Source organism: Triticum dicoccoides, chromosome 1B (assembly GCF_002162155.2).
Source record: "Triticum dicoccoides isolate Atlit2015 ecotype Zavitan chromosome 1B, WEW_v2.0, whole genome shotgun sequence".
NCBI lineage: Eukaryota > Viridiplantae > Streptophyta > Magnoliopsida > Poales > Poaceae > Triticum > Triticum dicoccoides.
Window position 1 is genome coordinate 648,130,888 of NC_041381.1, and position 59,857 is coordinate 648,190,744.

General features: G+C 44.4%; 5 protein-coding genes and 1 long non-coding RNA gene across 17 annotated transcripts; 3 read left to right on the forward strand and 3 right to left on the reverse strand.

Moving 5' to 3' along the window:
- Positions 1 to 1,073: 1,073 nt before the first annotated feature.
- Positions 1,074 to 4,058, reverse strand: LOC119349355 (pentatricopeptide repeat-containing protein At2g17210-like). 2 transcript variants are annotated; one of them, XM_037617366.1, is made up of 2 exons: positions 2,169 to 4,058; positions 1,074 to 1,751 (listed from the first exon to the last, which is right to left on the reverse strand). In XM_037617366.1, exons 1-2 carry the CDS (start codon positions 4,035 to 4,037, stop codon positions 1,689 to 1,691), a joined length of 1,932 nt encoding a protein of 643 aa, XP_037473263.1. In that variant the 5' UTR covers positions 4,038 to 4,058; the 3' UTR covers positions 1,074 to 1,688. The 2 variants fall into 2 exon arrangements, with proteins under 2 accessions (XP_037473263.1, XP_037473262.1); XM_037617365.1 differs by having other exon boundaries at positions 2,059 to 4,058.
- Positions 4,059 to 5,108: 1,050 nt separating this feature from the next.
- On the reverse strand, positions 5,109 to 10,657 carry LOC119349356. 2 transcript variants are annotated; one of them, XR_005169386.1, is made up of 7 exons: positions 10,331 to 10,657; positions 9,982 to 10,179; positions 9,019 to 9,149; positions 8,168 to 8,237; positions 7,100 to 7,214; positions 6,018 to 6,073; positions 5,109 to 5,617 (listed from the first exon to the last, which is right to left on the reverse strand). It is a non-coding gene; the product is annotated as an uncharacterized LOC119349356 (long non-coding RNA). The 2 variants fall into 2 exon arrangements; XR_005169385.1 differs by having other exon boundaries at positions 5,109 to 6,073.
- Positions 10,658 to 17,245: 6,588 nt separating this feature from the next.
- On the forward strand, positions 17,246 to 25,799 carry LOC119349357 (ankyrin repeat-containing protein NPR4-like). 8 transcript variants are annotated; one of them, XM_037617370.1, is made up of 6 exons: positions 17,246 to 17,411; positions 18,243 to 18,466; positions 18,635 to 18,661; positions 23,544 to 24,152; positions 24,370 to 24,908; positions 25,024 to 25,799. In XM_037617370.1, the coding sequence occupies exons 4-6, from the start codon at positions 23,591 to 23,593 to the stop codon at positions 25,621 to 25,623; spliced, it is 1,701 nt and encodes a 566-aa protein (XP_037473267.1). In that variant the 5' UTR covers positions 17,246 to 17,411; positions 18,243 to 18,466; positions 18,635 to 18,661; positions 23,544 to 23,590; the 3' UTR covers positions 25,624 to 25,799. The 8 variants fall into 8 exon arrangements, with proteins under 8 accessions (XP_037473267.1, XP_037473269.1, XP_037473265.1 ...); XM_037617372.1 differs by having other exon boundaries at positions 18,270 to 18,466; positions 18,632 to 18,661; XM_037617368.1 differs by having other exon boundaries at positions 18,270 to 18,466.
- Positions 25,800 to 27,980: 2,181 nt separating this feature from the next.
- LOC119349358 (putative disease resistance RPP13-like protein 1) lies at positions 27,981 to 33,584 on the forward strand. Its single transcript, XM_037617376.1, has 3 exons — positions 27,981 to 28,196; positions 30,494 to 33,122; positions 33,225 to 33,584. The coding sequence occupies exon 2, from the start codon at positions 30,505 to 30,507 to the stop codon at positions 33,097 to 33,099; it is 2,595 nt and encodes an 864-aa protein (XP_037473273.1). The 5' UTR covers positions 27,981 to 28,196; positions 30,494 to 30,504; the 3' UTR covers positions 33,100 to 33,122; positions 33,225 to 33,584.
- Positions 33,585 to 37,826: 4,242 nt separating this feature from the next.
- On the forward strand, positions 37,827 to 39,390 carry LOC119310935 (homeobox-leucine zipper protein HOX7-like). The gene is made up of 4 exons (XM_037586559.1): positions 37,827 to 38,100; positions 38,231 to 38,475; positions 38,557 to 38,636; positions 38,745 to 39,390. Exons 1-4 carry the CDS (start codon positions 37,848 to 37,850, stop codon positions 39,067 to 39,069), a joined length of 903 nt encoding a protein of 300 aa, XP_037442456.1. The 5' UTR covers positions 37,827 to 37,847; the 3' UTR covers positions 39,070 to 39,390.
- An 8,510-nt stretch (positions 39,391 to 47,900) lies between these two features.
- On the reverse strand, positions 47,901 to 50,654 carry LOC119349360 (lipid phosphate phosphatase 2-like). Of its 3 annotated transcripts, none has more exons than XM_037617379.1 (8): positions 50,086 to 50,654; positions 49,660 to 49,964; positions 49,464 to 49,551; positions 49,230 to 49,339; positions 49,055 to 49,148; positions 48,711 to 48,899; positions 48,557 to 48,616; positions 47,901 to 48,332 (listed from the first exon to the last, which is right to left on the reverse strand). In XM_037617379.1, the coding sequence occupies exons 2-8, from the start codon at positions 49,897 to 49,899 to the stop codon at positions 48,154 to 48,156; spliced, it is 960 nt and encodes a 319-aa protein (XP_037473276.1). In that variant the 5' UTR covers positions 49,900 to 49,964; positions 50,086 to 50,654; the 3' UTR covers positions 47,901 to 48,153. The 3 variants fall into 3 exon arrangements, with proteins under 3 accessions (XP_037473276.1, XP_037473275.1, XP_037473274.1); XM_037617378.1 differs by having other exon boundaries at positions 50,049 to 50,653; XM_037617377.1 differs by lacking the exon at positions 50,086 to 50,654 and having other exon boundaries at positions 49,660 to 50,025.
- Positions 50,655 to 59,857: the final 9,203 nt, after the last annotated feature.

A 59,857-nucleotide genomic window follows, 5' to 3' on the forward strand; every position in this document is an offset into this window, starting at 1 on the left:
CTTGTGGGGCTTAGCCCGGGGGGGGGGGGTAGGCCCGGGGGCAGGGGCCTTTTCTATTTGTTGTTTTTACTTTTGTTTTTCTTTTAAAAGCTTTCTTGTTTTCCTAAACCTTTTAAAACAGAACTAGTTATATTAAATAGAAGACTTGCACCTAAAATAATATTATAAAATAGGCTACTGCCACATATAATTTGGCACATTCAGAAAAAGTAGTTTGCATTTGTTTAATAAATAAAAGCATTTAATAATAGTTTTAGCCCCTGTTTTATTTATTTTAGGGCATTAAAAACACATTTTAAAATATAGGTTTCAACATGACAAATAACCAGAGATTATTTGTCACACTTTGAACATTTTAGTTTTTATGTTTGAAAACTTTTGCTGTTTGACTTAATTCTAAATTTTGAATTCGAACGTGATTGGATCATCGCGAGGTTACCAACATTAATCGCGGTGACGTGGCATCATTCGTAGAGGGTTACTGTAGCTTAAGTATCCGGGCGTCACAACCACCCCCTATGTAACAAAATCAAACAAACAGCAATTCATCGATTGCACAACTATCACGTAAGCTGAAAAGTTTTAAACACAAAACCTAGACGACACCAAAAATAAAAGAATGTCCACTGGTCAGCTATACAGATACAAACCAGTACAATACTAAAAGAATGTTTACAGGCCCAGCCAGGAAAAGGAAACATATTAGGAAATGAACCAGCAGGCAAAGATTATACAAGACAAATCAAATTGCTGATAAAAACCAATCAAATGGATTATGGATACCACAGACGCCATGAAACGGGAGTGCTAATATAACATTGCTCTTATTCATAAAATTAGATCAGGGCACAAAAAGAAACAAGTTGCGTAACAAGTGGACAAGCATTAAAGAGGACTCATCCAGCTGGCAGCACAAACAACTTGATAACATACCAGCCTCCAGAAAAAAAAATACCAAAAAAATCTACAGTTCACAGTGTGCAACATGAAGACGAATAATAATGAATCAAACCAAAGAGCAATTCATCCATTGCACTTTGAACAGAAAATCTCCATCAGAGCAAAATTCATACTGATGTTTAAAGTCTAATCATAATCTAATATCATGCAATAGGTAGCATAAAGTAAACCAGAAGATGACAGGAACAACACTGCTATTCTCTTGCCAAAAACGCAGACCAACCGGTTGCCACCGGTAATGACACTCACGATATTTCTATTACTCATCCATCCTTTCGGAGGAAGAACAAGTTAGGCTATTCAAAAATGACAAATCCATTCAAGTTAGCAACAGCAAGATACCTCCTCGACGGCACCCTCAGGCCGAAGGTGGCCAACTTTGGCCTCGCAAGCCTTGTCAATCGTGCCAAGACGCATCTCTGTCCCACGGACGCGGCACTTTCGGGTACGCCACGCCGGAGGTTTGGATGGAGCTACACATCACCGGGAAGTGTGATGTCCACAGCTTCGGCATGCTCCTCCTGAAGATCGTCGAGCATGGTAGTAACCAAGACGCCGATGCCATGCCGAAGAGCAGCCAGCAATGGTTCCCCATTGTCGTGTGGGCCAGGTATGAAGCCGGCAAGCTGATGGAGCTCATGATGGCAACGGTCCGCCATGACTCACGTTGCAAAGGGCTGGTGGAGAGGATGTGCAAGGTGGTATTCCGGTGCGTGCAGCAGAGGCCGTCAATGAGCGCGGTGATAAAGTTTGAACCCATTCCACAGTATCTCATGGAGCCGGTGGCGAACCTGCGGATGGCAATGGCGAACAATGTAAACACAGCATCATCGGTTTCAAAAAATGTCATCTTGTTTTGACCGTTGGCGTCTCCAGTATTACCACGGAAGAAATGAAATGCAATCCTGCATTTCCTTCCATACGCGTACCCACCATCCATAGGTGATGAAAGAACCATACTGAGAATTGCACTCAAACAAATCCAAAGCAGGTATTCAAAATGCACTACAAAATTCGGCCTAATTACTAGCATATATATATTATTATAGATATCCGAGTTGATAAATATAGATGATGGTGAGGACTTCGTATATGTACCTTAATCATGACACTGGTGTACATGATAATAAGGTAAGATGATGGTGATTTGGATGTGGAGGAGTAGGCGGCAGCATCTGTTGATGCAGGAGATGTAGCATGGAGTAAACCTGCGCTCTGTCAGGGTGGCATCCGTCCCACGACATGAAGCTGTGAGCATCGCGCCCCACCTGCACCATGCTGTGTCCGCCAGTCACCCCTACTCCCCTCTCCCTCATCAGCTGCCGCAACCGGGCTGCCGTCTCGCCAGCGCTGGGCACGCCCATCGACATCAGGTACCCCGCCGCATTGCCCGGCTCCAACTCCAGGACACGGCAGGCAGCATTACGGACGACCTTCGAGTCGCTGCTGTGGCCTCTGCAGGCGCTTAGCAGCGCGCTCCAGGCTGCTGGACTGCTGGTGGTGGATATCCTCTCCTCAATGACCCTAGCGGCCCCCTCAAGGTCCCCTGCACGTGCGAGCATGTCGACGATGCACGATAGGTGCTCCACCTGTGGCTCAACCGAGTGTGTCGCCGTCATCCTCTCGAAGCAGGCCACACCCTCCTCCACCAGACCTCCGTGCGCGCATGCCGACAGCACGGCCAGCATCGTGACACCATTCGGCGTGATGTCCCCTTCCTGCTCCATCCTGTCGACGAGGGCGAGGGCATCACGTGTGCGGCCATTCATCCCCAGCGCGCTGATCATGGAGTTCCAGGTGAGCACGTCCCTTCGAGGCATCGCATTGAACACCCTCATCGCCGCAGCCAGGTTGCCGCATTTTCCATACATGTCCACCAGAGCGTTGCTGACGTCCCGCTCCAAGGCTAGCCCACTCCTGAGCGCCATGCCGTGGGCGCATCTCGACGCTGCCATCTCCGCACAGTCTGCGCATGCCTCGAGGACGCTCAGTATGGTGACCGAGTTGGGAATTTCCCCAGCCTCCCTCATTGCGACGGCGCACGCGATCGCATCGCCCGGTCGGCCGTTGTAGGTGCATCCAGCAATGACGGTGCTCCACGTGACAATGTTCCTCTCGGGCATGCCACGGAACAGCCTGAGCGTGTGCTCGAGCAGGCCGCACTTGGCGTAGGCATCCAGCAGGGCGTTCAACAGAGGCAAGCCTGTCGAGGACAATAGGAGCCCCCTCCTGATGGCCACGGCATGGACAGACCGGCACCACATGGCCTGGCCGCCCTCAAGCCTCTTGCACAGCTGAAGCAGCACCACCAGCGTCGTCTCGTCGAAGCCGATGTCACCCTCTTTCAGCAATGACAAGGAGGCGAGAAGGTCCAGCGCGTCGGCCGCGCGGCCGGCGCGCGCGAGTCCAGAGAGCATGGTGTTCCAGGACACCACGTTCCTGCACGGGATCGTGTCAAACACCTTCCTGGCGGACCATAGGTCGAGGCACCTTGCGTACATGTCGACGAGCGAGTTGTCGATGAAGACATCGGCGCCCCGCAGCCCACGGCGCTCCGTGACAGCGTGCAGGGAGGCTCCAAGTGCCAGGTCCTCGAGCTCGGCGCACGCACGGAGGGCGACGACAAGGACGACCCCGTCCGGCTCAGGCACGCTGCCACCGGCAGTTAACATGTCCCTGAACATGCACAGGGCCTGGGAAGCCGAGCCCCCCGCGAGGTGCGCCCGCATCATGGAGGTCCAGGACGCGACGTCCCGGAGGGGCATTTCGTCGAACAGCTTCGCCGCGGCAAGGGAGTCGCCGGACGTTGCGTAGGAGGCGAGCAGCGAGTTGGGGACGGTGCAGCCCCCCGGGCGGAAGTAGGCCGTCTTGAGGAGGCAGGCGTGCACGTGCGCGGCGGCGTGGGGATGCGAGGCTGGCGCGCGGCGGAGGAGCGCGAGGAGGGTGGCAGGCGTGGGTGGGAGGTGGGCTGCGTTGTAGGTGGTGGGGGTCGAGGGGCAGCAGAGGTGGGCGACGGAGAGGTCCGGGCCTGCGGCGCCGAGGCTGCGCCGCACCGCCGCCGCTGCCGCCGTTGCCATTCCGGCGGACAGAGAGAGAGAGAGAGAAGTGTAATGGTATAGCAGAGACGGACGCAGCAGCACAGCACAGAGCGTTTGCTGTGCACCGTCGGATCTCAATCCCATGGCTCACAATTTTCTCCAACATCCAGCCACCTGCCGGCGCAGTCGCAGGTGAGGAATCTGTCCATGCTTGAATTGGACCAAGAATTACTGGCATTGTGATTTCGGTATGCAAACAAAATTCATTTCCGTGATCGGATGTTGCTGACAAATATCATGTTATATAGCATAAGTTCCAACCTTGCTCAACTGCAGAAACGATATGTATGTTCCTTGGCAGATGCAAATCTGTCCATGCTTGAACCGGACCAATAATATGCTGGCATTGCCCATTTGGTATGTAAACGGAAATTATTTTGGATGCTCTAGAAAAATGTAATGCTATCGCATAAGTTGTCAGGAGGCAGTTTGTCCCTTGTATATATGTACCTTCGGTTTCGCCTTCGGTCATGCCAAACAATCTTCCCTTTACTTTATATGCACCCAAATATATTGTCAGCCAATATTTTACGCATGTTACTGGTCGAGTTGTCAAAGTAGGCTATTGCCTTATTCTTTTGGACTTTTATAACTACCTAACTTTCGGATTTTAGCAATAGGCAAGAACGATTCTTATTCCACTTTAATTATATCCATGCATGCATTATAATGACTAATTTTTCTTTCACGTGTACTCCTCCCTCTAATAACATGCATACTAGATCTGAAGCGCGCGTTGCCTGGCTCATCACGGTGACCTAGCGTCTAAAAATTCATTATAACAAAGCATTTAGTACATTCAAAGATAATTAGAATAACCACTTAGAATAAATGGGTTCAGTATATATCACAAACACTACAAAGATATATCAAGAGCAAGGCATAGTTGCTGCCAGGATAACTGAGTTCAGTATAGGGGCTCACATACAAATTAAATATATACAAAAAACAATGCATAGTTGTTGCCCAGGATAACCGAAATTTCACTATAGATCATAAAGGCACAATTTGTACCAAAAGCAAGGCACAATGTTCGCCGAGGACAACTGATTTGCATCAAATAGTACAAACATAAAGTCATAAATTCTATAAATAGCCAAGTAGTTCATATCAGCAACTGTAAGAATAAAGGTTACAGGAGATGTATCCGCTCATAAACACAATGAGATAACAGACAATTGGAAACAATGCTCTGCAAACGTCGATATCTATGGTACCTCATAGTTGATCATTATTGATAACTCTACTTCCTCCTTCCAAGTTCTGAGGCGAAGCTAATGCAATTAGTAGTGACAATACTTGACATGCTTCATCATCCTAATGATTATATGGAAGCTCTATAAATAATATTATAATTAGCTCATGAACTTATTAGGCACTATGCAAGCTATCCAAAATTCAGATAGATGGCATACTGCGACTGAAAACAAATCGGTAACATTGTGCGTGCAGAGTATAAATACTCCCTCTGTCCTATAATATAAGGGCGTTTTTGACACATGATGGCACTTCACAACTGAGAGATCCAAATAAATATTGCAGCTGAAAGAATAAGGTGCCTGCAAGAAAAAGATGATATAGGTGAGAGCAACATATCAGCCACTTGATACTTGAGGGAAATGATGGATACCTATGTACAACTGGAGTAACTTGTCTCACATGATGCAACGACAGTATTAAGAGAGAACTGTGTAATTTGTCTTCAGATTAACAACGTACGTGGGTTATTTGGCTGAGCAATTACAACTGAATGTCATTGAAATTACACTTTCTAAATCACAACAAAGTATAAAAATCCACACCCACATGGATAAATATGCAATTTTGCATTCCCATGATTTAGCTACCTTTGGATTCAACAATGCAGTTCCTTTGTGCAAAGGAATAAACAACATGAGAAAATAAATATTCCCAATAGGGAGCAATAAGTCAAATTTGCTGGAAGTGGATCATGGTCACCTGGCTCATATTTTTGTGAGTTTATTTTCCCTCTGACTGCAAGATCATTAGAACCTCTTCCATCAGTGGAGAACAACAAAAAAGGAAATAACTTAGTAATTATCTGAAAGCTAAACTGCACAAGATGAGCATATATTCGCAACATCAAATTAAAAAATGGAACTGATTATGAATTACTATAATGAGGTACGATTTCAGTCCACACACATACACAAGGCATTTATTCCCTGAGTAGGGAATGCATACGAATGGGACGTACTTAAGGCCAGTTATTTTGGGCTTAGGCTTATGCAGAAACACAGACTAAAATCTTTTGATCTATACATGGGCAATAGCTTATTTTCTTTACTGTTACTCCCTCTGTTCCTAAATATAAGTCTTTGTAGAGATTTCACTATGAACCACATACGGATGTATATAGATGCATTTTAGAAGTAGATTCACTCATTTTGCTCCATATGTAGTCCATACTGAAACCTCTACAAAGACTTATATTTAGGAACGGAGGGAGTACAATACATGCTTCTTTTTATTAACCCAGTCATGTAAGCAAACTGAGAAAGGATTATGTATGAATATCCTCAAAGCATTCTGCATAAGCAGGTTCATCTGATAACATGTTTTTTTTATTTTGTCTTGCAAGCGATTATCAAAAAAGTTCATCATCCTTGGTTCAAAAGAAATAAAATTTATTTGCATTCTTAAGCACATTTTTGTCTCTGGTTGGCTTATTTCTCATATGCAGGGCCATCCTCTCAAGTATGAGAACTTTTAGGAATTTGCTTGTCAATGAAAGCATAGGGGTGGAATGGCTCTGTTAAGTGCTGATCATCAAAGCTATTATGAAAATATATGTTTTATGTGAGCCTTTTTTTATCTCATTCTTTCTTTTGGCCATGACAAAAAAAATCAAGTGTATGTGGTGGCATGCAATCTTTTTTAACTTTAAAAAGTTTTCTTCGGAATATTTGTTCTTCCTATTCTCAAGTACATGTAAGGTGGTAGGTCTGTTCAGAAGGGGTTCCTACAAACTTTGAAAATCCCAAGCCTTTTACAAAGCAAGTTGTTAACTTCCAGCTAACCTTGATAGGTGGGCACATCTTCTTGTTATTGGAGGATGCAGGCCCGGGCAAACCTTGGTCGAGAATCTAATCGGTATCCATTGCAGCCACGACTTTTGCTTGTCCGGAGAAGGGGCTGCACGGAAACTGAGGGATCAAACTTGATGGCGAGAGAAAAGAAAGAATCACGAGCGATAAGTGTGGCTTGAGGTGCCAACTTTTGGATATCTTAAACAGAGAACAGTCTCGCGCAGCGGTGTCTCCTCAAAAAATTAAATAAATGTATCTACCATTTGCCATTATTTACGCATATTCAGGCATCCTCTTTCAGCGCCATCAAACACAACCAGCACAAGGGTCATTTAACAAAAAAGGCTCTTTCTGTAACCATGAAAACAAAGCGCATCATCTTAAAACCCAAAAATGTCAAATCAAATGTTCTTTTCTAAACTGACAATCAACATGATTGTGTCCCTATATCTGGGGCTTCTACCATAGCTACGAATCATAAAAAGCAAATAGAAAATACAGTGGAAGGGATTGACCATCATATAGGGCACTTAGTAAGTGGAGAATCATAATATATAGATGTATATGAATACATGAAAAGTACAGATGGTGCAGCTTTACATCACTGATTCAACAGTTCACACATTAAATTAAAACACATGAAACACGATTCAAGGAAGCATATTTGTTATATAAATGTACACACATTTTATCAATAGTTTCTTCCATACTTGGAATTCTATAAGTAAACATTGTATGTGTGGTCGATATAAAACTGTAGAGCATTTGCAACCAAGAAAATTATGTAAACATGATCCAGACAATATAGAAGTAAATGCTCCCTCGACGATTGCCATCTCTTAACAGTTCTTACTGCTTCATTTAAATATTATATGCACATATATCATAATATAAACAGAGAGTTTTCTTGACTACAAAAGCAAGCAGAGTACTTTTTCATTTGACAAATATAAAAACATCAAATCATACAGAACAAAAACCAACTGAGTCTCTTTGTAGCTCTTATGATTACAGGAAAGGCCACAAGGGGAGACCCAAAAGTTAGCATTGATTTTGTACCTGCATGTAATTGCAGCAATAGAGTGCTCTGCTATTGGTGGTGTCTTTTTTAAACATCATCAACGGTTACCTGAATAAGAAAAGGAGAACCGTAAAGAAAGGATACAGTTGAGGAAGGACAAAAAAGAATAATAGCAGGCCCGAAAATGAGCTTAGGATGGAAAACATATGATGGCATGTCATGCTTTCTCAGCTATTTTTGGGTCATAAAAAGGAAGATGCAATGTATAATAAGACTGGGAGATACAAAAGGACAACAAATTTAAACAATTCAACACAAATTCAACTAAGGTCATTCGTAGATAAAAACATTGGTCATGCAAGACAGATTCAATTTCTTCTGTACTTGGAATAAAACAACTCCATACTCATAATGTATAATACCATCAAAGAAAAAAATATTACACCTACCATAAAAATAATATTAGGTAGTTTTAGCCTGACCATGAATGACACCTCCATTATAGTTTTGTATATTGCCATCCTATGGAAAATTAAATCGAGCGCAGAATCAAAGTAGAACTAATAGCCTAAACAGACATCTTCACCTTGACAAATCGTAAGCATGAATTTTCAGATTGCGAGCAAATCATTCAAAGAAAAATGGCACAAGACCAAAGTCACACTAACTAATTCAGGCTAACCATAATACTTCGCAGAAAAGCAAATAGATGGGGAAATTCAAGACTGGAATTAATCAAAAGCAGCATTTACTAAATTTAAAGAATATATAACCGAAGCTAGATTATGAGAGCTAGACAGTTGAAAAATATATATCTTTTGTGTGTGTGTGTGTGTGTGTGTGTGTGAGAGAGAGAGAGAGAGAGAGAGAGAGAGAGAGAGCATCCAACCCGGTGTCAGTGCTCCCTTCCGTTTGGTTAGCACCATGGAGGAGAAGAGGCCATCAGGGAGAAAGAGGAGACCAAGGCGAGCGCGTGCTGGTTGGCGGCTGGATTTGGCTGGGAGGCAGCCGTGAAGGAATCTGGTAGAATAAAGGAAAAACTGATTGATATTAGCTCACATATATGTATAGTGGCAGATCCAACTTCCAAAGCTCAATGAATTGATACAATATCAATTGATGTTGCGGTCAAAGGTTATTAAGTTTTTATTTCCACAATCACAAGGTACATATACATTAAATATTGTAAAACGCTAAAGCTTCTAGTTACTCACTCCGTTGCAAAACTAGAAATAATCAATACTGGTTCATGTAAGAACCACATCAGCTATAATATCATGCTGCCAATAAATCCTGGTTCGCCTTGCTCTTCTCTTTGTTAAATCCATTTAGACAAAAGACTGATGGTGGTTCCAATTTTCTCAGGACCAAAACATCATCCTCTTCTTTACCAGAATATAAAGTAGCAACCCTATCTATAAAATCAAATTAAGTATCCTTAAGTGCAGAGTATCACATTGTGTCAAGGAACTGCAGAAATGAGGCTCCAACGCTATACAAATGTGTCAAAATGAAGTAGTCACATGCATGAGAAGTAACATATATGTATTCTGCACATGCAGTATTCTTCTTATAAATAGGTATAATATATTCGTGAGATTTATGTATTCTGTGATGGCCAGGTTATCAATGTAGATGCTATACAAATGTGTCAAAAGGGTTCTGTCTCAACGTAGATGCAGTAACATATATGTATTCTGCACATGCAGTATTCTTAATAGATTATGCACATACATCAACCCTATTCTTATTATAAAGATGGCCAGGTTATCAGTATTCTTGTTTTAACACAAGTTCAGTCTAATGAGTACAGATAGATGTGAGCTACTAAAACATGGTGGTGGCATCTCACCTTTAGAACAACACAGAGCATGTTGGAGTTGGAATGCCACCCCCGCTGGGATCTGGGCGACCACCATGAGTGCCGCGAGGATCTCCTTTTCCTCCTTCCTCACCCTCTCTTCTTACCACCCCATCTCCCTCTCTGCCTCCTACTCTTTCTCCCAGATCTTGGTGGTGGTGGCAGGAGGCACACACGGTCGACAGGCGGCTGCAAAGAGAGGCGTACCACAACGACGACGCGAGCTCAGCGAGGGAAAAAGGAATACAGGATGGTTGGGCATGGGAGCATGGACGGGCAGTCCACACGGCGGCGAGAGCGAACAACCAAAGGAAAAGGGGAAAGTGGAGAGGGCGCTCACCGCTGCCTTGTCGGCGTCCTCGTCGATGTCTTCCGCTACGGGGATTTGGCGGCGTCAAGGGGTGGAGCACTGGCCGCCCCCATCCGGTGGTGTCAGGCGCTAGTGGTTAGAAATCCTAGACGCTCGCGCCAAGCACGATGCAGACGGGGCTCAGTGAAGAAGAAGCGGCTGCCTACCTAGAGAACGACGGAGGCGGCGACCGGCTGGGCTAAGGAGATGGCGAAGGGGCTTGGCCGCCGGCGGCAAGAGAGCTCGGCGGATAGTGGCGGCTAGGGTTTTCATGGGAGGGAGGCGGGGAAGAGAGGAGAGTGGGCGGGAGGGGGAGGGGAACGGGCGGATCCTGCCCTCTCGCCCCTGTCGCTATTGGGCATTTTTTCAGCCATGTGAAATTTCCAAAATGCCCTCGGCGGGGCACTGGAATCACACGCGGTGGCACGGGATTTTGACACTGTTTCGATCTATAGTCCCTTGTTCTGATCCGACATCCCAGATCCCTCCATCTCGTGATCGAACGGCCAGAAACACATCAAGAAACGAATCCGACGGCCAAGAAGCGCTAATCTATGAGGGCGCTGGGTTCCTCCCACTATGTATCTTACGCGATATGCACTAAAGGACGAAAAGTTGATGTCATCCTAAATTTCTTTTTTTTCAAATTTTAAGATGTTTTATAGCTCAAATAGTGGCCCCGATTGAAAAACCGTCTTCACAAAAATAATCGTTTCGATGAGATCTTCAAAACTAGATCTCATGTCGATATGTTCTAGTGGCTTTTTTTTAGACCAAAAGTTATCACATCTAGGATATGTAAGTTATCATGTCTGTCATACATAACTTATCGTGTCATTTACACAAAAGTGTCTGGGGTATGTTTTCAACAAACTTTTATCCCAGGGTAAAAAAAGTGATTATGATGTTTGTAGTGAGTTATTAGCTTTGTGTATATTACCATGTTGCACAAAAATTATCGGGGTATGTTTTTTTTAACAATTTTCATTTCCTCGATCAAAAAATTACCGTGATAATTGTATATGAGTTATCAGCTCTCATGTGCATGTATTATCATGTTGTTTACACATGAGTTATTGGGAGGTATTTTTTAACAAAAAAAAACCCTGGTCAAAATGTTACCACATATGGATCAAGTAAGTTATCAACTCTGTTGCATGTGTATTACCATGTTATTTACACACAAGTTATCAGGGTATGTTTCCGACAAACTTTTATCCCGGGTCAAAAGTTATCATGGGGTTTGTAGTGAGTTATCAACATAATTGTGTGTATAATATTGTGTTATTTGCACATAAAGTGCCGGGAATATGTTTTTGGACAAATCCCCCCCCCCTCGGCGGTTCACGTAAGTGTCAGGTATGCAGTGCTTCTAGTACCATGATATTCACACAAACGTTATCAAGGTTAAATATTTTCAACAATTTTCCTCGGGTTTCAAGTTATCATGGTGTTTGTACCTAAGTTATCATGTATATTATGCGTTATTACCATGATGTTTATACAAAAGTTACCGGGGTACATTTTTGACAAGTTTTTTCCTTCAGGTCAAAGTTGATGTGGTGTTTGTGCCTAAGTTATCAGTGTTGCCATGCATAAATTACCGTGTTGTTTACACATAAATTATCAGGGAGATGTTTTAATAATTTTTTCACCCCCGGTCGAAGTTACCATGACATTTATACATAAGTTATCGGGTCCCGGTGCACAAATTACCATGCCATTAGCACAGAAGATACCGGGGGTGAAAAAAACTATTGTCATCAGGTCAAAAGTTACTATGGACTTTAATTAAAGGATATTAATGCATAACTTTCATTCAAGAATTAATTCGAAGACACAATATAAGATTAAAATAGAGTGCTCCAGCATGCATGCATGCCTAGGAAAAGGTTAATGTCTAAATTAGTGGAACCAATTAATAGTGTCTTTAAAATGTGCGTTTTGGTCAGGAGACCTGTTAAGCTAGAGTAGAAAAAGAATTTAGCTTGCTTCTATGCATAGAAAAGAGCTACCTCAGCTGGTGGGCATTTGACATATTGAGTTGGAAGTTACTTATCTCGTTTTTTTGCTGAAATCTCAATGAAAGCAATGTGTAGGTACTTTAATATAAGAAGAGTTCTTTGTCCTAATCGCTGATCCTGTTGATATTCTGGACAAAGAGGGTAAAAATGCCGGTGCGATAGAAGCATGGACGTCACGTTCCTTGAATCGGAACTTCTTTATGGTGAGAAAACTTATCTAAGTGTCTTGTTTGAAAACTTGACCAATGTCTCCAAACCAAAATTGGTCGAGAGGGGGAGAGTAGTACGTAGCACATAAATGCAGATTATGCATCAGTCACCTTTAGGAACAGGCGGCTCAATAGTAACTTGTGTGGTTCCTGTGATAGAAGCATCGACTTCCATCGGTGATGTGCAGATTGGCACATCGACACTGGCTCAGATTGGTAGTCTGCCGACATGGAAAGTTGAGCAAGAGGTGCAAGGGATGATTTTGCTCGATGCTTGTATGATTTACAAACCCATTTGATGACAATTGGTTATTGTTCGGTGACTTTAATTTCATAAGGTATCTCGACAACAGAAATATTCCAGGTGGCTGTATTAATGATATTCTTTTGCTTAATGAAGTTATTGGCTATCTAGGCCTTGTTGAGCTCCCAATCAAAGGTCGACAGTTTACTTGGTCCAATATGAAAGATCAGCCCCTGTTGACACAAATTGATTGGTTTTTCACCACACCTTCTTGACTATCAATATCCCAACACCATGCTTTTTCTTGTCACGTACAGCTTCTGATCATGTACTGTGTGTAGTAACAATTGGCACATCCATTCCAAAAGCTAAAATATTCAGATTTGAGACTTATTGGGCTAATCTTCCTGGTTTTTGGAGTGTGTTTCTTCTGCTTGGAATAAGCCATCTAAGAGAAAATTATATGATGCTATAATATCTAAGAAGCTCAAGAGTCTAAGGCATACTCTTAAAGTTTGGCACACTAGTTTATCAAAGGTCAAAGCTATCATTGTTGAGTGCAATAGACTTATTCTGCATTTTGATACTTTGGAGGAGAAAATATCTCTTTATAGGCCTGAATCAAAGTTTCGATCAATCCTTAAACAACACTTCGAGGAGGCGCTGAGATTGTATTTATTGGAAGCAAAGATGCACCATAAGGAATATTAAAATTGGTGAAGAAAATACTGTTTTTTCATGCAATGACAACACAAAAGAAATGCAATCGCTAATATTAAGCTGCATAATGGGGATATTAAACTGATCATAGTCAAATTGCTGGCAAGTTTTGGCAAGACTTTAAGAATATGATGGGTTGCTATGAGGGCCTATCCATGGGCTTTAACTTGCAGCAGCTTCTGAATAAAGTGGATGGCCTTCAGGTCCTTTCAAAGCCATTTACAGATGAGGAGATTGAAGCTGTCATTAAGCAGATGTCACCTGATAGGGCCCCTAGGCCTGATGGCTTCACTAGGCTTTTTCTAAAGAAGTGTTGGAGTATTTTAAAGGCTGACTTCTGGGCTCTGGTCAAAGATTTTTATGAGGGTAAAATAGATCTGGAATATATAAACTCTTCTCTCATAACTTTGATACCTAAGAAGCTCAGCCCATAAATGATTGGAGATTATAGGCCAATTTCTTTGACTAATACTTTGCTTGAATTTCCTTACTAAACTTCTGGAAACATGCTTTAGGGTGTTATTTTAAATGTATTCATGCCAATCAGTATGGCTTTCTTAAAAGCATATCTATTCAAGACTGGCGGGCATGGTCTTTTGAATACATCCATCAGTGCCATGCCTCTAAGTTTCTCATCAGGAATGGAATTCGGTTTCCAATCTGGTCACACATGACTCTTGCCCTAAAGCAATTTCTTGATTAGGAGCAGTGGGTGGCCCATAGAAAGGAATGCCTGCCTATCCATAGCCGGGCAAATTGCTGCATATTCAAGTCACCCAATTCTCTTCTCTTGCACTATGTCTATTGGAATGGACCCTTGATTCTCCAGCAGATCCTCCTGGTATGGAAGGATATCATCCACAAAACAGATTGCGGAAAATGCCATCCAAGTTCGCAAAGGAGCGGTCTTGAGAATTGTAATTCTGCTAAAATTGGACTTCTCAAAGGCTTTTGATACTATTGCACATGAAGCTATCCTCAATATTCTTGAGCATAAAGGATTTGATGGAAGATGGATAAATTGGATTAAGATGTTATTGTTTTCTGGTTCCTCTTTCATTCGCTTAAATGGTGTTCTTGGTATTCCTTTTAAGTATAAACGTAGAGTCTGACAAGGGCCGCAGACCTGCTACAATCTGTCATGACGAATGATATGCTTGCTAGATGCATTCTTTCATAGCCTCTGTCATCAACAAACCCCAATTTTCCTGCTGTTCAGTATGTAGATGACACTCTCATGGTGCTACCTACTAAGGTATTGTCCTTACTTGAATAAATAATAACTACTTATGATTATACCCTCCATGCAAACATCGACAAATACATGAGAAGTAATGAAGATAAATCGGACCATAACATTAAACATTAGGATCTAAAATAGCCCCTCACAGAACATTCATAAACTGGAGTTTATGTTTCTATCACTCCCGCAACCCATCATCTACAAACTAATTCCACAATGTCTTTCCCTAGGTACAAAGATGGTGAAGTGTCATGTAGTCGACATTCACATACCACCACTAAAGAAAGAACAACACAACATATCATCAAAACATCAAACGGTAATCAACTTCACATGATTACTAGCAACAAGACTTCTCCCATGTCCTAAATATCCTAATGGATCTATTCACGAGACATCATATGGATCATGATCAGTGGGTATAAATATTTGATAAACAATGTGAACATAACAATTTTTCACCAATAAATCTCCTATCATCAACTACAAGGTGATATCAACACATAAAAGTACTCCCAACAACCAATTTGAGGTTTGACACAAAGATTGAGAAGATGAATGAACTAGGATTTGGAGATGAGATGGTGTTGGTGAAGATGTTGATGATAATCAAAATAAAACATTTGGTTCAGGTGCTATTATCATGGTAAGCAGATATTTATTTTACAGACCAGAGGGGCTATCTAAATCTAAAGTAAAGGCCAGTGATCAAAGAAGTAGAAGTACCAACGGCTCGGTGTCATGAACCTTCTCCATCTGATTCAATAAGGGGCATGAGCCTCTTAGATGATGATCGTGCCGAATGAACAGAGTGTTGGTGATGACGATGGCTTCGATTCCCCCCTCCAGGAAGGAAGTTTCCCCGGCACAATCGCTCTGTCGAAGAGCAAAAGTGCTCCGACTAGGTTCTGCAGTAGTCATCGCATCCGTCATGTGACCAAGTCTGCCGCAATCCTGTTGTCTGGAAAGCTGGAGGTGTTGCAAGGGTACAAGAACTTGAATGATACAACCAAACTTTTTGAGGATTGAAATTTGAACTCGCCAGCGTGGAACAACAGAAGATAGAAGTGGGACCATTATTTTGCAATTTTAGAGCTTCCTACCATGCTTCTCGGTGGAGCAGCTGCTATCATGGGTGTTGCTGGATGAGTGTGCGGGCTCCTCTTCATACGTCTGTACATGCTATAGCTCGTGTATTCCTGGCCATGCATGCGATGTGCTCTGAGCTGAGAGGCTGCTCCCATGTCCTATTGAGGCATTGCCTATTTGTACTTTTGTGCAGACCCCTGTAGGAGGGACAGATGATGGCTGCAGAGAGGTCTTCGAGGGTGTCCTTCTCCCATGGCTTCATGTTGCTGCTGGCAATCCTGTAGTGCGTTTGTATGTCGACGAGGGATGACAAATACAAGCCGGAGTTCATGAGTTCCTCGAAGTCAGAGGAGGTATCTACAGTAGCGAAAGTATAGCGCCGGTTCCCGGGGAACTCGGGTAGCTTGGTGTAATGCTTGTTCGCTCTGCAGAAGTGGTAGAGCGGGACGTGATCGCGCACACATAGCTGTGCGATGGCGACCTGTCGATTACCGTGACAGGCTATAGTGTACTCGAGGTCGAGCCCCAAGACCTTGTACCGCTCCTCTTGTAACCACCGCTCAAAATTGGTGATGCTCGGTCGGCCGCGCTGGGTTTGTTGGTGTATCTGATGTTCAGCTTCTTGCTCAGGCGGGCGAGGATGTACTCACGGTCGAACTCGGTGTGCTGGGCTTCCTTGGCGGCCAGAGGAAAGGTTGCCCGTACCTTTTTTTGCATGTCTATGTGTGTTTCTCCGTGGGTTTGTTCTTGGTGGGTTGGGGGAGGGGGAAAGACGACTGGTGAGAGCGGAGTTTTGGAGAGGGAGGGGTATTTACTGGGGTGCGTGTAGCTTTCATCTAAGACAAGAGTAAGCTATGTCTCATCCAAGTAATATTAGCATGGAAAAAGGGAGAGAGAGAGAGAGAGAGAGAGAGAGAGAGAGAGAGAGAGAGAGGAAAAGAAAAAAATTGACACAAATTTCCCCCGCAAAGTCAAATGTCAAAGAAGTTAGATAAGATTTTGTTAGATATACTCCCCTGTTCCTAAATAAGCGTCTTAGAGTGGCTGAGAGTAGCAAATTTGTATTTACAATTAGTGAAGGATTCCTTATGTCGGTTGGTCCCCTCCTCGGTACCGACACTTCCTGGTAGTTTCATGACATATAGTTAAATATGTAGTCAAACTTTATCTCAAAATAAATGGAGGCCTGAAGGGGTACTTAGTCAGTTTTAGAGAGGATACCACTCATTTGGCTTGTTGGTGAAGATGGCTTAGGGATAATCCCCAAAATTCTCATGAGGGCCAAAATAGAATAAAAGATATAGAAACCTACAAGGAATATTCCTTCAAAAGCTGCTCGAGGGGAGCCGTGAAATTTTAGCGGATGGTACTGACGCGTCGGTGACCTCCCGTCGCCTTCCTTTCTTTTCTCGCCCCTCCCGAACAGAGCACTCTATCCACACTTTCCTTCTCTCCTCACGGTCACGGACAAGGCAGCAGTAGCGGCGGCTACAGTTTGGATCGGCGGCGGCGCGTTTGAGCAAGCGGCGGCGACGCGGTCGAGGTGCAGCCGCTTTCTCCCCTCCTTTTCCCTTTCCTCCCTCGGTCCGAAGCTCTGCCCACGTGAGCAAGGGCGGCTAGGAGATGGCGAGCTTCGGCGGCGGGGAACGGCGGCGCGTGCTTTGCTTACAGACTGGAGATAACATTCTTCAGAGTAGTATGTTTGCATCTGGCTGTGACATACTATGAGATAGCAACATCGGCTTCGGTCTGGAGCTCATCTTTTAATCTGCTATAATGTGTGGCTTGTATGATGTAGTTTCAGACACTTCTTTTTGTCAGACTAGAGTGTAGGCATTTGGTTGTACGCATGGATATGTTTACAATCCAATGCATTTTTCGTATGGTGTTGTTGTCATATTCCATGATATAAATATTTTGTGTAATTAGTTGATTAAAAAAACAGAACTCAAATTACAAGTATAGGGGGAAATCTTACCATTTCATGGCAAAGATGTCATCACAAGAAAGATATTCGTCTCTAACCAAACATAAATTGGGCTATCCTTAAGGCCTTAACCACCTCTCAATTTAGAACCAAACACGAGGATGGGGATATCCCCAACCACACATGGCTAGGGATATCCTCAGCCAAACCAAACCAAACCAAATGCCCCCTGACCCTGAGTGCTAGGATGACGACTGTGTTTCATGGAGTCATGATCAGATTAAAGGTGTAGTCGAATGGCTAATCAAATGTCATGCGCCATGGAACATTAGTTTAGTGGGATGTTCTCTTCATCTTCCGACTACTTAATTACTGTTATGGCATTAGTTCAGCGGGCATCCAAATTTTGTCTAATTTTGCAGAACCTGTCTTGTATTTATTTTTTAGGGTAACTGTACTACCTCCTACTGGCAGATTCTCCATGTCGGTTGATCTTCACATGTGCGCGCATTTATGGTCAACGAATATAAAGAGGTTTATTGGTTGTTTTTCATCAACTGGTTGGTTGCTTGTCTGTCCACTATATGTATAGATATCCCACTGAAGAGAATTAAACAGCAGCATTTCTCTTTCTCCCGTGGAGTACTCCAGTGCCTTTCCTTTGAGGTCAGGTGAGTTACTTACAGTTCCATCGAGTTAATTTAGGCTTACATTTGCTACAGTTACTTGTTTCCTCTAGTTATACTTTTGAATAATTTTGCGGAACTTTCTGAGTAGAATTCATGGAGCTCGGTTAATTTAGCAGATTTTCTAGTTGCTCAGTTTTTTCTCCTCAGCAGTTAAAATCAAGATATCAATGGCAGACAATACTGTTGGGGGACGTAGCAGAAATTCAAAATTTTCCTACGAATCACCAAGATCTATCTATGGAGAGACCAGCAACGAGTAGAAAGGAGGAGAGTCTACATACCCTTGTAGATCGCTAAGCGGAAGCGTTCAAGTGAACGGGGTTGATGGAGTCGTACTCGTCGTGATTCAGATCACCGATGATCAAGTGCTGAACGGACGGCACCTCCGCGTTCAACACACGTACAGCCCGGTGACGTCTCCCACGCCTTGATCCAGCAAGGAGAGAGGGAGAGGTTGAGGAAGACTCCATCCAGCAGCAGCACAACGGCGTGGTGGTGATGGAGGAGCGTGGCAATCCTGCAGGGCTTCGCCAAGCACCTACGGGAGAGGAGGAGGTGTCACGGGAGGGAGGGAGGCGCCAAGGGCTCAGGTGTGGATGCCCTCCCTCCCCTCTACTATATATAGGGGCAGGGGAGAGGGGGAAGGCGCAGCCTTGCCCCCTACTCCAAGAAAGGGGTGCGGCCAAGAGGGGGGGAGGAGTCCATCCTCCCCAAGGCACCTCGGAGGTGCCTTCCCCCTTGAGGACTCTTCCCTCTAGGGTTCCCTAGGCGCATGGGCCTCTTGGGGCTGGTGCCCTTGGCCCATGTAGGCCAAGGCGCACCCCCTACAGCCCATGTGCCCCCCCGGGGCAGGTGGCCCCACCCGGTGGGCCCCCGGGACCCTTCCGATGGTCCCGGTACAATACCGATGACCCCGAAACTTGTCCCGATGGCCGAAACAGGACTTCCTATATATAAATCTTTACCTCCGGACCATTCCGGAACTCCTCGTGACGTCCGGGATCTCATCCGGGACTCCGAACAACATTCGGTTACCACATACAAGCTTCCTTTATAACCCTAGCGTCATCGAACCTTAAGTGTGTAGACCCTACGGGTTCGGGAGACATGCAGACATGACCGAGACGTTCTCCGGTCAATAACCAACAGCGGGATCTGGATACCCATGTTGGCTCTCACATGTTCCACGATGATCTCATCGGATGAACCACGATGTCAAGGACTCAATCGATCCCGTATACAATTCCCTTTGTCTAGCGGTATTTTACTTGCCCGAGATTCGATCGTCGGTATACCGATACCTTGTTCAATCTCGTTACCGGCAAGTCACTTTACTCGTTCCGTAACACATCATCCCGTGATCAACTCCTTGGTCACATTGCGCATATGATGATGTCCTACCGAGTGGGCCCAGAGATACCTCTCCGTTTACACGGAGTGACAAATCCCAGTCTCGATCCGCATAAAACAATAGATACTTTCGGAGATACCTGTAGTGCACCTTTATAGTCACCCAGTTACGTTGTGACGTTTGATACACTCAAAGCACTCCTACGGTATCCAGGAGTTACACGATCTCATGGTCAAAGGAAGAGATACTTGACATTGGCAAAGCTCTAGCAAACGAACTACACGATCTATTGTGCTAGTCTTAGGATTGGGTCTTGTCCATCACATCATTCTCCTAATGATGTGATCCCGTTATCAACGACATCCAATGTCCATAGCCAGGAAACCATGACTATCTGTTGATCACAACGAGCTAGTCAACTAGAGGCTCACTAGGGACATATTGTGGTCTATGTATTCACACGTGTATTACGATTTCCGGATAATACAGTTATAGCATGAATAAAAGACAATTATCATGAACAAGGAAATATAATAATAATACTTTTATTATTGCCTCTAGGGCATATTTCCAACAGTCTCCCACTTGCACTAGAGTCAATAATCTAGTTCACATCGCCATGTGATTAACACTTACAGGTCACATCGCCATGTGACTAATACCCAAGAGTTTACTAGAGTCAGTAGTCTAGTTCACATCACTATGTGATTAACACTCAATGAGTTTTATGTTTGATCATGTTGCTTGTGAGAGAGGTTTTAGTCAACGGGTCTGAACCTTTCAGATCTGTGTGTGCTTTACAAATCTCTATGTCATCTCCTAGATGCAGCTACCACGCTCTATTTGGAGCTATTCCAAACAACTGTTCTACTTGGAGCTATTCTAAATTATTGCTCCATTATATGTATCCGGTCTCTCTACTCAGAGCTATCCGGATAGGTGTCAAGCTTGCATCGTCGTAACCTTTACGACGAACTCTTTTACCACCTCCATAATCGAGAAAATTCCTTAGTTCACTAGTTACTAAGGATAACTTTGACCGCTGTCCTGTGATCCATTCTTGGATTACTCTTGTACCCCTTGACTAACTCATGGCAAGGCACACTTCAGGTGCGGTACATAGCATAGCATACTGTAGAGCCTATGTCTTAAGCATAGGAGACGACCTTCGTCCTTTCTCTCTATTCTGCCATGGTCGAGCTTTAAGTCTTAACTTCGTACCTTACAACTCAGGCAAGAACTTCTTCTCTGACTGATCCATCTTGAACACCTTCAAGATCATGTCAAGGTATATGCTCATTTTAAAAGTATTATTAAGCATTTTGATCTATCCTTATAGATCTCGATGCTCAATGTTCAAGTAGCTTAATCCAGGTTTTCTATTGAAAAACACCTTTCAAATAACCCTATATGCTTTCTAGAAATTCTACATCATTTCTGATCAACATATACTCATCAGAAATTCTATAGTGCTCCCACTCACTTCTTTGGAAATACAAGTTTCTCATAAACTTTGTATACACCAAAATCTTTGATCATCTCATCAAAGCGTACATTCCAACTCCGAGATGCTTTACTCCAGTCCTTAGAAGGATCGCTGGAGCTAGCATACCTTTTAGCATCCTTAGGATCGACAAAACTTTTCTGATTGTATTGCATACAACCTTTCCTTACGAAAACTAGTAAGGAAACTTGTCTTGACATCCATCTGCCAGATTTCATAAATGCAGCTAATGCTAACATGATTCCGACGGACTTTAAGTATCGCTACGAGTGAGAAAATCTCATCGTAGTCAACTCCTTGAACTTGTGAAAAACTTTTCGCCACAAGTCGAGCTTCATGGACGGTGACATTACCATCCACGTCCGTCTTCTTCTTAAAGATCCATTTATCTTAATGGCTTGCCGATCATCGGGCAAGTCCACCAAAGTCCATGGATCCGTTCTCGGATTTTATGGCCTCAAGCCATTTATCGGAATCCGGGCCCACCATCGCTTCTCCATAGCTCGTAGGTTCATTGTTGTCTAGCAACATGACCTTCAAGACAGGATCACCTTACCACCCCGAAGTAGTACGTGTCCTTGTCGTCCTACGAGGTTTGGTAGTGACTTGATCCGAAGTTTCATGATCAATATCATAAGCTTCCACTTCAATTGGTGTAGGTGCCACAGGAACAACTTCCTGTGCCCTGCCACACACTAGTTGAAGAGACGGTTCAATAACCTCATCAAGTCTCCACCATCCTCCCACTCAACTCTTTCGAGAGAAACCTTTCCTCGAGAAAGGACCCGATTCAAGAAACAATCCATATTGCTTTCGGATCTGAATTAGGAGGTATACCCAACTGTTTTGGGTGTCCTATGAAGATGCATTTTATCCGCTTTGGGTTCGAGCTTAATCCTGAAACTTTTTCACATAAGCATCGCAGCCCCAAACCTTTAAGAAACGACAACTTAGGTTTCTCTAAACCATAATTCACACGGTGTCATCTCATCGGAATTACGTGGTGCCCTATTTAAAGTGAATGTGGTTGTCTCTAATGCCTAACCCATGGACGATAGTGGTAATTCGATAAGAGGCATCATGGAACGCACCATATCCAATAGGGTGCAACTATGATGTTCGGACACACCATCACATTATGGTGTTCCAGGCGGTATTAATTGCGAAACAATTTCCACAATGTCTTAATTGTGTGCCAAAACTCGTAACTCAGATATTCATCTCTATGATCATATCATAGACATTTTATCCTCTTGTCACAATGATCTGCTACTTCACTCTGAAATTACTTGAACCATTCAATAATTCAGACTTGTGTTTCATCAAGTAAATATACTCAACATTTACTCGAATCATCTGTGAAGTAAGAACATAATGATATTCACTGCATGCCTCAGCACTCATTCGACTGCACACATCAAAATGTGTTACTTCCAACAAGTTGCTATCTTGTTCCATCTTACTGAAAATGAGGCTTTTTCAGTCATCTTGCCCATGTGGTATGATTTGCATATATCAAGTGATTCAAAATCAAGTGAGTCCGAACGATCCATTTGCATGGAGTTTCTTCATGCATATACACCAATAGACATGGTTCGCATGTCTCAAACTTTTCAAAAACGAGTGAGTCCAAAGATCCATCAACATGGAGCTTCTTCATGCGTTTTATACCATTATGACTTACATGGCAGTGCCACAAGTAAGTGGTACTATCATTACTATCTTATATCTTTTGGCATGAAAATGTGTATCACTACGATCGAGATTCAATAAACCATTTAGGTTTAATACTAATCTTGATGGTAGAGGGAGCGTGCGATGTTTGATCACATCAAACTTGGAAACACTTCCAACATATATCGTCAACTCACCTTTAGCTAGTCTCCGTTTTATTCCGTAGCTTTTATTCCGTATCTTTGTGCTATGCTTAGGATTGGGTCTTGTCCATCACATCATTCTCCTAATGATGTGATCCCGTTATCAACGACATCCAATGTCCATAGCCAGGAAACCATGACTATCTGTTGATCACAACGAGCTAGTCAACTAGAGGCTCACTAGGGACATATTGTGGTCTATGTATTCACACGTGTATTACGATTTCCGGATAATACAGTTATAGCATGAATAAAAGACAATTATCATGAACAAGGAAATATAATAATAATACTTTTATTATTGCCTCTAGGGCATATTTCCAACAAATACATCAGCAGCTAGTTCATCGTAAGGCGGACACAAAGAGCCACAGATGGACCGACGACTCCTGAAAGCAGCCGCATCTGGTGATTCCACATCAATGGAGGAGATGGCTTCGCAAGATCAAAGCATTCTTCATGGGAAAACTCCGCAAGGGAACACCTGCCTCCACATATCCTCCATCCATGGCCACCAGGTATTTTGCACGGATGCGGTGGCACTGGAGGAATCACTCCTTGCCACTGTAAATTTGGATGGGGAGACGCCTCTTCTCACTGCCATTACACGTGGCTGGGTCTCATTGGCTTCTGTCTTGCTCCGATGCTGCCGTTCACGGCGGTTGAGTGAGGCAATCCTGCAACAAGACACGCATGGATGCAATGCACTGCACTATGCCATTCGCAGCGGTCACAGGGAGCTTGCGCTGGAGTTGATAGCAGCAGAGCCTGATCTGTCGAAGCACGTGACCAAGTTCAATGACTCACCCATGTACATCGCGGCAAAGAGAAATTTTGCAGATGTTTTCGAGGAACTCTTGAATATTCCAGATTCTAGTCATGCGGGACGGTGTGACAACAATGCTTTGCATGCCGCAGCTACAAATGGGAATGGAGGTGAGACCTAGGTGCACAGCATAAGTTACAGTAATATAGTGTAGTATTTGTATCAAAGTAGCCATGGGATTGAAAATTTAGGATCATCTACAGCATAGTTGATGTTATGATTCCTCAGCTTTTGCATCTACAGTATCTATTATGCGCCAAAGGCAATCATCATCGCTTGGTCCATCAACCATCATTAACTAATTCATGCATCTTGACTATTTTTCAGACATCGCTACAAAAATCATGAGGATGCGACCTGAAATGGCCAGAGCAGCTAACAAGTACGGCAATACACCAGCAAGATTGGTTGTACTTTATAACAAGGTTGACATGCTACGAGTATTGCTAGAACATGATTGTTCTTTAGGGTATGAAGTGAGCACAAAAGGTTTTTCCCTGCTTCATGCTGCCGCATATCGAGGTCATATTGATGTTGCTAGAGAGATTCTTAAACATTGTCCCGATGCTCCTTATTGTCAAGTAGATAACCAAGATGGTTTGACACTCCTACATACAACTATAACCAACAATCATGCAGAGTTTGCTGACTTTATCCTGAGGACACCGCAACTTCGCAAAGTCATTAACATGCAAGACAACCAAGGAAAAACCCCTCTACATTATGCAGTCCAAAGTTGCAATCCTAAAATAGTCGCTGCCTTACTGTCTCATGAGGATATAGATGTAACAATGATCGACAACAATGGTGATCCAGCAACTTGGGAACTGTGGAAAGTCATACAGAATGCCAAGACATTAAACTGGGTACGTATGTTATCTTTTAATTCATGCAGAATGAAGTGTGCATGCTTATATGCTATAAGGTCATTTGTACCCAGAATGAGGTCATTTGTACCTTCCCTTTTATTACTTAATGCAGAATGAAGTGTGCATGCTTATGCTAAAAGCAAATCCTCAACATACTGGATCTATTTATAATCTTCATCGGAAAGCCAAGCAAGAGGCGACTAATGCATCAAGGAAGGATGCAAAATCACTAACTCAAATATACACAACCAACACTTCGTTAGTAGCAATCCTCATTACAACAATCGCCTTTGCTGCCGCTTTCACCCTACCTGGAGGATACAGCAATGGCGCTGGAAGCGAGGGACTTCCCGTCATGTCTCGCAAGGTTGCATTTCAGGCATTCTTGATCTCTGACACCTTAGCGATGTGCTCTTCATTTGCTGTCGCCTTCATATGCATCATGGCAAGGTGGGAGGATTATGAGTTCTTGGTTTACTATAGATCCTTTACTAAGAAGCTCATGTGGTTTGCATATGTGGCAACTACCACAGCCTTTTCAACTGGTTTATATACGGTGTTGCCCCCACATCTCCACTGGTTGGCCATTGCAATTTGCATTACAGTAGCTTTGTTGCCCATTCTCACGAAGCTGCTGGGCGAATGGCCTGTCTTGAGGCTTAGATTTCGGCTCGGAAAAACTTTCAACTCTGATCTCCTTGACATTGTGTGACCTCAGATATTTGTCTTCTGGTCCGTGTAACATTTTGCAATCTATCTGCAGTTGACACTGTTTGGCTACTCATAGAATTGTTCACTCATCATGAAAAAATATTGTACTATTATTCTTGTATTCAGCTCAATTTTTGGGACAGAATGTGGTCATGTTATTCTTGTATTCCACTTAAACTAAATGCGGTGATTCGGTCTCCAGAGATAATTCATGCCATCTGCAATGGCAGTCGCCATGGGTTATCAGCATCTGAAAGACGAGAGTTGTCATGAAACCATACAAAAAGATGCTGAAAGCACCACAGAAAAGTATATTATGAAGAAATTCAGGTACTGTTGAGCACTAGTAAGATTGAACGTGCAATGAATGTATCGACTGATGCACAAAAAAGCAGTCTGTTTAATACCGATGTGCACAAATAATTGGTATAAGCCAAATAATCACTTATTTGCAAATTTCTTGCAAGCAGAATCACAGTATTAGCTTGTAAAAATGCAATCCTTATAGATATATCACGGCAAAATATAACCTGTAGTACATTTTAAAGCACAATATGTAATCATTACACCATGGATAGCATGTAAGGACCACAAAATCACTAAATTATATACTTTTATTACAACAAATCAGGAGCCATGAATATTAATGATAGCAGATGACATAGTGTAATAAGTTGAAGCAACTTGTGCCACCAGTTCACCCGGATCAAGGACTTAGTGTTGGCTCTCATCTCCTTGGATACAACATATGGGACGGCGGGCAGATCACCCGGCAGTGCTGTCTGATGGCGATCCGAGGTACTCTCAGTTTCTGGGTTTGAGATTGTGATGATGGAACGCATGAGGCCACAGCCCTGAAACAGAACAGGTAACATTTCACTTCAGTTATACTACTGCCTCTGTTCGGAAATAAGTGACGTGGTTTTAATCTGAACTAAAACCACTCCACTTATTTCCGAACAGAATTTGCTAAAAGGACTTCATTTGTAACGCCTGACACTGGCAGAACAAAGAGCAATGGTATTATGTACTCCTGAATTACATTATGTATCACCTGAATTGCTAGTAACACCTGACACCGTTGATCCTGAATTACATTATGTATCATTGTATCATATATGTATGCACTAGCAATTCAGGACCAACTACCATGTTGGCTAGCAGGATGTGTGAAGAACTGCAGGTAGCAGAACGAAGCAGCCATCAGCCCTGTACGGATAGACCCACACGATCGACAGCCTGTCAGCGCAATCTTCAGGAGATACAACTACTGTACTTGTCTTTTCGAGAAAAACAACAACTACTGTACTTGTAACAGCTAGTAGTTCTGATGGCATTGGAAACTTGCCTAAGATCCCACTGGTGAACACGCCCTGCCAGTGGTGCCAGTAGCGCGACACGCCCCATCGCAGCAAGGAGCGGGGATCAAAATGCTGAGCTTGCTGCTATGTCCTTGATCGATGATCTACAAGTTTTATCAGTCCCACGTCTTTGCATTTTCAGCACCACCGAGAAATAGCTGGGGAAAAAAGAGGAAATCTGGATTTTATGCACTGCAGAGATGGAGCTCAATCATGATGGTTTCATCTTTCTTCTGCCATTTTCAGATTCGCGCGATACGATGGGAGATGGAAGCTTTGTTGGGCATGAAGAAATGAGGAAAGCGAGGGATGCATATATCCATGTCTTTTTCACTTTTGCAATGCACGAGAAACCGCAATGCATGGTGTATTTCTTGTCTTATTTTTTCCTTGTCTTATAAACTGCACTAGGGTACTGAGTAGCGGTGTTATCAGTTAGTTATCTTGGCGCTTAATAGCAAGACAATGTTGGAAGTGTCGAGTGCGGACTACGTTGTAGATTTAGTTGAATGAATGAATATCTGTATGTGATGACCTCAAATAATACAATGGCTCTGAGGTGTGTCCTGGACGTGTGAAGAATTCTTGTAGCCAAACAAATACTGGTGTCTAGGCTTTTGCAGCATGTGCATCTCGCCGCGTGGATTGGTCATATGTGTCCTTGGGTGCAGCCAAATCGGTGGCGTTCGTTATACCTTGCTAAGCATTCGATCCCCTTGGCCTCGATCATCGAAAGGAATTGACGTGGCATTTTTGCTCATTTCTGTTGCTACTGGAGTGGCATCCTCTGATTCTTTTGCCACTCTTACCTGTGTTCTATACATGAACCACTCTTGTAGCACTGGTGAGGTTTCAGTAACTAAAGAAAACAGTTTGTTGGTATTCGGCTCGCTCTGTATTCAATTCATTTGTCTTGGTGACCGTGTCCAGCTTGGAAAAAATGAATAGGATATGCAACAAGGAGCAGCTAGCATGACAAACTTAAGATACGATGATATCTAGTATATGCATGGCATCTCACCTCATGGTTGTCGCAGGCGGACAAAGCTGTTACCATGGTTGGTTTCTCCGCCTAGAATTGGCTTTTTCAAGACATTGTTACTGTTAGGCTCACTCTTCCTCACACCCATCCAAGATTTCTCTCCTCTTTCTCCTCCTGCTGCTGCGCATCTGACAGTGAGTTGCTCGTTGACGGCAAGCAGCACGGGTCCAGGTGAGCCTTGAATCTTGCTTTCTTCTACGGCTTCATTTCTCCTTCTGCGTTCCATGTTTTGTTCAAAATAGTACCCAGCGGCATGTTTCAAAAGCTTGGCGCAAAAGACGTGGTTCGCGTAACGAAAGACTCGCTCCTCGGTCGCTCCCGCGGGCGGCCAGGGGCGAACCCTAGCCACCGCCGCCACCGCCGCAACCCGTCGCCCCCTCCCCTCTCGCCGCCGCCGGTGTGTGTCGCCGGGCAAAGCTCGTGCGGCTCAGCAGCGGCGAGCTCTCTCCTCCTCTCGCTTGGAGCAGCGCGGCGTGGGCCGGCCGCTTCGAAGGAGCTCGGCGCCATGGCGTTCGGGAAGGCGCAGCGAGGATGGGCTGATGGTAGGCACGCGCGGCGAGGCTCCACAGGTGGCTGGGCGGCGCGCCGGGGTGGCGTCGCGCGCGTGGAGTGGCGCGGATCTGACGCGAGGGGGCCCGGGCGAGGCTGCGTGGGCAGAGGGTCCCGGTGGCTGCAGGGGGAAGTGAGGCGCGGGCGCGCACAGGCTTGGCGCGGCCGCGATGGGCGCGGTGGCTGCGGGTGCCGCCCAGATCTGGCGTAGTGGTGCTCCTGTGGATCTAGTCTGGTGCTCGGGGGGCGTGGGCGCGGAGGGCGTGGGCGGCGTAGTCGACGCGGCTCAGGGCCTATGGCGGCACAGGGGAGCTGCTTCAAGGTGCAGGTGTGGTAGATCTGGTCTCTGGCGGCCGCAGTGGCACGCATGGTGCGCGTGGCGCGCGTCTGTTGCTTGGCTGCGGCCGGCAGTCATGGTGGCTGACAGTCTCGGGCAGTGCACCTCTTTTCCTTGCCGACATGGTGCTCGGTAGGGTGCGGCGGTCTGTTGCGTCCGGCGGCTTTGCTCTCGATGGCCGTCCTTGGCTCTACCCGCTAGCTCTTGAGTTTTGGTCGTCGGTAGCTGCTGCGAGGTGCGGTTGGCTACGGCGGCGACCCCTTTGTCGGTGGGTTGGTGCGGTGGTGATTGCTTGGTGGGCTTGTCGGTGCCGATGCGGGTGGATGTGCGGCCGAGGTGGTGTGAGAGCTTGGGTGAAGACCCTGTCTCGGCCCTGTGCCATGACGAACGATGGCGGCGGCTGTGGCCGTTGTGACCTTCTTGGAGGCATCGCTGATTTGCTGTTGCACCCTTTTGCACGGATCCGACCATCTCGGCCTCTCCAGGGGAAACCCTTGATCGTTTGATCGGACGATGGCGGCGCCTCGGCGTCGTTTTCCCTCTTGGGGGCTTCGTCTCGGAGCTCGGCATCGGCAAGCGGGGCCGGTGGTTGGCGGCAGTTGAGGCGTCCAGACTTTTGCGCACGGTGCTTCTGTGGCAATGATGACGACGGTGAGCAATGTCGGAGACGTGGCCTTTGGTTGTGGTAGTCGTCTCTTCTTCTCCGGCGTGTCCGTGGGAGTGCCTCGACTGTTCGTTGCTGTGAAGTCGAAGCCGCGGTGGGGGGCCGATGGTATATGATGATGCGTACCAGGTTGTTCGTTCGGTGATCCTCCGCGACGCCACCCCAGCCTAGTCTCCTTAGTAGTTTCACCGTTTGGAGTCGGAGTTGCGCTGCCTAGTATGGATTGTGTTGGAGTGTTGTGCTGCAGCTTCTAGGGCTGTTGTTTTCTTTTTTTCTTTGATCTTCGGATCCTCTGGTCCTAGAACCTTCACCACCTGTTTTCCGTTGCTTCCTGCTATTATCAATGAATGCCAGTGATGCTGGATCTTTCAAAAAAAATAGTACCTGGCACTCTATTTTAGCTCTGAAATCGAAGAGAAGACATCACTTGCATAAATCATAATTAAAATGAGTTTCATGTGTGAATAAATCTCACTAGAACATCCTAGTGTATATTTTACTCAAGTGATTTCTGGTCAGGGTGTTAAAACTTAACAGTTGCAAAGAAGTATTTAAAATTTATCAACTAATTCTCATTTCATGACATTTCTATGACTTACCGTTGAAACTAACTTCATGGGAGTTCTTTATGGAAACATGTTTGAGAAAATAATCACTACAATAGTTGGCTTGTTGTATACCAATCAGCGTTTTAAATAGCGGGATATGCCAAATAGCGGCAGCCTCCAAATCAGCTATAGCGAGACTATAGCGGGCTATAGCCAGCTAATAGCAGACTATTGTACATGAGTACCATTTAGTGGCACCATGCTCAAACACTATAGCATTTAAAACTATGATACAGATAGTTATCTTGTTATATAATCTGACTAGAAAAATTACTTCCTTAATGCTAATTGCATCGCTGCTTGCTCGCAGGACGGATATAGATGTCTATTCCAGTCAGCATGAGCTTATCCGCTGTTGGGGTCGTTGGTGCCGTCAACGAATGTGTCACTTTGTTTCAATGGGCCAAATCTGCCGTTCCCTCTCTTTACTCCCGATGGAGTGGCTCACAGGAGCAAATTCTCCAGGACCATGTGTTGCAGTTGGAGAGTGGCCTACAACTCCTCAGGGACACCCTTCCTGCAATGTACGACCTCGTTAATAAAGCAGAGTGGAGAAGCCATGAACATGTTGTGGCCAAGCTCCTTCCTAATCTCAAGGATGCAGTAGCTGAGGCCGAGGACCTTCTTGATGAGTTTGGATGGTACGAGAAGAAGGTACAAGTGGAGGGCAATGCAAGCCAATCTTCTTTCATTGACTTCTTTCATACCGCCGTACAAGGCAGCTTCAACAAACTGAATGATGTCCAATTGAGGTTGAACCATCTTTCAAGTCAACTGGAGAATATGGGGCTCCGTGGAGTTACACGATGCTTTGATAAAATAGTCAGGCCGGAGACCACATCTTTTCCAAATGAAACAAAAATATTTGGTCGTGACAAGGAACTAAAGCGCTTATTGGGATTTCTCAATGTACCTACAATTTCAAAACGCAAGAGAGCAACTAGTTCGGCAAGCACATCAGCAAGCAATCATGTTGGTAATGAATCGAGAATATTGGGTGTCCATGTTTTGCCAATTGTTGGAATTGGTGGTGTTGGAAAGACAACTTTGGCCCAACATATTTGTAACCATCGACGAGTGAAATCTCACTTTGAGATGATAATTTGGATTTGTGTCTCAGATGACTTTGATGTGAAGAGGTTAACTAAAGAGGTGATACAATCATGTACTAGAAATGAGGCAACAACTGATAATTTGGATTCTCTTCAGCGTGATCTCTCTAACCATGTGAACAAGAAAAGGTTATTGATAGTCCTCGATGACATGTGGGATGATGCCTTAAAGGAAAATGGGCAGTGCTGGAAGAGGTTTTGTGCACCTTTTAGAAGTGCCCAAGATGGAAGTGTGATGTTGGTCACGACTAGATGTCCAAATGTTACTGAGGGGGTGCGGACAATGGAACCCATTATAGTTGAAGGTCTGAAGGACAACGTCTTTTGGAATTTCTTCAAATTGTGTGCGTTTGGATCTGAGGATTCTAATAATGATCCTGAGTTAGAGAGCATTGGTAGAAGCATACTTGCTAAACTAAAGGGTTCACCTCTGGCAGCCAAAACTCTAGGACGCATGTTAAGCATGGACCTTCAAGCATCGCATTGGAATTCTATACTCGAGAGTGAACTGTGGGAGTTGAAACAAGAGGAGACTGACATTTTGCCTGCACTTCGGTTGAGCTACATGTATTTACCATTCCACCTGAAGCAATGCTTTGCATTTTGTGCTGTGTACCCTAAAGATTACAGATTTCATAAGGCACGCTTAGCTGAAATTTGGGCGGCAGAAGGTTTTGTGGATCCTCAGTGTGGTGTTCCAATTCAAGATATTGGTTGTCAGTATTTTGAAGACCTTGTAACACGATCCTTCTTTCAAATAATTAGTAGTAGATATGTAATCCATGACTTGCTACACGACATGGCACAAATGGTTTCAGAGCAGGACTGCTGCATTTTAAGAAATAGAAGTGACTTGGATAAAGTTCCCCAGAATGTTCGTCATCTCTACATACTCCCTAGCAGTGAGTTTGATGATTCCAGCTTGTTAAAGCTATGCAAGTACACAAAGTTGCGTACCCTAATTTGCAAGAAGGATTTAAAGAGAAAAACATGCTTTGTTATGGGCGAATGGTGTACTAAACTTCTGCGTATGCGCGTGATTTCTTGTGACTCCACAAATGAGTTACCAGATAATATTGGCAATTGGAAGCATCTTCGGTACCTTGAAATCAACAAAGCTCGCCCTCTGAAGAAAATTCCTTCAACTTTTTGTTGGCTTTATCATCTTCAAATTTTATATGCCAAGAATTGCAGGCTAGAAAGCTTGCCCGATGACTTTGGTAAACTGATTAGTTTGCAGAAGTTTGAATCAGTTGGATTAACATATTATGATGGGCGTCGCATGTATCTTGGTCCAAATAACAAGTGGAGAGAAATTACGTTAATGAAGAATCTGAACCAATTCCGCGGGCACTTGGAGCTTATTGATGTTCACTTGCTAAGTAAGGATCATGCCGCAGAACTAAACCTGAAGAATAAGAAATATCTTGATGAGTTGAAACTGAATATGCGGGAGGATCGTCCCACAGGTTTCCCTGAGTCTGATATCCAGTTTGATATCGACAACAATGACATCGAAGTGCTTGAAGTTCTACAGCCTCCTATCAGTCTCAAGTCTTTGTTCCTCAAAAACTATGACAATATCTGGCTCCCAAGTTGGTTTCAACCACATAACCTACCAAGATTAAAATCACTTACTTTTGTACATTGTTTTCAACTCGAGAGCATATCACCTCCTGCATCACTTGACAAATTGGTGATCAAGGATTGTCCAAACCTAGTTTCAATTGGTGGAGCAAAGGCACTTGCAAAAATAAAGACCGTCGAGATATCCATGTGTCCAAAGTTAAAGGAAGCGGAGTAGATCAATACAATATCCCACCTAAGGTATTTGCCTAACACTCAGTTCATGTCCAGCTTTACTACCCTTTTGTTTGAAATTCCCAATAGTCCCAATTTGCTTTACTGATCATTTTTTTGTTCTTCAAGGGACTGGAGGCACGGGAGATAAAAGGCTGCATTACTTGGAAAATGAGGACAACAAGACTTTGTGCCTGCCTCGTCGTCTATATGGCTGTCCGTGGCTGATTACTGATTTCTACCCTTGCAGTTTCATACCATCAACAATTTCTCATATTTGTACTGATAACTATCAGTTCCCAGTTAGTAAACTCGTTGTAATCTATGAAACGACAGAGAATCACCGACTCACCGTAGTGTTTTGGTTCATCTTAACTCTGGAATATGTTCACCTTCCATTGATGAGCACCGCATTTGCCTGTTTGTGATATTTCCCTTCCTTCTGTAGTTTTCGTTCTTAGCTCTGCGGTTTGTGCTTGTGATGTCTTTCTTCTTTGGCTTCTCCGTTCTCTCTCGTTCTTGGGTTGTAAGAGGACACGTTTCGTGTTTCAGAAGTAAAAAAAGCATTGGCTAGTTTGCTATAGCAGTTTGTAGGGGCCAGAATTGGACTCCTCTGATGATTATTCCCAACCGCCTCAAAGTTAAACTAAATGCCCTTTCATAGCTCGTATGGCTGGCAGAAGGCTGCACTTTCAGATGGGGCGTATACATTGTGGATTTTGGGAGTAATTCAGGATCAGTTTGGAAAATGAGCAGGCAGCTCGGCCTCTTTCAAAAGGAATTTATTGCGGTGTGCAGCAGAGTAAAAGGTAGTGTACTTCAGCTCACCAATATACGCATGTGATGCTGATTGTTGGTGCTGATGATGATGCTTGGGTGACTTGAGAGCCTGAACTAGCTAGAGAAGCCTGCTTATTTTACGAGACATTGTCCGGGGTTTCTGAAGGGAAATAGATATGACACTTTTCAAGGCTAGGTACAGAATTTCCATTAAGGGCCTTGTTTCATTTTTCAAGTATCCCGGGCTAGTCGTCAGTAGAGCTTTCTTCTTGTTTTTCTGTTGTTTACCTCTTTGGGACTAGCCCGCCCTCTGTTTTAGGTTTTATTCTACTTCTTTGTTTTCCTTGTACATTTATGTTTGAAAAATAATATAAATATATGCATTAGAGTAGTGTCTTTCCGGTAAAGAAAACTTATGGAGATTTATTGTCTTCATTCGTTCACTCTACCTCTTGATTTATGAATAATGTTTCATGCTTTTGCTGTAGCTGTTCTTCGCTCCAATACATAATAAAATATCACAGGGTAGATGTCACCAACTTTGTCCTAATGATTCGTTGAATGACCCTTTTCTTACCGATAAATTGCTGTAATATTCTGATCCGTAAGATTTATGAATAATGTTTCATGCTTTTGCTGTAGCTGTCAACAACGATGTGCCATCAAATCATTTATATTCTGATCCGTAGCTGTTTTCAAACCCCAAATGCAGTTTTATACACTTTGCTATCAGAGATTTACTTAACAGCAGCAAAATATCATCAGGAACTTCTCAACAAAAATTTAAAACCTAAAGATCCATTGACGTGCCCGGATTTTGAAAAGTAAGTTCTATTCCAGGGTTTAGTGTTGTTGCTTCAGTCCACGATTCCTTAAAAAGCAAGCTATTGGTTAGCGAGTTACAGATGATATATTAGTTGACTTCTGTTGCCAGGGAATATTTTAAATTAGTTAACCGTAACAAGGATTTATTAAAGCTTATGTTCCACAAAGACATTATTTTGCATAAAACTCGTCCGCCCTTTCAACTGAGTCAAAGTGTTCCCCAAAATCAAACAGTCGTATCGTGTCTATCTGCAAAGAAATCTAATCAGTTTTGTAATTAAATATTTGGTGAGAACAAAAGGGTGACCTCAGCTCATTCACTTTTCCTGTACATTATTAGTTTCAAATCTACAGGTTGTCAAGAGGCAGTTTGCCCTTTGTATATATGTACCTTTGGCCATGCCGAACAGCCTTCCCTGTACTTTATCCGTCCAAATATATTTTCAAACAATATTTTACACATATTAGATATTACTGGTCTAGTTGTCAAAGTAGATTATGGCTGAAATTTTAGTGAAAGCAATGTTTAGGTGTATGTTAAGGTCTGCAAGAGAAAGTCCTCAACTTTTCTGTTGCAACTACGGCAAAGAACCGTTCTTTGTTTCTATAATAGCTGATCCTTGTCACTGGAGACGGGCACGCCCATGGATAAGAAATGAGAGTTCATGTGCATATGGGCAGCTTGATCATCATGATCACAGAGTCTTGTCCGACTGGAGTCAAAACTGGAAGATTCAGGCCCACGCTCAATATAATAATACTTATGCACGGGGCCAAATTCAAAGTCTTGTAGCCGTTTTGATTAGACACTTCAGATGGAAATGGTTGCACTTGCACACAAAACCCTGGCAATGATCACAGAGTCTTGAATCGAGCAGAGGCAGGATGACGAAATACCAGTCACGCGTGAGGTGGCCAGGTGGGGAGGGCATCGACCATCCACTCTGGAGCATGTGGTACTTGGCCACGGTGAGGCTCGCAACACGCCCAACCCATCGGAGCACGGCGTCCTAGCCGGCGCTCCTCGGCGCTTGCTCCGATTCTGCGTCTTGTCCCGCGGGAGGAGGTAGGCGTAGGGGAGCCCTCCAGCTCTCATGTCGAGTCCACGACCGAGGATCTGGTGGAGAGGAAGTCTGCGCCTCCGCGGACGGAGGTGGAGAGGCAAGAGAAGGGCGGCCGTCTCAGCAGCCATGGGGAGTGGGGAGGCAGAGGGGCAGTCCCTGCCGAAGCAGCGCGCAGCAAGGGAGGGTCCCTGTGCCGGCGGCGGGATGCAGTGGGGAGGGCGGAGGCGCTGCTTGTCCGGGAGCAAGATGAGAGAGTGTGTCAGTGGTGTGTGTGGCGACGGCGTGTGCGTGTGTGTGTCCGACGGGTGTCATTTTTTTATCAAGTCAGTCAAGGAGTGCTTTAGGTTGTGAATAATATAAAGAACCCATTGGAAGTTAAATTTTAATTCAAATTATTAAGATTTTGGATATTCTTTATTGAATAATACAGTATATGTCTGATGAGTATGAAGCTATAGAAAATATAGGATATCCATTTGGGCTCCCAGGAGCACGTTCTCCGCGCATGAAAAATTATTTTTGGAATGCCATAAAATCCCCAAAAAAAAATATTCAATCACATATTTTCATGGTTTGTCGATTTAAAAAATTGTTGTGTGTGTGAATCGTACATTGCACTCTCATGCTTAAACCGTTAGGCCCATGATACCCTATTTGGGTGGGGGAACTAAATAAAAATCAATTCGATAAAAAATCAACTTCAGGAGTAAATAGATTTTTAAAAACATGTGTTATATTTGAGAGACGTGCGTTGCACGTGCATGCTTACTAGTGAGATTGAAAGGGATGCAATTCTAATCTTGCACGTGTGCCTCTGCAGCTCCCTTTGCAGATTATGTACCTGTCAAGTTCAGAGGGAAAAAAGGATTTTTTTTTCCAACAATGGATTCTGTTAGCTCAAAATAGAGCATCAAGAGGATGCAAACACAAGAAGCACACACCCAGCCTCTGCATAGTTAGGATGCAGAGTTCTTGGTAAATGATTCATCCGATGATCGCCTTGCAAGGTGTAATCTGCCACACACACATAAAAAAAATCCCAGTCTCTCACCCAAGCCACTCTAGAACATCTGCTACACAATTGGACTTGCTAGTGTAGTGGTTCTTACAACTTTCTGAAAAAGTGGTTTGTTACATGCTGTCCACACATTAGACTCCAGATTGCCACATCATGAGCTACTTATTTGTGAAGTATCTTGACCACCTCAGCTTGAAGATGATCGCAGCTCAGATTTTGACACATGGACATCACGGTACCAACTACTACTATTTCCATAGGCAGCCGTAGCAGTCAGTGTGATAAATTCAGTGACCAATCTGCCTTGCTGTATGGATTTTGTTACAGTAAGAATTGTCTTACCGATAAGCTTATCATTTCTTAAGGAGGGATAACTTTCCAAGCAATCTTTTGACAAAGCATATTCTGTATTATTTATGCAAAGCACAATTATTGATCAAATTAGTGATAATCCTCCATTAGTTGAATAAATTATTTGGCTTTCAACCATGCCTTTTCTTGGAAGGGCAAAACTGGTAATTTTGTTAAGAAAAGACAAATCGTTTTAGCTTTCTATTGCACTAGTTGCGTAAATTATTTGGTTTTCAACCATGCCTTTTCTTGGAAGGACAAGAATGGTTATTTCCTTAAGAAAAGAAAACGTGTTAAAGCTTCCTAATGTGTGGGAGAAATGCAAATGTCATAAGAGCTCATAATCATGCTCCTCTGAGAAACTCCTATTTTTGAATGTCAAAGTGATGATTTTCTGGACCCCGGTTGAAATATGAATATCCAGTTACTTGTATCCAAAGTTCAAATAGATTGCACACTTAGCCTAGCATGATAAAAAAATATTTTTAAAATTATTGGAATAGCAGGAGACATGATATAATATTGGAGGTTGATGGGACAAGCATTAGATAACAATCCAATCCAAACGTGTTCTCTGATACTTAACCATGTTTGAGTTTATTTTGTCAAAACTGATGATTACTTACTTGATTGGCCGACCACTACTATATATGTGGTACTTGCTATTTGTTTCCTCTTTGCCTCATCACTCCAAGACCCCTCCCTTTCCTCGACATGGAGCTTGAGCTTAGTCTAGGCGATCTTCCAGCTCCAGTGAAGGCCAACAACACCATGCTTGCGCCGGCGACATGCCAAGGAGAAGACAACGACGACCTTGCGCTAGGGCTACGAGTAACGGCTACCGAAAGAGATGACCAAGATAACCAGAGGACAGGCATAGAAACTGTGGAGGGAGAAGATAGCGATGAAGCATGCCCCGAACTGCCTGTCAGAGCAAGCCCTTTTCGCCAAGCCTCTGCACAAACAGGTGAGTTGAAGAGAATCAAGCTGTTGAATTGATCGGTTCCCATCCCAGTGTTTCATCCATATGTTGCTATGTGCTTGTAGTTCCTGTCTGTAAAATTCTTTGTATGCTGATGAGCCTTTTTTCTGTACAGCGAGTGCGAATTCATGGGGGTTCGATGTGAACGCTGCTGTTCCGGTGGATGGCAGAGCATCGATGGCGAGGTCTTTGTCACCGCCGTCCATGCATATGGAGGTTCCTGTGACACAGGGAGTTGATGAGGAAGCTTCAGAGGATGAAGACAATGGAGGTGGTAGGGTGAGGAAGAAACTGAGGCTGTCCAAGGAACAGTCTGCGTTTCTAGAGGGTAGCTTCAAAGAGCACAGCACCCTAACCCTGGTATGCTATGCAATATTTTTTTCTAATCGATCAAAATAAGTGGATGATATAGCTGGATTCATTCATTCGGCATATATCCAGGAACAAAAGAGCAGTTTAGCCAACCGGCTGAGCCTTCGACCACGCCAGGTTGAGGTCTGGTTCCAAAACAGAAGAGCCAGGTATGTAACAAAATTTATATATGCCAGTAATTTTCCCTTTTGATGTGATGTCACCATTTTTCAAAACAGAAGAGCCAGGTAACAAATCTAACATCATGTCGTTCACAGGACGAAGCTGAAGCAGACGGAGGCGGACTGCGAGCAACTGAAGCGCTGCTGCGAGGCGCTGGCACGGGAGAACCGTAAGCTCCAGCGGGAGGTGGCGGAGCTGCGCGCCTCCCGTGCCCCGTACCCGCTCTACAATCTGAATCACCACATGTCTGGGTTCAGCACGGCGCTCCCAGTGTGCTCATCATGTTCCACCATCTCCGCCGTGTCATCTCCGGGGTCGTCGCCGATGTCCACCTTGTTTGCCGGCAGGCCTCACTTTGGCCCCTTCACCGTCACCCACCCGGTGCTCCCCCTCCGCCGCCAGCCGTCAGCGACATTGTGACGTGGCTGGCTAGTAGCCCGGCCCGCTCATGTTGCCTAAGTTATGTAAATAGCCTCTTGTGTTTTTGCCACCAGTGATACATACATAGAGAGGAGTCAAAAAACATGTATACATCTATTCCCTCTGTAAAGAAATGTAAGATTGTTTAGATCTTCACCGAGATAGTACTTTGTAAACTCTATAGTTTAGCCAAATTTATAACGGTGGATGATGAGCTCGCTTATAGTAGTAGGTGTGGAATTTGCTATTACGTGGCTGACTTTGGAAAGTTGATTTGGCTTTGTGTAAAATATGGTGGATGGTGTGGTTTGTAGAGTGTCATCCTGGCAATTGTGAGGAGATCCCTAATTTCCATTTGTGTACCAGTCACAGTGTAACACATGCCATTTCCTGGTTAAACGTTAACTGTGACCTAATGACTTGGCTGAAAAGGACAATGAAATTGGTGATGTGGACCTCTGCAAATTACAATCATTGAGGCTGCATCACTGTCAGCACATATGCGTATGTGTAGGAGAATTTGCCAATTATGAAACTTCTCTTGGTGGTTGCGCGATTGCCGGCAAAAAGAAACGAGAGGGAGCATGCAACGTGTAGCGACACTGGCCAGATAATCAAACTGCTGTGTGGAATTCTGGGTTCCGGGCGCCGTCAGCATCAAGTTGGATATGCGCCGCACACCTGTCACCTAAGTGTGCACTACGTTAAAATTATGTCGATTATCTATATAGGGATATAGTTTGGACTTGGAATATGCAGAGGGTTAGGTGTTTGGGTCGAACATATGAAACTCAGAACTTATATAAATAAATGCGCCGTCGCATGGCCAAAAGAGACTAAACCAAGCTGTTGGCTAGACAGGAGATCATGAAGGGGAAGGTCCGGGCGCGTGTGCCAAGGGTGTCCGGACAGGCCATGGGGCTTTGAGATTGGCGAACTTGTCGTCGATCCGTATTATGTGATTTAGTTCATGGGAAGGAGCACCCATAGTCATGCTCCACGGGTATAGCCATGTTGACATATTTGGTTAACATATATATGTATCAGCTCTCAGTTCTTAGAAAAAACATATCATCTCTCTCATCTACTTTTAGTAATGATCTATTTGCATCTTTTGTAACACATTTTTCCATGTCAGGCATTGTAAGATAAGCTTGGCGATTACGCACGTCGAGACAAGGGAAGAGACGCAGAAAGTTGACAGGGCCAGGTCTAGCTTACACCTGTTGAAGCGGACGACCAGCTACAACACTAGAGTAGCATATATTCACACACGAAGCTTTGATTGAGTGCTCACTTGTCGACGGTGACGGCGACACGTGTGTGCGCTCGCTGTCGCAAACGACCCATCCAACGTCGACGCAAACACTTACGTGATCTGAAATCTGAACATCCAATCAATTAGTAGATGTTTTGCAGAAAATTATTGAAGACTTTGCTTCCAGAGGTTTGCCACAACACCTTATTCTGAATAGCATGCCTTGTCCGGTGCTCCAGTATGCAGACCACACCCTGATTGTATTGAAAGGAGAATATTTTTTTGAAGCGTATTGAAATGAGAATTTAGCGAAGCCAGGCTTTTGATGGAGGTTTTGGATGCTTTTGCAAACACCAGAGGGCGGCTGCCCATCATTGATGATAATGATATACAGGTGTCAAGTGTCAACAGATCAAGTAAACAATTCTGAGTTTTAAGAGATCAAGTAAAAACAATTCTACCCATAAGCAACGATGATGCTGTGATTAGCTTTACATAAATAGACAGGTGACGTCTTTTAGATCTACCAAATCACCATTGTGTTCATCTTCCAAAAAATATGGCCCACATCCTTCACTTGCAGTTTGTTCATATGGATATTTGGAAATGATATTTGTTGCATCATATTGTAGCTTTCAGAAACATCAAAGCAATCCAGAACCTCCTTGGAACTGAGATAGATATGGGGAATCATGTAATACATAACAAGATGGAGTCTCGAGGAGCCTATGGAACATTCTCCGTGGTGCGGCTAAACCAGAAATATTTTCTTGAGTTTGCCACGAAGCAAGGCTTAACCATATAAAGGTGCCCTTTCTCTAGCTCGAGGTCAGACCTTCCTTTGTATCCCATGGAAACCTACAGCCATTCATGTCTGGGTTATGCTCTGAACTGATAGTACTTGTGCCCTCTGTTCCAGTTTGATTTAAACTGCCAAAACGTCTTATATTTAGGAACGGAGGTAGTACTACTTGAGAAATTGTTTTTCTGTACTGTAAATACTCAGAGGGATTATTTCTGTACTGTAATACTCAGAGGGGTTATTTCAGTCTTATAGCTCTGAACTAATGGTACTCTAGCAATTGTTGCTCTCCTGCTACCTCAGTAATCCGTCCTCATAATCAGATAGGTTTTCATTTATGTTTTTGCAATTTCTGATTGCACACACCTTCCATTGATCTATTTGCAAATTGGATAGAGGTTGTGTAACATGTAGTTTCAAGTCCTTTTAGTTCTTCTAAACACATTGCTATGTGGTGTGTAAATTTACTGAGCTGTCATATCTGCAAGTTCTACCGGATTAGTGGTGCAAATTGTTAGAAGATATTGTATAGAGATAGGTAAGTTGTTTAACCTGTATCTCTTTCTATCTCTTCTTCTGTTTTATCTCTTCCAACCTCCTGTAACAATCACGATCGATCTCCTCTCGATCGGTTCTTGTAAGCCACGGCATACAACATATATATACAACCGCGGCCCGAGCAAAGGGTTCAACGCTTCCATTAACGTTTTACATGGTAACAGAGCCTCTTCCTCGATAGATTGGATAGAGATCGCATCTAGCTACCAGGCGACCGCAGCCATGTCCACCACCACCGCAGCCATGACGCCCAGCACCATGGGTGCGCTCACCACCTTCTCCTCCTCCACGTTTGCGTCATCATCCACCTCCAACCCCACCACCTCCTTCCTCGGATCGCCGCCGCAAGAGAAGCTGACGAGGGGCAACTTCCTGCTCTGGAAGGCCATCGTCCTACCACAGATCAAGGGCGCGCAGATGGAACACCATCTTGACGCGAAGAGTCTGGCACCGCCGGCCACCCTCACCATCACCAAGGACGGCAAAGAAGAACAGGTACTGAACTTTGCCAGATCCCTCTGGTTTGCACAGCAGCAACAGCTCCAAGGCTACTTGATGGGCTCCCTCTCCCGCGACATTCTTGCACAAGTCGACACGCTGCAGACGCCGGCTGAACTCTGGCGCGCCATCCACGACATGTTTGCCGCCCAGAGCCAAGCCCAAGCTATCAAAACCCGCATCGAGCTTACGAATCTTCAAAAAGGTAACATGACTATGGCCGAATATCTTGGAAAGATTAAGAGCCTCACAAATGAAGTTGCCTGCACCGCTGCCGTGCTCTCTGATCCGGAGATCGTGTCCAAGATCTTGGCCGGGCTGGACATGGACTACAATCCAGTAGTCTCGGCCCTTGCAGCTCGGGTGGAGCCGATCACTGTCCAGGAGCTATATAGCCAGCTCCTGAGCTTCGACGCCCGCCTCAGCCTCCTTCATGGCGCCAGCTTCTGTCAATCCTCCGCCAACGCCGTCTCGCGTGGCCGTGGCCGTGGGCGCGGTCACCACGCGCAACACGGCAGTGGGCGCGGGCGCGGCAACTCCCAGGACAACGGCTACAACAACAACTACAGCAACGCCGGAGGCGGCAGCTACAACAACTCCGGCAACATATCAGGGGGTGGTGGCTTCAACAACAACACTAGCCGCCGCCCCTCCTCTTCCTCTCGTGGTCGCCCTCGCTGCCAACTCTGCAAGAAGGTCGGCCATGAGGTTATGGACTGTTGGCACCGCTTTGATGAGGACTACATTCCCGATGCTAAACATGTTGTTGCAGCCATGCGTGAGCAAGGAGGAGATGGCGTGTGGTATGTTAATTCCGGCGCCACGGATCACGTCACAATTGAGCTAGAGCAGCTCGCTCTCCGTAAAAAAATATCACGGCAATGATCAGATTCACACCGCAAGCGGTGGAGGTATGGATATCCAACACATTGGTCAAGCTTTTATTAATTCACCTATGCTTAAACGTGATCTAGTTCTGAAAGATGTTCTTCATGTTCCTCAAGCCGACAAAAACCTTGCTTCTATGTCTCGTTTAGCCACTGATAATAATGTCTTCTTTGAAACTCACCCTCGTTACTTTTGATAAAGGATCGGGCAACGAGGGAACTTCTACACCACGGTAGATGCATTGGAGGCCTCTACCCCATCACATCCGGAGCACTTAGTCGCAAGCATCGTCAGGTCTGCTCCGTCATCAAGCCCTCTTTGGCAAGGTGGCATCAACGATTAGGACATTCTTCCTCAGTCATAGTTAAGCAAGTTATCAATAAAGGCAATCTTTCTTTGTCTCATAGTCCTCTTAGTGATTCAGTTTGTGAAGCTTGTCAATGTGCCAAGAGTCACCAACTTCCCTATCCTAGATCAAGTAGTGTTTCTCATGCTCCTTTAGAGCTTATTTTCAGTGATGTATGGGGCCATGCCCGTGATTCTTTTGGACGAAAGAAATATTATGTCAGTTTCATTGATGATTATAGCAAGTTTACTTGGATTTACTTACTCAAGTATAAATCTGAAGTTTTTTCCGTATTCCAAGAGTTTCAAAAACTTGTTGAAAGACACTTTGCTAGAAAAAATTTGACAGTCCAAAATGACTGGGGAGGGGAGTATGAGAAGCTCAACTCCTTCTTTCGTAGTATTGGTATTGCACACCATGTGTCTTGTCCTCATGCCCATCAACAGAATGGCTCTGCAGAAAGAAAACATCGTCATATTATTGAAGTTGGTCTATCTTTACTTGCTCATGCTTCTATGCCTCTCAAATATTGGGATGAAGCTTTCATCACTGCCACATATCTTATTAATCGATTGCCTAGCAAAGTCATTGCCAATTCTACTCCTTTGGAACGTCTCTATAATCAGATTACAATTCTCTCAAAACTTTTGGGTGTGCATGCTACCCCAATCTTCGTCCTTATAATCGTCATAAACTTGAGTTTCGTTCAACTCAATCGTCATAAACTTGAGTTTCGTTCAACTCAATGTGTTTTTCTTGGCTATAGTAATCTTCACAAAGGCTATAAATGTCTAGAAGTTGCTACTGGACGTATCTCTATTTCTCCAGATGTTGTTTTGATGAAAATCTCTTTCCTTTTGCCAAGCTTCATCCAAATGCAGGAGCTCTCCTCCGTGCTGAAATAGCTCTTCTTCCAGATCACGGGGGTGAATTAATTAATGCTGACCTTTTGAAAAATTCCAATGAAAATTGTGATTCTGCAGATTTTGGTCGTCATTTTATGTGTACAGATCAGGACGAGACACGCACGGGATCCCACGCTGATCCTGCTGGCAGCGGCGCTGGATCCCAAGCCGATCCTCGCGTCAGCGCATCTGTCCCAGGCGGCGCACGATCCCAGGAGGATCGCTCTCCTCTGCATGCGTCTCGTGTGCAGGTGGCCGACCAGGTGGACCCCGCCTGTCCCGATGCGCGGTTGGACAAGGCCGCTAGTCCAGGCGCGGGTGCATGCGCGCGCATGGCCGACAGCCCCCACCGGGTGGAGCCCGCTAGTCCAGGCGCGGGCGAGCGCCTATCACCGCAGGGCGCGGGCGAGCGCGTATCACCGCGCGGCGCAGACGAGCGCCTATCACCGCAGGGCGCGGGCGAGCGCGTATCACCGCGCGGCGCAGACGAGCGCCTATCATCGCGGGCGAGCGCGCGCCTATCACCAAGCGCCACTTGTTCGCAGGATGACGCGGGTGCGGCTGCCAACAGGGGGACAGCTGAGGCATCAGGCACAGCAGCCGGTGCAGAATCTTTCTTGGATCCGGCGCTGGGATCTTCTGTGGATTGTTCTACGCCTACATCAGCAGCTCTATCTCCGGCTCCCCGTCGTCACACCCGGTCACAGTCAGGTATCGTCAAAAATAAAGAGTATACTGATGGTACGATACGGTATGACAGAAGGCAAACGTGCTTTTCTTAGTACTGTTGGTGAACCAAATAATTTGCATGATGCTCTAGCACATAAAGATTGGGAGGAGGCTATGGATAAAGAATATGATGCACTCATGAAAAATAGAACTTGGCACTTAGTACCTTCAAGGCAAGGTAGCAATGTTATAGACTGCAAATGGGTATATAAGATAAAAAGAAAATATGATGAAAGTATAGATAGATACAAGGCTAGATTAGTTGCCAAAGATTTTAAGCAGAGATTTGGTATTGATTATGAAGATACTTTTAGTCCTGTTGTTAAGGCATCTACTATTCGACTTGTATTGTCTATTGCTATTTTCAGAGGATGGAGTTTACGGCAGCTAGATGTTCAGAACGCGTTTCTTCATGGTGTTCTTGAGGAAGAAGTGTTCATGCGGCAGCCACCTGGATATGAGAATCAAAGCACACCACATTATGTTTGTAAGTTGGATAAAGCTTTGTATGGTCTGAAACAAGCCCCAAGAGCTTGGTACTCAAGGTTGAGCATACAGTTGCAACAACTTGGATTTACAGCATCTAAAGCTGACACTTCATTATTCTTTTATCATAAAGACAAGATCACTATATTTGTACTTGTTTATGTTGATGATATAATTGTTGCAAGCTCAAGTTGAGATGCTACCACTTGTTTGCTTAAAGATCTGAAGTTGGAATTTGCTCTCAAGGACTTGGGTGATCTTCACTACTTTCTTGGCATAGAGGTCAAACGAGTCAAAGATGGTATTCTTCTTACGTAAGAAAAGTACAATGCTGATATACTCAAGAGAGTAGGACTGCACAATTGCAAACCTGTGAGTACACCAATTTCAACTTCTGAAAAACTTACAACTGAGAGTGGAGAAGCACTTGGATCAGAAGATGCAACAAATTATAGAAGTGTTGTGGGTGCTTTACAATATCTGACTCTTACACGTCCTGATATTTCTTACTCTGTGAATAAGGTATGTCAGTATTTACATGCACCCAGAACAACTCACTGGACTGCAGTTAAGAGGATTTTAGGGTATCTTAAGTTTTCTGAAGGACTTGGACTTCAGATTACCAAGTCTCCATCTCTACTTGTTACTGCTTATTCTGATGCAGACTGGGCTGGGTGTGCTGATGATAGAAGGTCTACAGGTGGTTTTGTTGTGTTTCTGGGAACTAATCTTATATCATGGAGTGCAAGAAAACAGGCTACTGTCTCAAGGTCAAGTACAGAGGCTGAGTATAAAGCGTTGGCAAATGCTACAGCAAAAGTAATGTGGATACATACATTGCTCTATGAACTTGGAATCAAGGCTCCACAAGCTGCTAGATTATGGTGTGATAATATTGGAGCAACCTATCTTTCAGCTAATCATGTTTTTCATGCACGCACCAAACATATTAAAGTTGATTTCCACTTTGTCAGAGAAAGAGTAGCTCGAAAGCTACTTGATATTCGGTTTATACCTACGGAAGATCAACTTGTTGATGGCTTCACAAAACCTCTCACTATGAGGAGGTTGGATGAGTTCAAGTATGATCTTAACCTTGCGCAAGTTTTCTGAGGTTTAGATTGAGGGGGAGTGTTAGAAGATATTGTATAGAGATAGGAAAGCTGTTTAACTTGTATCTCTTTCTATCTCTTCTTCTGTTTTATCTCTTCCAACCTCCTGTAACAATCACGATCGATCTCCTCTCAATCGGCTCTTGTAAGCCACGGCATACAACATATATATACAACCGCGGCCCAAGCAAAGGGTTCAACGCTTCCTTTAACGTTTTACACAAATTAGATGTCGGTGATCCGAACTGTCTTCTCGGGGTAGAACTTCTATATGGAGCATTTGATTTTACTTTAGATGGGAAACAATTAAGTCTGAAAAGGCATAAGTACATGTATAAACAAGGACGAGGCGTTTAGTTTTTTTTTAGTGCCCAGTTGTAACTGGTCAGCAGATCGAATTGTGGCCATTGTCAAGTGAAGATCGTGTTTTTCCTTTTTTCGTAAGCCGATGGATTTCTTCAACTTCATTGTTTCATCATCCACTCTGATGGTGTAATCTTCCTTCACCAGGGCTATTTGCGATGGGTCACAATTACTCAAGGTAGACCAAGCCTCTGTGCAATCTGAATTTCTCCGAAGGCCCGATTCTTTTTGCTACGCAACCGCTTTATAAACCCATCTTGATCCATGACTTGCTACTGTCTGAGAAAATAGTGGCCATTACTCAACTTCAAGTCTGTAAATACACTAATGCCCTATATTTGCATTTATTTTCTTTATGTGCATATCAGTCCTTTCTTCTGTCTGCATCAGGTTACTGCCAATTATTGCGATACCAGGAGAAAAACTACCCAAAGAGGGCTTTATTTAATCTTTTCGCTTACATTCGAGGATTTTTACAGTAGTGCCTTTAGAGCATACATAAATATCCCTGCCGCTGTTTTTCTTTTTCATTGGCCAAATGCTCAAATATGTGTACATGTATTGTTTGTCAAACTTTGTCCACCTTAGCTCAAACATGTGGACCCCACCAGTCATAAAAGGCCGTCAAAACGCGGCAGCAATCAGACCATGCCCCTAAACCAGTCGGGTTTTTAAAAAAAAAAATCCACAATAGCAGTGGCTATGTGTTGTATTTGCCACAAAAATGTTCTTTTATTTAGTCAACATATCCCCTCAATTGGTTACATAAGCCTTTTCGAAAAGATATGAGCACTAGTTGACTCCCTCTTCGTTCCCTTTTGGGGCAGCCAGTCAATTCCTAACATGTTACGTTATGTACAAAATACTAATTTTATTTTGATGCAAGTGATAGCAAAAGTATATACTGCACTTGCATGAACAGAAAATGCACTTGTTTAGGACTAGATCAATGTATTGATTCTGAAAACTCAAGGGCTAGATCTACTTCGGTCCAACAACGAACCAAATCGCGCAATTTCATTTGTCTTCACAAGTAACATATACAAAACAAGAGTTTTACTAGTACCTACCTACCTACAAGGTGATGTCTCTCATGGTGGTGCGTGCCTGCCCCCCATCCCCATGGCGGTCGTATTCAGTTACCAGGCTCTGCCGCTGCCAGCCTCCATGTTATCCAACGCTCGGCCATTGGTTCTCATCTCCATGGAGGCAACATATTGTACCGTGGACGGCAGCACCGACTGATGGGGATCTGTTGTTCCTTGGTTCTCAGTCTCCGGGTTAGAATCGTGATGCCGGAATGCATGAGGCCACAGCCCTGAAACGGAGGAGGTAACAACATTTCACTTCAGTTTATACTACTATAGTTGTGAAAAAAGGGGTTCATTTCTGTACATCTGACAATTGCGGAACAAAGAGCAGTGGCATTATGTATGCACTAACAATCCAGAACAAATGTACTCATGTGGATGTGGTGGTTGCTTTACATGTAAAGCGGGGCGAAAACCTATTCCGTTAATCCAGAATAAATTATAAACGTACCGTGTTTGCTAGCCGGATGCGGGAAGAACTGCAGATAGCAGAACGAAGCAACAACCAGCCCTGCAGAGATACACCCACATGATCAGTAGTGCGATTCTTCAAGAGATGGAGACACTACTGAACTTAGAACGGCTCTGACGGAGTTGGAACGTACCAAGGATCCCACCAGCAAACACGTCCTGCCAGTGGTGCCAGTAGTCTGCGACCCGCGACACGGCGACCATCGCAGCGAAGAGCAGCGGCAGGATCACGACGCAGAGCTTGGCAATGTGTCCGCCCCGGTCAAACACCCTGATCTTGCCGGCAAGGTACCACGACAGGAAGCCCAGCCCGGCAAAGGACCCTGCATTCCATACCAGATGAACACGAGAAAACTATCAGATTGAACTGTTTTTTTGCCAAGGGGGACGTGATCTAGAAAGATAACCAGTTCATGCTACAGTGCAACTCAAACAAGTTCAGATGGCCTTCAGGATTGCAGATGGTGGCCAAGCTTACATGAAGTGTGGCCACTGGGGAAGCTCTTGTGCCCTTCTTTGATGACTTTTGGGTCTCCGTGGCATATGACTTGTCGAGTGACCGCCTCGTAGTTCTGAAAAGGCGACTGGATTCAGCATGGCAAATGTTGAAGAAACGGAAAGCTCTGAAGAAGCAATTGCGGAAGAGAGCTCACCGGCACTCCGTCAGGAAAGCAGCGATAGTAGAAGTTGGGGCGAGGCCGGCCGACGCCGTCCTTGATGGCGTCGGTGAGGACGCCGGTGATGAGCACGGAGAACAGCAGGCCTGTCAAAAAATTTCACCTTTCAGAAGCGAGAATTGAGCAGAGCAGTGTTCTGAATAAACTGACGCAGTTGCAGGCTGCATCAGATCAGAACAATTTAACAGTAGCACCGCAAGGATAACCTGCCTAGTATGGCGTGATGCAGGTCGTAGGCATTCTTCTTCTTGACATAGATGGCGGCGAAGATGAGCATCGGCAGGATGACGGCGTATATCTGCATCCGTTCGTCCACAGTCAGACAACGAGCAATGTTCGGTCAATCGAGGAAAAAGAAGAAATTTTGCAGATATACAAGGCAGATATGGCAGGTGGGGGTGGGTACCGGGACGGCCCAGACGGGGATGGTGTTGGGCTTCATGGGGTAGCGGAGGTCCTCCATCATGAACTCGGCGACGAAGCGGTGGAAGGGCGTGATGAGGTTGAGCGCGACCTCGATGGCGGCGAGGAGGAGCAGCACGATCCAATCGTACATGTGCCGGCGCGCCATCTTGGCCCCGTGGGTCCTGAGGTACGGGGGCGGCGGCGGGGCCCCGAGCCGGATGGCCGGCGCCGGTGGCGGCATCTTGGTCTCCGGCGCGGGTAGGAGGGGGGATTCGATGGATTCGCCGGGCGGATCCCCTGCCGGGCCTGCGGTTTCCATGCGGCGGGGTTAGCGGGGAGGGGAGGGGAATTCGTGGACAGGGCATGTGCAGCAAGACAGGGGGTACTCACGGGCTCAATGACAGGTGCAGCTACGACAGGTACTCACGCACGGGAGGGCGAACGAAGAGCAGAGATTCCTCCTGCCGGAGCCGGCCGGGCGAGATCAACGGCGGCGTCAAGGACGAGCAGAGCACCACCTCCTCCTCCTCCTTCCCTGCAGGGACAGCGGCCGCGAGCTTGACGGCGGCGAGCCGCGCGGTCTCTGATTCTTGCTTGCCTCGGCGCCTCTGTTTCTTGCTTGCCTCGGCGCCTCTGTTTCTTGGATTCTTTGCGCTTCTCCGCCCTCGGCGCCTCTGTTTCTTGGATTCTCGGTCCGGGGCGGCGGCTTCGGATGTTGAACGCCCGCCGCCGTTTTCTGCGCGTCTGTTTCTCGGATTGGTCTCGCCGATGCTTCCTCGCGCCTTGTGCGCGTGCTTTTCTCGCCTGAGAATGGGTGGATGGGCAACTGGGAGCGGGTGACGCGGGGGAGGTGTGCTAGGCTAGGGCTAGGGCGGCGGCTGGCCCATCCATGGAGAATGGACTGGTTCAGGCTGTTGGAATCGAGCGCGTCGTGGGCTGACTTGCCGCTGCTCGTGAGCTGTGACGACGACGATTCCGGGCGGGTGGTTCGCCGGCCAGGCGCGACCCGTCAACGTAAAGCAAACAATATCTTCTGCCGGAGATAAATGCTTTCGTTTTCTGGGATTTGTTACGCGTCGACAGGCACTTCAAGGCCAAGTAAGCTTCAGAAATTTCGCCGGTGAGGAACGATCAAGTAGAGGGTCGACACGCCGTCCATAGAAAACCAAGAGAACATAAAATGCCAAATGAGGGCAGACAATACGAAAAGTTAGTATAAAGTTAAGTCATCTACTTTGAAAAAGAGGAAATATATACGAAACGGTTAACCTGCTGCGTTTTGACAGGTTTGTTATACTACTACTACACACTTGCTTTTCAACACGGTAGTTGTTTTTGAAGAGCATATTCATATGAACGAGTCACTTTAGGATCTGCTAGTTTAAAAGAGTAAAATGTACAGAACCATCACTTTCGTGTCACAGCTCTCGGAAAACCACTTTACGAAATGTAATCTAGATTATTGACTCTAGTGCAAGTGGGAGACTAAAGGAAATATGTCCTAGAGGTAATAATAAAGTTATTATTTATTTCCTTATTTCATGATAAATGTTTATTATTCATGCTAGAATTGTATTAACCGGAAACTTAATACATGTGTGAATACATAGACAAAACATATTGTCCCTAGTATGCCTCTACTTGACTAGCTCGTTAATCAAAGATGATTATGTTTCCTAACCATAGACATGTGTTGTCATTTGATGAACGAGATCACATCATTAGGAGAATGATGTGATGGACATGACCCATCCGTTAGCTTAGCATTATGATCGTTACAGTTTCATTGCTACTGCTTTCTTCATGACTTATACATGTTCCTCGGACTATGAGATTATGCAACTCCCGAATACCGGAGGAACATTTTGTGTGCTACCAAACGTCACAACGTAAATGGGTGATTATAAAGGTGCTCTACAGGTGTCTCCGAAGGTGTTTGTTGGTTTGGCATAGATCAAGATTAGAATTTGTCACTCCGTGTTTCGGAGAGGTATCTCTAGACCCTCTCGATAATACTCACCACTATAAGCCTTGCAAGCATTGTGACTAATGAGTTAGTTGCGTGACGAAGTATTACAGAACGAGTAAAGAGACTTGCCGGTAATGAGACTGAACTAGGTATGATGATACCGACGATCGAATCTCGGGCAAGTAACAATACCAATGACAAAGGAAACAATGTATGTTGTTATGCGGTTTGACCGATAAAGATCTTCATAGAATATGTAGGAACCAATATGAGCATCCAGGTTCCGCTATTGGTTATTGACCGGAGATGAGTCTCAGTCATGTCTACATAGTTCTCGAACTCGTAGGGTCCGCACACTTAACGTTCGATGACGATATGTATTATGAGTTATGTGTTTTTGATGACCGCAGTTTGTTGGGGTCCCGGATGAGATCACGGGCGTGACAAGGAGTCTCGAGATGGTCGAGACATAATGATTGATCTATTGGACGGCTATATTCAGACACCGGAAGTGTTCCGAAGAAGTTTTGGATAACACCGGAGTGTCGGAGGGTTATCGGAAACCCCGGGGGAACTAATGGGCCTCGATGGGCCTTGGTGGAGAGAGAGAGGGGCGGCCAGGGCAGGCCCCCCTCCCCCTTGGGTCCGAATTGGACTAGGAGGGGGGGCGCCCCCCTTTCCTTCTCCCTCTCCTTCCTTCCCCCTCTCTCCCTCTTGGTGGAACCCTACTAGGACTTGGAGTCCTAGTAGGATTCCCCTTTTGGGGGAGCGCCTAGGAGGGTCGGCCGGCCTTCCCTTGCTCCTTTATATACGGGGACAGGGGCCAGGGGCATCCTAGAACACACAAGTTTCTCTCCCAACCGTGTGCGATGCCCCCCTCCACAGTTACACACCTCGATCATACCATCGTAAAGCTTAGGCGAAGCCCCGCACCGGTAGCATCATCATCACCGTCGCCACGCCGTCATGCTGACGGAACTCACCCTCGTCCTTAGCTGGATCAAGAGCACGAGGGACGTCATCGAGCTGAACATGTGCTGAAAGTGGAGGTGCCGTACGTTCGGTACTTGGATCGGTTGGATCGTGAAGACGTTTGACTACATCAACCGCGTTATTGAAACGTGATGACCCACAAGTATAGGGGATCTATTATAGTCCTTTCGATAAGTAAGAGTGTCGAACCCAATGAGGAGTAGAAGGAAATGACAAGCGGTTTTCAGTAAGATATTCTCTGCAAGCACTGAAATTGTAGGTAACAGATAGTTTTGTGATAAGATAAATTGTAACGGGTAACAAGCAATAAAAGTAAATAAGGTGCAGCAAGGTGGCCCAATCCTTTTTGTAGCAAAGGACAAGCCTGGACAATTTCTTATAATGAGAAAAGCGCTCCCGGGGACACATGGGAATTATTGTCAAGCTAGTTTTCATCACGCTCATATGATTCGCGTTCGGTACTTTGATAATTTGATATGTGGGTGGACCGGTGCTTGGGTACTGCCCTTTCTTGGACAAGCATCCCACTTATGATTAACCCCTATTGCAAGCATCCGCAACTACAAAAGAAGTATTAAGGTAAACCTAACCATAGCATGAAACTAGTGGATCCAAATCAGCCCCTTACGAGGGTTTAAGCTTCTGTCACTCTAGCAACCCATCATCTACTTATTACTTCCCAATGCCTTCCTCTAGGCCCAAATAATTGTGAAGTGTCATGTAGTCGACATTCACATAACACCACTAGAGGAGAGACAACATACATCTCATAAAATATCGAACGAATACCAAATTCACATGACTACTAATAGCAAGACTTCACCCATGTCCTCAGGAACAAACGTAACTACTCACAAAGCATATTCATGTTCATAATTAAACGAGTATTAATATGCATTAAGGATCTGAACATATGATCTTCCATCAAGTAAACCAATTAGCATCAACTACAAGGAGTAATCAACACTACTAGCAACCCACAAGTACCAATTTGTGGTTTTGATACAAGATTGGATACAAGAGATAAACTAGGGTTTTGAGAGGAGATGGTGCTGGTGAAGATGTTGATGGAGATTGACCCCCTCCAGATGAGAGGATCGTTGGTGATGACGATGGTGATGATTTCCCCCTCCCGGAGGGAAGTTTCCCTAGCAGAACAGCTCCGCCGGAGCCCTAGATTGGTTCCGCCAAGGTTCCGCCTCGTGGCGGCGGAGTTTCGTCCCGTAAGCTTGCTTATGATTTTTTTTCCATGGTAAAAGCCTTCATATAGCAGAAGATGGGCACCGAAGGGCCACCAGGGGCCCAGGAGACAGGGGCGTGCCTAGTAGGGAGGGCGCGCTCCCCACCCTCCTGGCCAGGGTGTGGGCCCCCTCTGGTATTTTCTTTGCTCAATAATTCTTATTAATTCCAAAAATGACTTCCGTGGAGTTTTAGGATTTTTGGAGCTGTGGAGAATAGGTTTCCAATATTTACTCCTTTTCCAGCCAGAATCCCAGCTGCCGACATTCTCCCTCTTCATGATAAACCTTGTAAAATAAGAGAAAATAACCATAAGTATTGTGACATAATGTGTAATAACAACCCATAATGCAATAAATATTGATATAAAAGCATGATGCAAAATGGACGTATCAACTCCCCCAAGCTTAGACCTCGCTTGTCCTCAAGAGGAAACCGAAATCGAAAAATATGTCCACATGTTTAGAGATAGAGGTGTCGATAAAAATAAAATACGGACATGAGGGCATCATGATCATTCTTATAACAACAACATATATAGATTTTGTCATATGATTTCTTATGCTCAAGTAACAATCAATTCACAATGTCAAGTATGGTTCATAAAATTTATTAAGAACTAGCAAACTATAATCTCAGTCACTGAAGCAATTGCAATTTATCATAACATCAGAAAGAGTCAAGAATAGAGCTTTTCAGCAAGTCCACATACTCAACTATCATATAGTCTTCTACAATTGGTAACACTCACACAAATACTTATGGTTATGGAGTTTTAATCGGACATTGAGAAAGATAGGGGCTTATAGTTTCGCCTCCCAACGTATTCACCTTTGGCTGATGTCAATAATAATAGTTCATTCTAACTTACATCCAATTGGATATATGTATCAGGATCTTTCAAACGAGGTGCTTGCCAAAAGGATAAAATGAAAAAGGGAAAGGTGAAGATCACCTTGACTCTTGCATAAAGTAAAAGATAGGCCCTTCGCAGAGGGAAGCGGAGGTTGTCATGTGCTTTTAGGGTTGGATGCACAAAATCTTAATACGAAAGAACGTCACTTTATATTGCCACTTGTGATATGAACCTTTATTCCGCAGTCCGTCGCTTTTATTACTTCCATATCACACGATCGTATAAAGCTTATTTTCTCCGCACTAATAAGTCATACATATTTAGAGAGCAATTTTTATTGCTTGCAACATGACAACTTACTTGAAGGATCTTACTCAATCCATAGGTAGGTATGGTGGACTCTCATGGCAAAACTGGGTTTAAGGATCAAGGAATTTTTGGCTAGCATGAGGGGGGAAGGCAAGCTCAACATGTTCGGAAGATCCATGACAATATACTTTAACTGAGATGTGAGAAAACATAAACCATTACGTTGTATTCCTTGTCCAACATCAACTCTTTAGCATGTTATACTTAATGAGTGCTCACAATCATAAAAGAGGTCCATGATAGTATATTTATATGTGAAAACCTCTCTTTCCTTATTACTTCCTATTAATTGCAACGATGACCAAAACTACGTTTGTCAACTCTCAACAACTTTTATGCCTCATACTCTTTATATGTGAAGTCATTACTATCCATAAGATCAATATGAACTCTTTTATTCTTTTTATTCTTTCTATTTTCTCAAGATCATAGCAAGATAGCAAAGCCCTTGACTCAACACTAATCTTTATTATAGATAGGTCACGGACTCGATTACATAGAGGATCACAAAGCAAAACTCAATACTAAATCATACCAAAACATCAATCGGCTAGATCAAGATATTACTAAAAGGATCAAACTAAGTAAAACGGTAAAGATAGGAGTGTGATGGTGATACGATACCGGGGCACCTCCCCCAAGCTTGGCAATTGCCAAGGGGAGTGCCCTATACCCATGTGATTATGTCCTCGGAGGTGGTGAAGAAGGAGTTGTTGATGATGTAGGCTTGTCATCCATCTTCTAAGGCATAGGCTCACCATCATAGAAGGATGATCGAGTCTCTGGGATCCTCAAATCTGCAGCCAAACTCATCCGCTTGAATCTATATTCATACTCACAGCTTTGGTTTTGCAGGTCATAGATTTGGGCTTGGAGGTGCTCGATTTTCTCTTGAAGCTTGAAGATGGTCTCCCCAATGTTCTTGGCATCCAGCTTGTGGTTGTTGGTGAACTCCGCGATCATCATCTGGTTGGTGTTGAGTCCACGCTCCACCATCCCTTGGCACTTGAAAACTTGTTGCTCCATGGCTTTGAGCTTTGTCTCCACGCTTCCGGTACGCCTTGGTCCCTCCACATTGCGGATGTGCAGCACCCCCTCACGCATCTCAATGGTTTGAGGGTGTTGCAGCACCTCCGCAAGATAGGGGTTGATAACCCTCGCGAAAAACTTGTCCTTGGGAGAGCCTGGAGACGTCATGGTGCTCTAGACCTGTCAGAAAAACAGCTCAAAACGAAAACAGAGGATATTTGCGTGATACAGTGGTCAAAACCTTCGGGAGATTATATAATGAATTTTTATCGACCAAAATATGTAACATGCAAGAAAACGGAGTCCGGGAGGCACACGAGGTGCCCACGAGACAGGGGGGCGCCCCCAGTAAGGGTGGGCGCCCCCTCCACCCTCATGGAGGCCTCGTGTCCTTCCCGGATTACTTCTTGCTTTCCAAAATTCTTAAATATTCCAAAATGGAGGAAAATTGCCATTAGAACTGTTTTGGAGTCGGTTTACTTACCGTACCACATACCTATTCCTTTTCGGAGTCTGAAACGTTCTGGAAAGTGTCCCTTATGTATTCCTCCGGGGTTACAGTCTCAATAATATTAGTTTCAACATTGATAGGATTACCTGAGATATAATGTTTGATTCTTTGACCGTTCACCACCCTCGGACTTGTGCCTTCGAAGTTGTCGATTTTATGGCACTGGAACGATAGACCTCCTCGATAACGTAAGGACCTTCCCATTTAGAAAGAAGTTTTCCTTCAAAAAATCTTAAACGAGAGTTGAATAGCAATACATCACTACTAGGGAAAAGCCTATACACAGAAAGTTACTAGTAGCTAGGGTTAAAAACCCTCGCTACTACTACTTACCAGTAGCGCAGGTTTTTAAACCTCGCTACTACTAAGTTGATAGCAGCAGCGCGGGTTTTTAACCCTCGCTACTACTAAGCGGTCTGTACCGTGCCCCCCGGGACATGCCATAGTAGTAGCGCGGGTTTTTAAAACCTCGCTACTACTAAGTTTGATAGCAGTAGCATTGGTTTTTAGCCCTCGCTACTACTAAGTGGTGCCATAGTAGTAGCGTGGGGGTAAAAAACCGCGCTGCTACTAAAGGTCCCATTTTCAAACTCTACCCCCCGCCCCCCGTGGATCGCCTTTTCAGTTTAAAAAAAATAAAAGAAAATGATGAAAATGTCAAAAAAATAAAAGAAAATAAGTTTCCCATGTGATATGTGGTCTAGTTGTTGGGAAATTTGTAAATATGAATTTCGACTTTATTTGCAAAATCTCTCGAGAATTTGTAAAAATGGGCATAACTTTTGCATACTAACTCGGATGAAAAAGTTTTTTATATGAAAAATCATCTACTCGAAAAGTTACATCCAAATTTAACTGGGGGAACCCAGTTAAACATTTTCAAAATCCTCAAAAAGCAAACAGAAAAAAAGTTACGGGGCTTTTAAGATCTAGAGTGGAAAAAATCGAAAAAATTTCAAACTGTGTGGTCAAACTGTGGTCAAACAATGGTCAAACTAATTATTCTAGAATATTAGTTTTACTAAATAATTATTTTAGTTTTTTTGAATTTTGGTCAAATCTGGTCAAACTATGGCCAAACTGCGGTCAAACTGTGGTCAAACTGTGGTCAAATTAATTATTCAAGAAATATTAGTGTTACTAATTTTTTAGAACAATAGTTTCAAACTCAAATAGTGAAATGTGTGACTTCATGCTCAAGCTAAATTCCTGAGGTTAATAGGATTGACATCTTACTATTGTCAGGAAAACAACAAGTGCAGACTCGGAAACGAGGGAGAATAGAACCCGGAAGTTAAGCGTGCTCAGGCTGGAGTAGTGAGAGGATGGGTGACAGTCCGGGAAGTTAGATGATTTGGAATGATGAGGGGTGATTAGAGATTAAATTGAGCAGCGATGAGGGGTGATTAGAGATTTGAGGTTAAAATAATTCAGAAATTTGAAAAATAGGGAAAAAATCGAAATATTTTTTCGAAAAAATTCAAAAAAAAACCGCGCTGGTAGTAGTAGCGCGGTTTTTACCCACGCTACTACTAAAGGACGTAGTAGTAGCGCGGGTGGCACCCGCGCTACTGCTATAAGTTAGCCGTAGCGCCTTATTAGTAGCGCCGGCCCCCGCGCTGCTAATAGGCCCAAAACCCGCGCTGCTGCTAGGCTTTTCCCTAGTAGTGCATAATCACCTACGTTAAACTCACGGTTTTGTATCCTTTTGTCATGCCATCTTTTAACTTTTTCTTTGAACAACTTAGCATTCTCATAGGCTTGGGTTCTCCATTTATCAAGTGAGCTAATATCAAATAACCTCTTCTCACCGGCAAGTTTGAAGTCATAGTTGAGCTCTTTAATAGCCCAATATGCTTTATGTTCAAGTTCGAGAGGTAAGTGACATGCTTTACCATAAACCATCTTATACGGAGACATACCCATAGGATTTGTGTATGCAGTTCTATAGGCCCATAATGCATCATCAAGTTTCTTGGGCCAATTCTTTCTAGATCTATTCACAGTCTTTTGCAAAATTAATTTGAGCTCTCTATTGCTCAATTCTACTTGACCACTAGACTGCGGGTGATAAGGAGATGCAATTCTATGATTAACATCATACTTAGCAAGCATCTTACGAAAAGCACCATGAATAAAATGTGAACCACCATCAGTCATAAGATATCTAGGGACTCCAAACCTCGGAAAAATAACTTCTTTAAGCATCTTAATAGAGGTGTTATGATCATCACTACTAGTTGGAATAGCTTCTACCCACTTAGTAACATAATCAACATCAATTAAAATATGTGTGTAACCATTAGAGGCAGGAAAAGGTCCCATATAATCAAAGCCCCAAACATCAAATGGTTCAATAACAAGAGAATAGTTCATAGGCATTTCTTGACGTCTACTAATATTACCAATTCTTTGACATTCATCACAAGACAAGACAAACTTACAAGCATCTTTGAAGAGAGTGGGCCAATAAAAACCGGATTGCAATACCTTATGTGCAGTTCTATCTCCAGCGTGGTGCCCTCCATATGGTTCGGAGTGACACTTGCGTAGGATCTGTTCCTGTTCATGCTCAGGTACACAACGTTTAATAACACCATCTACTCCTTCTTTATAAAGGTGGGTCATCCCAGAAGTAATGTCTTCACTACAAAAAAATACACATCCGTGACATTTTGGGCCGAACGATTTTTTTTCCTGTCATACATATGACACTTCTATGACGATAATTGTGACAAAACCCGGTATCATCATAGATGTGGTGGGCTCCTACTTCTATGACAAAAAATCATGACAGAAAATGGGCTTTTCGTCCTGGGCGGGCTGGAGATGTAGCTGCATGACATTCTTTGGGCCGTCCATGACGGAAAAAACCATGGTAGAAGCAAGGGGGAGGAAAATTTCGAGGAGTTGCCGGTTACGGTGGGAGGTTGGGGGCGGAGCGATGCGGGTTTCTCTCGTACGTACGTGCATGTGTGCGAGGCGTTGGCTCTAACTGAAGCTGAGCGAGGCGTTGGGCTCTAACTGAACCCGAGCGATTGCACTATAGGCTACGCGTTACTGAACCCGAGCGATCAATCGATGGCTGTTAACTGAACCCGATGGAGTGATTCCTTTGCTATTGCTGCTAACTGAAGCCGATCGATTGGATGAACAGTGAGCGTTGCGGGGGGGGGGGTTGGATGAACAGTGAGCGGTGGTGTTGCCTCTGGATGAACAGGAACCGGTGGTGT

Excerpts from the sequence above, each read along its gene's own strand:
- LOC119349355 (XM_037617365.1), bottom strand. The coding sequence starts at position 4,037 with ATGGCAACGGCGGCAGCGGCGGCGGTGCGGCGCAGCCTCGGCGCCGCA.
- LOC119349357 (XM_037617370.1), top strand. The coding sequence starts at position 23,591 with ATGGACCGACGACTCCTGAAAGCAGCCGCATCTGGTGATTCCACATCA. Across the intron at positions 24,153-24,369 it reads AGCTACAAATGGGAATGGAG|ACATCGCTACAAAAATCATG; the intron begins GTGAGACCTAGG and ends ACTATTTTTCAG. Across the intron at positions 24,909-25,023 it reads ATGCCAAGACATTAAACTGG|AATGAAGTGTGCATGCTTAT; the intron begins GTACGTATGTTA and ends TACTTAATGCAG.
- LOC119349358 (XM_037617376.1), top strand. The coding sequence starts at position 30,505 with ATGTCTATTCCAGTCAGCATGAGCTTATCCGCTGTTGGGGTCGTTGGT.
- LOC119310935 (XM_037586559.1), top strand. The coding sequence starts at position 37,848 with ATGGAGCTTGAGCTTAGTCTAGGCGATCTTCCAGCTCCAGTGAAGGCC. Across the intron at positions 38,476-38,556 it reads AGCACAGCACCCTAACCCTG|GAACAAAAGAGCAGTTTAGC; the intron begins GTATGCTATGCA and ends GCATATATCCAG. Across the intron at positions 38,637-38,744 it reads TTCCAAAACAGAAGAGCCAG|GACGAAGCTGAAGCAGACGG; the intron begins GTATGTAACAAA and ends TGTCGTTCACAG.
- LOC119349360 (XM_037617377.1), bottom strand. The coding sequence starts at position 49,977 with ATGGAAACCGCAGGCCCGGCAGGGGATCCGCCCGGCGAATCCATCGAA. Across the intron at positions 49,552-49,659 it reads TCCCCGTCTGGGCCGTCCCG|ATATACGCCGTCATCCTGCC; the intron begins GTACCCACCCCC and ends GAACGGATGCAG. Across the intron at positions 48,333-48,556 it reads GCATCCGGCTAGCAAACACG|GGCTGTGGCCTCATGCATTC; the intron begins GTACGTTTATAA and ends CCTCCGTTTCAG.